Below are 67,503 nucleotides of genomic sequence, written 5' to 3' on the forward strand. Positions count from 1 at the left end.
TATGTGTCTAGAGCATCTACTATCAAGGTACCATGTGTTCTTCTTGTTATGGCTTTTAAGGCATACCTACATATGAATAGGCAAATGAGATTTCTTAGGTACCCAAATCTTCCTAATCTTGCTATGTTCATTTATTTCGCTTTAGAGTTAAATTTGATTTTATCTTGTTTAGCATGCATGCAAGCAATTTTATAATGACCTTCTAAACCACAATAAAAGTAAGTTTTGGTACTACTAGAAGAAGCCATTAAAAGTTTGTTTTTATAGTTGGATATTGTAGTATTCCATTTATGTCCAAGTCCACTTTTATCATGTGACATTCTTCGAATATTAACAAGCCTATCCAATTTCATTGAACTATGTTCAAATTTTTTAAAAAGTTTCTTTAGTTCATCATATTCAAAAGATAGTTTACTATTTTCATGCTTTAGCTTATTGTTTTCAATAGATAATTCTAGTCGATTTTCATTTAAGATTTTGATAGTAGCATTTAAATCATGAATTTCAACTTTATATTTTTCATTTTCATTATCTAGAAATTCATGGTCTTTCTTTAACCAACCAAATTCTTTTGTCATGTTAGCAAGAGAATTTTCAAGTGATGCATTTTTATCAAATTCAATCTCAAGTTCATCATGTGCATTTTGCAAGGAATCTAAAACTTCTTTTAAAACAATGACATCATTTAAAGTATTTACCTCTTTATTGTCGTTTGTTGAGGCCATGAAGCAAACGTTTTTTGCAATCAAGCAATCTTCGCCATCATTTTGTTCGCCTTCGCTTTCAATTTTCTCATCCCATGTGGCGGTCATTCCTTTCTTGCCTTCTCTTCTCTTGAAGCGATTATTTGAGGTAGGCTCATTGTTGAGTGGACAATCCGGGCGAATATGTCCAGGCTTCTTGCAACCATAGCATCGGGGTTGAGAAGATCCGTCACCGAGGTCCTCTTTCTTCTTGAATGGAGGATTGGTTCTTCTATTTTTCATGCCTCCCATATTCCTTTGCAAGAACTTGATCCTTCTTGTTAGGAGGGCAACTTCATCTTCCATGTCTTTCTTCGCATTTTCATTCTCACCTACATTACAAGCAAAAGCAACACATTTTTCTTTTTCAATTTTAGTTTCAATTTCGGGTGCTTTTGTTTTGAAAATCATCTCATGGGTTATCAATGACCCTATTAGTCCATCTAGGTTCAATGTATTCATGTCCTTGGCTTCGGTGATTACGGAGGTTTTGGATTCCCATGACAAAGGTAGGGATCTAAGGATTTTGGTCACTAAATCTCTATTTGAAAATTGCTTTTCAAGTCCCCTTAGTCCATTTACAAGGTTAGTGAATCTAGTGTACATGTCGGCAATTGTTTCATCGGGTGTCATTTGAAAGAGTTCATATTGCCTAAATAGATGATTCATTTTAGATTCTTTGACTTGGTTGGTTCTCTCATGGGTGACTTTTAAGGTGTCCCAAATTTCCTTAGCCGAATTCAAATTTGACACTCTATTGAATTCTCCGGGAGACAAAGCACAAATTAGAGAATTCATGGCTTTGGCATTGTAGTTTGAGGCTTGTTGTTCAGCTTCGGTCCAATCATTTAGATTTCTAGTGGGTAATATATATTCATTATTAATGGCTCTCCACATTTGGTAATCATGGGTTAAAAAGATTTTCATTTTGGTTTTCCAAAATTCATAGTTTGTTCCATCAAAGTAGGGTGGCCTAGTGTTTGAGTAACCTTCATGGTGTTGAGGGTAGTTTCCCATTTTTAGAATCTTTACTCTAGACCGGTTAAGGTTTAAAAATAAATTAGAGACGAGGCTCTGATACCAATTGAAATAAACAAGAGGGGGGGGGTGAATTGATTTTAACAATAAATTATGCCTTTTGAAAATTTAAGTATTGAACTTAATTTGATTTATCTTCTCTTGATTAGATTTTTTGGTTAGTGCAAATAAGATTAAACAAAATGAAATGCCAAACCAAAAAGAAATTAAAATGCAAGAACAAGAAAGAACACACCGATATATAGTGGTTCGGGCAAAGCCCTACTCCACTCTTCTTAAGATCGTCCTTAAGGTTTTCCACTATTGGAGACCTCCACGATGTCCGGCTCCGAGGCGATTACACTTCCAAGGGATATTAAATAAGGATGCCCGTACACCTTTACACCGACTCTCCTTCTTCGCCGAGTTCTAAGCGAATGCTCTCTAGGGGATTAAGAAAGGATGCCCTAGCCACCTTTACAATAATAGAAGATAAATAGCTTGGCTTCTTCTTGAAAGCTTGATGCTCTTTGAAATCCCTTGATTGCTCTTCAATAGTGATTGCAAGTGAAAGCTCTAAATCCAAACTTAATAGATTTGCAAGTGCAAGGCAAGTTTAGGAAAAATAAAATCTTAAGCTTGAAAGAGTTGCAAGTTTACTTGAATGCTTAAGGGGGTTTTTCAAATGTTCAAGAGAGAGGAAATAATCCTCTAGTATATGTATATATAGTAGCCTCTTGCCAAAATATGACCGTTTGGGGGTGTTGTTATCAAAAACCAAGTTTTAATTTAAATCCCAACGGCTATATTCTCAGCTGTCGCGAGGTTCTCGGAGTTTCGAGAACCATTCTCGGAGTTCCGAGAAAATGGCCAGAGTCTACTGGACCATTTCTCAGAGTTCCGAGCTCGGAGCTCCGAGAAAAATCTCGGAGTTCCGAGAAGCCTAAAAATCAGCAGATTTTGTGTTTTGTTGCTTGTTTAATTTTTGGCTTTTGGAACTCAACTCCTAAGATAATTTTGGAATGTTTATGAGGGTCCCAACATGTTGGTCTACCACACAACCATTCACTAAACCATTTTAAGTTCTTAAGTGTTTTTGAAAAATTCTTTTGGAAAACCTTGCCTTGACTTATAAATCTAAAGAGAGAGGATGTACAATGAGTTCTAGGTAAACCTCAACTTCTCTTTAGCCTTGGTCTTCAATTGGTCTTCTATCTTATGTATGCTAGCTTGAGAGATGATGTGAGCTCCACTTAGCTCCTTTGACTCTTGTTGGGTACGTCTTCAAGCACAACCATGTAGTGTGTTGGTTTCTTCAATGATCAATCCTATCTTAAACACAATACTTCAAGGCAAATTGATTAGTATTCAATAACATAATCAATTATGTTTAGAATCATCAAAACAAGATAGGAGAGTAGACCCTTGGGCTTACAGATATGGTTATCATATCAAGTCCGGTATTTTATAAAAAATAGTGGAGCTCACTTCATAGGATGATCTATACGGTTCATTTGTTGGGCCACAAAGTAATAGGCTGCACCAGAAGATAATTTCGATAGGATGATCCTAACACGCCGATCTATAGGCTTCAGTCCCTCTACATACCGAAGGATTAGGATCATCCTATTGAAATTATCTAGGGATGCAGCCTATTTACGTTGTGGCCCAACAAACGAACGGCTTGGATCATCCTATGAAATGTGCCTCACTGCACGTTTTTGAAAAATACTGAACTTCATGCGCAAACAACATTTAAAAATTCTACTTATCAATACTAATTGGTGATAAAAATAAAATAATAATATTTCTAACCAATTTTTTGCAGTTTAAATATGTACTTAGGTGGGGCACTTAGCTAGATTTGTTCATAGATAACAATTCAAAATTTTCTAATTAACTCATGATATATAGATTTAGATTGCAATAATGGATTTGTTGGATTATTAGGATGAAAATCCAGTAAATTTGATTTATCCATATTAGCTGGGCCCCACTTTTGCATTATTTACACAATCAGATCCGTTAATCGAAAGGGAATCATAAGTCCAACCAAATGCGGTTTAGAACACCTTGATTGGATTATCATAATTAAGCCCTTGATCCATCAAGCCTCATTTGGGTTCCCCTAAGAAATGTTAAACTGTTGATTTTTGTAATCATTTATCTGACACATGGGATGTCCGTTCAGGATGGGACGAAGATTATGTGGGGCGACACATGATGCTCTACAAGATCGACGGTGTTGATGTCACATACATGTCATTTATGAACTAAAAACTGCTTTCTTACCATTGATCGTAAAAGTGACTTTTGTGTAGCCCTTTCTTTCCAAATTATCACGCAAACTTTAATTAGATAATCCACATCTCAGTTTCACCACGGGCAGGCCATTCAATAAAAAAAAATGTTTCACCACGGGCATAAAAATAACAAATAAAAATTAGCCCCTAATTTTATGATGGAACACCATCATTCATGTTGAGGTAGAAAAACCAAGATTTTTTCGTCTTATATTCTCTGAGCCTCTAAGTCCATTAATTTTCAAAAAAAGTTCAGTAGGGCTCACTTCATAGGATGATCTCCAAGCTATTCATTTGTCGGGGCCACGGTGAAAATAAGCTGTAACCTGTAACCCAAAAATCATGTCCGTAGGATGATCTTAGTCCTCCGATCTATAGTGAGACCGCACATTATAGAAACATCTATAGATCTGAAGGTTAAGATCTTCCTATGGATATGATCGTCGTGGCCTAACAAATGAACGGTTTGGATCATCCTATGAAGTTGGCCCCACAGTACTTTTTTGAAAAATACTGGATCCCAAGAAAAATACTTTAAATTATAATACTTAAATCTGTCACCAAGAAATTCACCCCTTTGAAAGAAGAATACACCCCCGGGAAAGAAGAACACGGGGGCTGTATTCTTCTTTCAAGGGGCGAATTTATCAGTGCGTATATTATTGAAAGAACGTTGAAGAAAGACAGAAAGAAGAATGGTTCCTTGACATATTGAGCTGTGCACAGTTTGTACTATTATCTTTTCTGACGCAATTTTGGCTCTCTCTTTTCCCTTTCGGTAATAAAAACACATGGCATAGGGAGGATTACACGTGGCAGGAATTCTGCAGATATTTGTAGGAAGCAAAATGGCTAATATGCCCTCGAGAAATTGGACATTGTGGGAAGACATAAGAAGCAAGGGTAAGGAATTTAGACAGAAGGCGCAGACGAACTTTCGATAGTTTTCCCTTTTAGTAGTAAAGGATTATTGATTATTATATATCAACCATCCCCCCCTCCTCGAGCAAATTCTTGGATCCGGCCCTGGATCTAACCTTCGACACTGGTAGGCCTGAAATCGGTAACAGATACGGCAGTGACGTAAGAGCTGAGCTAGAGGACCCGAGGAGCCAAAGTGAAGGAGCTGAGCCCTTCACAAGAGCAAACGAGGTTAGAAGACCAACCCGGAGTCATTACTCCGGACAGGCCCTTCGACACTCAAGTCAGTACGAGCAGGAGTGCAAAGCGAGTTTTTAAGAGTGGTAGTTTGAGAAGTTATCACCCTCACTTTGAGCCTTAAAAGGCCTTTTATAGAGGGAGACCTGGGGTGGTTGGATTACCTACCCCATGACAGGTGTCGACCTTTTACGGGTTCAGGATTACCTACTCTTAGGTAAATACCAGACTGCCCCTGGGCCGACGCTGGACTCGTGGTGGACCATCCTGGGGCCACGTGTTGACAGCTAATTGGCTGCTGTTTTTCTTACCCCATCAGTTGCCCCCCCAGTTCTCCAAGTCATTGTAGTGATTTGGGGAAGTGAGGTAGGTTACATTCCTGCCAGGCTAAACCGTTTGTCTGGCCTGGATATGTCCGGAAATTCTGTTTGTCTGGCCTGGAAATCAGTCCGGAAATTCTATCTGTCCCGCCTGGGAATCAGTCCGGAAATTCTGTCTGTCCGGCCTGGGAATCAGTCCGGAAATTCTGTCTGTCCGGCCTGGAAATCAGTCCGGAAATTCTGTCTGTCCGGCCTGAAAATCAGTCTGGAAATTCTGTCCGTCTGGCCTAGAAATCAGTCCGGAAATTCTGTCTGTTCGGCTTGGAGATCAGTCCGGAAATTCTATCTGCCGGCCAGGAAATCAGTCCGGAAATTCTGTCTGTCCGACCTGGGAGTCAGTCCGAAAATTCTGTCTGTCTGGGTTGGAAATCAGTCCGGAAATTTTGTCTGTCCGGCCAGGAAATCAGTCCGAAAATTTTGTCCAGCAAAGCCGTCTATCTGGCTTGGGCCGGACAGATTTTTGTCGCGTAGCAAATGCGCCATATTCTGTCCGGCTTGGGCCGGACAGATTTTTGTCGTGTAGCGAATGAGGCATATTATGTCCGGCTTGGGCTGGACAGATTTTTGTCGCATAGCGAATGCGCCATATTCTGTCCGGCTTGGGCCGGACAGATTTTTGTCGTTTAGCGAATGCGCCATATTCTGTCTGGCTTGGGCCGGACAGATTTTTGTCGGCTAGCGAATGCGCCATGTTCTGTCCGGCTTGGGCCGGGCAGATTTTCTTGACGGGCACAATCGCTTTAAAAGTTATCCCGTACACGAGCACCTTACGGATGTCCCTTAGCCCCTTGGAGATACGCGCATATTTACTCACGCCCTTGCCTCGAAGTGTGTGTCCGTCATTAATGAAAGACACGTGGCATTATCTGGTTCGCGAATGTGAACCGCCTCGAGCCTAGAGGCTATAAGAAGAGGTTTCCACCCTTCATTTGTCACTTTTAACTTTTTACTCTTGCATTTCTTGCTTTTTACTCTCGCCTTTCTGCTTTTTGCTCTGCCTGTTCGGCTCGGGTAGCTCGTGGTTGTGACCGTCTGCGGATTGGGAGCTTTCTGTTCGGACCAGTAATCTTCTTGAGCGCGTCTTTTATTCGTTTCTTTTCATGCGTTCATGTCCTGTAGTAACTCTAGCTCTGAGTCCGGTTTGGAGTCCGGTTCAGGGGAGTCCTCTTCCAGTAGCTCAGGGTCTAGTTCGTCGGGGAGGACCCAAAACAATCCGACCAGGACTCCCGGGCCAAATATGGCAAGTCCCGATGTTAGTGTAGAAGTCGTAGATAGTGAGGACGAGGTGATTTTGGATCTGAACACCACTCCGCCCCCAACGGATAGTTATCTCCGAGCAGAGGCGAGTGTTGGTAGTGACGCCGCCGAGGCGTCCACAACATTCCTCTCGGGCCGGGCCGTTGAGGTCGTAGCTAGGGCCCGGATGGACGCCAATCCCCAATACAACGTTCAGGCTCTTTACGAGGAGAATATCCTTGATGAGTCCAGGCTGGGGGACATTAGGGATAGGTACTGTATTCCCCCAAGGTTTGGGCTGAAGGCCGCGATAGAGGGAGATAAGGCTTGCAACGACAGCTCCGAAGTCTGTATATACGATGAGTCGTTAAGGGCCGGGCTTTGGTTCCCTCTGCACCCATTCTTCACCACAGTCCTTCAATATTACGGGCTGGCTCCGGCCCAGGTTGCGCCGAACTCATGGAGGACGCTGATCGGGTTCATATACCTCGTTCAGGGCCGGCTTCAAAGAAGTTTGTCTGTGTCGTTGTTCCGTGCGTGTGCTCACCTGAAGAGGCATAACGACGGGGGTTGGATTTACATTAGCCAGCGCCCGGAGGTGAAAATGATCACTGGCATTCCATCTTCCATACACTTATGGAAGAACAGGTTCTTCTATGTCGAGGACAGGGAGTCCACCGAGCCCTGGCCGGTTCCTCTAAAATGGGACACCCCAGACACAATTGCTTTGAGCCGCAAGCCGCTCCTTGAGAGCAAGGATATGAGAACGTTCACCCTAGTCTGTGAGGAGCTGGACCGTGAGGGCCTCATTCATTGTGCGGAATTCTCTGGGGAAGAGGTTCTGGTCGGGCTTGGCCTTAGTACTGCGACCCCGGCACGTATGTGGCTAGTCTTGCTTTAAACTCTTTTTCCTCCTTTTTGCTTACGACCGGTTTGATCGTTCATGTTGACTTTCAGAGATGCACAAACAGTCCAAGTTGGAGAAGGTGAGGCAAGGAGCATTTGGAAGGGCCCAGCAGGGCCAGAAAAGGAAACCCGCAGAGATCTCGAGTCCTGCTCCAACCCAGGACACGCCGCCCCCAAAGGGCAAGCCTTCAGTGAAGCTGGTCGGCGCTTACGACTGAGGAGAGGGGTCTTCTAAGTCGGGGGGAGCATCCATCGGAGTCCCCCCCCCCCCCCCCCCCGGGCGAAGTCTGGGGATAATGTTTTTCGGCCGTTCAGAAGAGCGACACCGGCCTGGGTGAGAGCCGGGTAGCTGTGGAGATCGTCACCAAGGGTCTCCTAAACAGAGACAAGCTCCAGGTTCTAAACGAACCTCCAACTGCGGCTGACGAGGCCATCTTCTCTTCACTTTATTAGGTAAGATGGCCTGTATCATTACTACATATGTTTTTTTTAATGCTTGCTTGCCTGCAGATCGAATTGTATTACAATGAGTTTCGGGAGAAGAGCCGGAAGTTTTTTGAGTTGATCACTAGGTCCGAGGAGGAGAGCGGCCAACTGATGAAGGAGGCAGAAGAGCTCCAAAGGTCAATCAGGGAGAGGGATGCGGAGGTACAGTGGCTCAAAGATGATATGGCCGCCCAGAAGCAGAAGGCCGCCAAAGCCCTCAATGCACAGAGGGAAAGAGCTCGGGAGAGGCAGATAGCGGCAGTCGAGGAGGCCGTGTAGAAAAAAGAGAACAAACTTATTAGTTTGTCCAGCGAATCCTATAATCTAGGATTCTTTGATTGCCTTGAGCAGGTCAAGGAATCCAACCCGGTTGTCACCTTGACGGGCCTTGTCCTCCCCGATCCTTTGGTGGTTGGCGGCGACGAGCAGGACACTACCGCTGCCGCAGAGGTCCCGGATGCACATCCATCACGGGGTGGTAGCCACGGGGTGTCTTGAGCTCCCTTTCTTCTTCTTTTTGTAATGGTCCGTGGAGACCCTACTTTTTGTAATGGCCCTTCGAGGCCCTATTTTTTGTAATGGCCCTTCGAGGCCCCACTTTTTCATGAATAGAAATTGCATTTTGTTGTTCACTGTCCACTTATGTCTGCCTCTGGCTAATACTGTTTGATTCTATATTGTGGGCTAAAAATACTCAGGGCAGACGTTCGAGCTTCGGTTGACCCAAGTCCTTGCGGGGGCGAACTGAGATGAACTAACCAGCGAGTACCCAAGTTTTAGTGAACTGGGTTTCTAAGATGGTTTGGTTTTTCTGTCTGGGCCCGTTCCTGACCAGGAGTGCGCTCCCGGTCTTTGCGGAGACGAGCCGAGGAGAACCAAACAGCGAGTACCCTAGTTTTAGTGAACTGGGTTTCCAAGTAGCTTTGGTTTTTGCTGTCTGGGCTCGTTCCTAACCAGGAGTGCGCTTTCGGTCTTTGCGGAGACGAGCCAAGGTGAACCAAGCAGCGACTACCCTAGTTTTAGTGAACTGGGTTTCTAAGTAGCTTTGGTTTTTGCTGTCCGGGCTTGTTCCTGACTAGGAGTGCGTTCCCAGTCTTTGCGGAGACGAGCCGAGGCGAACCAAGCAGCGAGTACCCAAGTTTTAGTGAACTGGGTTTCCAAAGTAGTTTGGGTTTTTCTATCCGGACCCGTTCCTGACCAGGAGTGCGCTCTCGGTCTTCGTGGAGGCAGGCTGGGACGAACCAAGTAGCGAGTACCCAAGTTTTAGTGAACTGGGTTTCCAAAGTAGTTTGGTTTTTTCTGTCCGATCCCGTTCCGGACCAGGAGTGCGCTCCCGGTCTTCGTGGAGGTGGGCTAGGACGAACCAAGCAGCGAGTACCCAAGTTTTAGTGAATTGGGTTTCCAAAGTAGTTTGCTCGGAGATTTATAAAGGAATAGTATCGTCGTAATCATTACGAAACAAGTAAAATAGCTGAAGGTGTAAAGTTTTAAACGAAAAATTACCAACAAAAGTTAGAAAGTTATGACAATTACTAAAAAAATACCAACAAAAGGTAGGAAGTTATGACAATTACGGAAAAAAGTTATTATGCCTCCAGCTGTTTCCTACTGTATTATATTTATATTATATTTAACGAGCCTTAACGAGCCGAGCCGAGCCGAGCCTGGCCTAAATCGGGCTCGGCTCAGCTCGTTAAGGATTCGAGCCGAGCTTTTTTCGAGCCGAGCTCGAGCGAGCTTCCGAGCCCGAGCCTAAATTGACACCCTTACTCACAGACAACTCATATCAGTCTCTAACACCAAAATATGATTCAATTTCCAGGTATTATATAACTGTAAATGGAGGATAAAAGAACGGCCCAGAAGCATGTTTCAGTTTCCAACATGTGTATGTGCCTGACACAAAATGTTCAATTTCCAGGGAATGTATACCCCCACTTTAAAAAAATTCTTGAGTGTCATCGATTATTAGTCCTGTGTTGGCTCTACCAAGTCAATCAAAAACTCCTTTCACTCGCCCAAGTTACTAAAAAAATGTTGATTGCGCCGATCATTGAGTATCCCAAGTCACACAGTTTAATCTTGCCCGAGTTCTCGTCCATCTGAACATTTAGACACTAGCATAGCCCAAATAATTGAAAAAACAAACAGAGAATAAAAAAGACAAACATGCACACATGAAGCATGCAACCAGACTAGAGTAGAAAAACTCATAAAGAAATACACCAAAAATAGTGCAGCAATAGCAAGCAACTACTAAGTAACATTTCCATGCCAAAAGAATACACCACAGTAGAGGTCTACGTTCCAACTTCTAACAGTGATATTAACAGTCAATTTGCGAAAACACGGTCAAATAGTTCATTGATAATACAAATTTAATATTTGAAATGTAAAACCCATAAAAGTAGCATTTAAAACATGAAACTCATAATGTAAGTTACAACAGAGGTTTTTTTTTTGAAATAGCAATATATTAAAAGAAAAGAGGACCGAGAAGGGCCTCAAGAGAATACAAGAAAAAAGAGGGAAAATACAACAACAAACACAAAAAACCCCTTCAAGGAAGAAGAAAATCAAACCATTCCAATACATCCCTATGAACTCCAGACCATGCAAGGGAGTCTGCTTCCGAGTTTGCAGATCCCCTAACATGATGAAACACCATGGAAGAATTAGATGTTAAATCAACGATCTCTTTGAAATAAGACCAGAACCTCCAAGGGGGAGCCGCTGACCCCAACAACCACCTGATCACATTTTTTGAGTCCCCCTCCACTATTATCTTATCTTATAGCTCCTTATCAATTCTTTTGATTCCAGTATACATCGCTCTAACCTCTGCCTCATTAGCATCACAAACCCCAAGAGGCCCAGAAAAGGACCATAAAACCTCACCAAGAGCATCTCGGCAAAGACCTCCAATACTAGCCTGGCCCGGATTCCTAAACTCAACTGTAAAGACCACCTTTTCAATCTCCCTTATTGATCTTTATAAAAATCTAATTTTTGGTCTTTAATTTTCAAATTAATGGTCAAGATCATCGATCCATCTTGGATCGATGTTGGATCTTGAATTTGGACCTTTATTTTCCCCTTGATTACCTTAGATCGGATGATCTACGGATCAAGGGTCCTTGTTTAAAGTATTTAGAACTTTAATATGATGAATAAATTTCCTTGAAAATTCATTTTCGTGAAAATTAGCAAAGTTGAAAAAATAAGACAAATTGGTGGAAATTGGGAAGTAACCCGGGCAAACGTGCGCACGTTCCCCCATGTTTGGTGGGTCCACCTATTTATCTTTAATATTTGATAAGATCTCTTAAAAATCTTAATGAATATATTAAGGGCTTATTTAAGGGTAAAATATAATTAATAAAGAAAGAAAGATATGCAAGTCAAAAAGGACAAACATGGAATGAGATAAAATAGGATCTAAATTAACTAATTTGGGGAAGATAGCAAGATTTCCCCCTTTGTTGAAAAATGTGCGCACAACTCTTTCCCTAGAGTTGTGCGCAACATTTTGTGGGCCCCTCTTGCTCTTTGTTTAAAAATCAAAAATCAAATCAAGTTACCTATATTATGAGTTTCAAATTAGCAACAAATAAGGAAGTGGCACCTAGAAAGAGATTAATAAAGAAACAAACCATTTAAATCAAAAACCCAAATTGTAGGCCACATTTTTCCCTTCCTTGAAAAACGTGCGCACAAATCTTTTCCCTCCCATGTGTGAGAAAAAAATAGGGGAAGAGAAAAAAAGAGAAAAAGAAGAAGAAAAAAGGAGGAAAAGAAAAGATAATGAGCGATCTAACCGTTCCTACTTCGATCCACTCTAAATAAGTGCCATATTTTCATAACCTAAAGATTTTTAAGGCTCATAGGGTTGTACCCCTTGATCGAGACCTACAACTTTAGGGTTTTCCTTCTTTAGGTATACTCATGAATCTAAAAATTTTGGATTTGGATTATACAAGCGAGTCTTGTGTAAACGAATTTAGAATTTTGTAGATTTATGACTGTATGTATTATATGAAGAAAAATAATACGGTAATAATACTAAATCTGAAATTTTGGGCTAATATTTATATTTATAAAAAAAAATTAATATTAAAGCTGGAATTTAATATTAACGGAATATATCGGTATGTATATTGTGATTTTTGGGGTGAAAATAACATTTAAGATTACTAAGCGTATATATATATATATATATATATATATATATATATATATAGAGAGAGAGAGAGAGAGAGAGAGAGAGAGAGAGAGAGAGAGAGAGGAAACTGTTGGTGCGCTTAAGCGCCCAATCACATGGGGGCCCACTTTATTAGGATGATCCAAACCATTTATTTGAAAGGCCCTTACATAGATGCGGGGTGTACCAAAAATCAGCTCCATAGAATCATCCTAACCCATCCATTTGTGGAGGTCAAAATGGACAGACCTTGTTTGTCCACAAATCTGCCCATTTTTGTCCTCCACAAATGGAGGGTTAGGATGATCCTATAGAGCTGATTTTTGGTACACCCCCTATCTACGATAGGGCCTTGCAAATGAATGGTTTGGATCACCACAGAAAATGTGGGACCCATGTGATTGGGCGCTTAAGCGCACCAACAGTTTCCTCATATATATAAATATATATATATATATATATATATATATATGTGTGTGTGTGTGTGTGTGTGTGTGTGTGTGTGTACATATATTTGTATATATACACATATATGTGTGTTGATGTGTATGTATGTATGTAAACAAAACAAAATTTTAGTGTAACTTTATGCGTATAATTAAATCTGAAATTTCAGAAATATTTTGAACCCATTAAATCTGAAATTTCAGCACTATTTACATCCATTAAATCTGAAATTTGAGCACTCTTTACACCTATTAAATCTGAAATTTCAGCACTTTTTTGAACCCATTAAATCTGAAATTTCAACACTACTTACACCCATTAAATCTGACATTTCAGCAATACTTTGAACCCATTAAATCTGAAATTTCAGCACTATTTACACCTATTAAACCCGAAATTTCAGCACTATTTTGAACCCATTAAATCTGAAATTTCAGCACTATTAACACCTATTAAATCTGAAATTTCAGCACTATTTTTGAACCTGCATGAATATATATTATCATAATAATAAGTATTATTAAAGGAAGGATAATTGACACCCCGAACCACCGTAGGTTAGAAATGGTAAACTGGTGTGAATCCAGCGTAATTGTATGTTGGCCTCGCTTACAGGTTGATGCCTGTATATCTCTCAATATGGGTTTGTTAATGTTAGAATAAATTGCAAGTTTAAGTTCATATTTTCATTTGTCAATCTAATTAAGTGACATGATAATTTGGTTGTTTTCAATTCCAAATTCTTATCGATACGCATGTTGTAGTTCAAAAGAAAAAAATAATAATAAAAGAATTGGATCATTCTCTAATTTGTCATGGCATATAGATGGGGATATAATGGAGGCCGTTGTGTCGTCCTTGGGCCAAAAAGGTCAAAAGTCAACACGATCAGAGTGCGCAGCCTTGTGTTGATAATCTTACCGAAGGAAAATAATTCCTATGGCGGCTTGACATGATGTCTGTCATCCGTAATCAAAAGTCCAAAACCGCCATTACCTTTAGACGGGGGTAGTGGATAAGTCGTGAGGCAAGGCACCTGGACGGAAATAAATGAAAGAAAAGAAAAAGGGGGGAAATGCCAGATGAGCCATAGGTCTAGCCGTCGCATGTCATTTACAGAATTTGTACATTAAAGATTGATGTTCCTTTAATTATTGTCAATTGTGGATTTTATTGTTCTTCATATCTCTATATCTTTATTTTTTTTATATAACTTATTCTTCATGTGATCGTTCTACATTACCTCTCACCAATATTGTTTGATGTACTTGAATTTAGTCACTGGAGGATCTTGCTTACGTTGTTTAAATTACAGGAAATGAAAATGTGGGTGATGCTGCTTTTGCTGATGAGGAGACCTAGAAGGAAAAAGGGGAGAGGAGTGCGTAGTGGAGATTTGGTTCTTGAGTTCTGATGACATGTTATGTCATCATCTTTAATTTTTTAAGTTTATGGATGTTTTTAAATTGTAAGACTTATGTTTTATTTTTCAGACTGTGAATCTTACTTGGGTTTTAAATTGGAATAAGATTTGTGGTTGTGGCAAGTTTAAGAATGTTATAATTTAGTTTATCTTATCTCTTTAAAAAAAAAATTATGGTGTTTTTCAGTGGTTTTCTTTTGCTTGTAGCGACTCGATTGTTTCGGGTCGTTACAGTTGTGGTATCAGAGCTCTAGGTTTTCGAAAGACCTGGATTGTGAGTTTGGGTACGTCTAGGAAAGGGATAGTAGGACAAGATATAAGAATGTAAAATACTCGCACCTCCATATGCTATTAGCAAGAAACTTACAAGAAATATTTCTTTTATTACTCTTTGTTTATGTATGCAACTAATATGGTTTGTTAATCTTACAGATGCAGCCAAACAGGACATACCATAGGAGAGGGAATGCTAGCACAGCTAATGACCAGAATGAGGGAGGTCAAGGACAGGACCCGTTGCTCATGATTGCAGAGCTCCTGAGAGGGCAGGCTCAAACGCAAGCCGCCAATCAAGCTGCCTTAGCACAGGCTCAGGAAGCCAATTAGGCTGCGCTTCAGAACATCGTGGCGTCACTTGCAGGACGCCAGGAGCCGAGGGCAGTAGCAGGTCCCTCGCTGCTTCATCGACAGTTTAGGGATTACCACCCTCCTGATTTCACTGGGGCAGGGGATCCCTTGGCAGCAGATCATTGGTTGGTGGAGGTTGAGCGTATCTTCGCAGTCATGGATTGCTCAGATGTTCAGAGGATTCGTCTTGCCTCCTTGCTGAAAGATGACGCCGGTGTATGGTGGAGATTGGTTGAGCAGAGCTATCCTGCAGCGAGGAATGAGACGTGGGCGCAATTCAAAGTGTGATTTAACAATTAGTTTCTCCCAGCTCACATCAAGAACTCGTTGGCATCTCAGTTTGCGTCGTTGAGTCAGGAAGTGCTGACTATGGCCCAGTATGGGACCAAATTTAGACAATTGTCGAGGTATGCACCCGGGTACGCCACTACAGAGGAGGACAAGGTAAGGAAATTTATTGATGGTCTTCGCCCTTCTATCATGGCGAACATCATCAATCTGAGACCTCAGACTTTGGCAGAAGCCTGTGAGATGGCCGAAGTTGCAGAACGCAGTGAAAAGCTAGTGCAGGCAGCGAAAGTTCAGTCTTCAGCAAATAAAAACCAGATGCCTCCCCCTAAGAAGCAGAGAACAGATAGTGGTACTCAACCAAGGGCAGTGTGCACTATTTGTGGAAAGGCTCATGGTGGCCAGTGCTGGAAGACCCATGAACGTTTGTTTCAACTGCGGAGATCCTTCACACAAGCAGAGAAATTGTCCTCGGGTCAAGCGCCAAGAGTCTAGAGCACCAGGGAGAGATCAGCAGTTCGTGCAGCCCAATGTGAATAAGAATGTCAGGACCATGGGAAATCCGCAGCAGCAGCAGACTCAGCCGCGACCCCCACCTCCACCGCAGCAAAACCAGTGGAGGGACAATCAGAATCGTGCCCAGAACCAAGGAAGAAATGCACCACAGGCACCCGTGAACCGAGTCTTTGCCCTAAGCCAGCAGGATGCAAAGGCTTCAGATGCGGTAGTTACTGATTTAGTATGTAAGGGTTGTGTAATTATGATCGGAGACAGGGAGCTTCTGGGAGACTTTGTCTTATTGGATATGAATGACTTAAAGGTCATTCTCGGCATGGACTGGTTGGCATCTTATCACGCCAGTGTCGATTGCTTCCATAAGTTGGTCAGATTTTGTATTCCTGGAGAGGATGAGTTTGTATTTGTGGGTGTGAAACGCCCTAAGAAGATCAGGATTATTGCAGCGCTCAAGGCTCAGAAATTGATAAGCAAGGGTTGCGAATGCTACCTCGCTTATGTGAAAAAGGAAGATGATAAACTTGAACTTTTGGCGGCGAATATTCTTGTGGTGAGGGAGGTCCTCGATGTCTTTCCCGAGGACCTTACTGATCTACCTCCCCACAGAGAGGTTGACTTCACCATCGACCTCGAGCCAGGGACCAGACCTATCTCCAAGGCACCCTATAGGATGGCCCCTGCTGAACTAAAGGAACTCAAGGAGCAGTTGTCTGAGTTACTTGAGAAGGGATTCATCAGGCCAAGTTCTTCGCCATGGGGTGCTCCTGTTTTATTTGTTAAGAAGAAAGATGGCAGTCTCCGTCTATGTATTGATTATCGATAGCTGAACAAAGTCACCATCAAGAACCGTTATCCTTTGCCGAGGATTGACGATCTCTTTGATCATCTGTAGGGAGCCTGCTACTTTTCCAAGATTGACCTCAGGTCAGGGTATCATCAACTGCGAGTCAGGGATGAGGACATTCCTAAGACTACATCCGGGACCAGTTATGGCCATTTTGAGTTTGTAGTGATGCCGTTTGGGTTGACAAATGCCCCGGGGGTATTCATGGATGTGATGAACAGGATCTTCAAGCCCTTCTTGGATCGGTTTGTAGTGGTGTTTATTGATGATATCCTCATCTATTCGAAGTCTAAGGAGGATCATGCAAATCATTTGAGACAGGCACTTGAGACTTTAAGGCAGGATCAGTTATTTGCCAAGTTCTCCAAGTGCGAATTTTGGTTAGAGAGCATGACATTCTTAGGTCATGTGGTCTCTAAGGAGGGTATCTCAGTCGACCCAGCAAAAATTGAGGCAGTTACGTTGTGGAAACAACCCACTAACGCGACTGAGATCAGGAGTTTCTTAGGTTTGACAGGGAATTACAGAAAGTTTGTGGAAGGTTTCTCTACACTGGCGGGTCCATTGACAAAGTTGACTAGAAAGAATACAAAGTTTGTCTGGAACGATGACTGTGAGCACAATTTTCAGGAGTTGAAGAGGAAGTTAACTTCTGCGCCAGTTCTCATACTTCCTTTGAAGGAGGGGAGTATTTTGTGTACAGTGATGCTTCCATCAAGGGTGGGTTGTGTACTCATGCAGGCAGGAAGGGTGATCGCCTATGGGTCACATCAACTGAAGAGGCACGAAGTAAACTATCCCACACATGATTTGGAGCTAGCAACGGTGGTTTTTGCGCTCAGAATCTGGTAGGGTTATTTGTATGGGGTAAAATTTGAGGTCTTCACAGATCACAAGAGCCTCAAGTACCTTTTTTACCAGAAAGAATTAAACATGAGCCAGAGGAGGTGGCTCGACTTCCTGAAAGACTATGATTTCACCTTGAGCTACCATCCTGGGAAGGCCAATGTTGTGGCAGATGCCCTTAGCAGGCAGGGTCGTGCTTCGATGGCTTGCTTGATGATGGAGGAATGGAGACTTCTGGAACAGTTCAGGGACCTATCACTGGGCACTTGTGAGATTGGTGAAAGTTCATTCATAGCCAACCTACGAGTACAATCAGACTTGTTGGAGTCGATCAGATCGGCTCAAGCTGATGATACCGAGATTATTCAGTTGCAGACTGTTATAGATTCCAGGCCAGAATTATCGATTGGACCATATGATTGTCTTACTTCAAAGGTCGGGTTTGTGTACCGGCTAAAGAAGATCTCAAGAAGAGCATCTTCGCTACGCCATCCATCCGGGTAACACTAAGATGTATCAAGACTTGAAGAGGAACTTCTGGTGGAGTGGAATGAAAAGAGAAGTGGCTGATTATGTTTCTAAATGCTTGACTTGTCAGAAGATTAAAATCGAGCACCAGAAACCTGGGGGTACTCTTGAACCTTTGGAAATCCCTGAATGGAAGTGGGACAGTTTGTCTATGGATTTTGTCATGGGATTGCCAAGAACTACGCATGGATTTGATAGCATCTGGGTGATCATGGACCGCCTCACCAAGTCAGCACACTTCATCCCCATGAAGAAGACTTGGACTTTAGATAAGATGGCAAAGGTTTATGTTGATCAAATCATCAGATTGCATGGTGTGCCTTCGTCTATTGTATCAGATAGAGACACTAGATTTACCTCCAACTTTTGGCGTAAATTGCATAAGGCCTTGGGTTCAAAGTTGAACTTTAGCACTGCCTATCACCCTCAGACTAATGGCCAGATGGAGAGAATAAATCAGATTATAGAGGATCTGTTGTGAGCTTGCATTCTTGATTTTGGAGGAGACTGGGAGTAGCACTTGCCCTTGGCTGAGTTCGCTTATAACAATAGTTATTAGTAGAGCATTCAGATGGCCCCCTTCGAAGCATTGTATGGCCGTCCTTGCAGATCCCCGTTGTGTTGGGTAGAAGTCGGAGAGAAGCAGTTGCTTGGGCCAAAAATCGTGCAAGAGACTGCAGAGATGGTGACCTTGATTAGAGACAGATTGAAGACAGCTCAGAGTAGGCAGAAAAGCTATGCCGATCAGCAAAGTAGAGAGCTCGAGTTTGCTGTGGAAGATAAAGTGTTTGTGAAGATCTCACCTTTCAAGGCAGTAATGAGATTCAGAAGGAAGGGAAAATTGATCAGATATTTCCTATCTCTTTTACTTCAAATATTCATTGTTTACATTTTCAAAATATCAAATCAAATTTGTTTCAAATGATGAAATCTGTTTCATTCTGGAAAATGAAATGAAATGTTGGATTTCATATGCATGAAAGTTTGAACGAAAATGAGAAATGAAAGAAATGGAAGAGGTAAATGTGCGATAGTCTCTCTCGTATGACGTGTTTGTACCTCTGAGCCGTCGACTTACCCAAAACCGGAAGCAGGCCAAGTCCAAAGCGGACAATACGAGGGTGAGGCAGATCGTTACAAGAAACTTCTTCAGAAGTAGAAACAGTTGGAAACTATTGGGCTTTAAATGGTTTACTTTACTATCTGGTTAAATTGTTTCTATAAAAAAATCCTATTAGTATTAGTTTTAAATTAACATTATGTTCTATACAAAATACTGCATATTTTTATAGAACTGTCTCATATTATTGATTTCAGCTACTTATCGAAGCTTCTATATACCTGCTCTCCTAACCCACTTTTTCCCACCAAGATTTGAAAATTTGGATGCGAGAGTATTTGTCAATGAGAAACCTTAGTTATGAGAAGTGTGAAAGCCACTTGAGGAAAAACAGAAATGATGAACCTAGTCAATCTCCTCAGATGTAAAAAGGTTTTAAATATGTCATACTTGGAATTTTTATAAATTCAGGATGTACTTTAACCTTCCGCTTCGTAATTACAAGAATAAATAAGTTTTGTTGCCCGTAGCGATCCGTGCAGTAAAAATCCGAGTCGTTACAGATTTGAATATGAAATAGCAACTGTTTTTCTTCCAAACATTGTGATTTATTTGATGTAAAAATCATGTCCTTCAAAAATCAGCCCATAGGTGATATGCTTGATAAATCATATAATTATTTTCTTTCGAAGAAACACCTAGTGTTTGTATAAATTGTTCGCACTTGTTTTTTTTGTTAAAAACAGCCCCTAACATGAGTTTTGCCCAAGTAAATATATATATATATATATATATATATATGAGAAAACGGTTCCTAGACATATGTGTAGATAAGTTATCTACACACTGGATTAAAATACAGTGGGGGCCACATTATTTGGGTGATCCAAACCATTCATTTTGAAGGCCCTTACATAGATAGGGTGTCCACAAAAAATCAGATCCATAGGATCATCCTAACCATTCGAACTGTGGAGGCAAAAAATGGACTAATTTGTGAAGGTTTAAAGACATCCATTTTACCTCCACAAATCGTAGGGTTGGGATGATCCTATGGATCTGATTTTTTGTAGACACCCTATCTATGTGAGGGCCTTTAAAATGGATGGCTTGGATCACCCAAACAATGTGGGCCCCCACTGTATTTTAGGCTAGTGTGTAGAGAACTCTCTACACATATGTGTAGGAACCGTTTTCTCATGTCTCTCTCTCTCTCTCTCTCTCTCTCTCTCTATATATATATATATATATATATATATATATATAGTGCAAATAATTAAGAATCTGATCAGTATATGAATTATGCATAGGTATTAATACCCATGAGTGTATCTTTTGGATGTATGACGTTGAAATCTTTGGAATAGAATTGAAAGAACAAAACCTAAAAAGTTATGACTCTCCAACTATCTTAGGGTCAGAGTTAAAGTATAATTTAATGGGAAACTTAGTGTGTGTACATGATTTTTGTTTCGGATTTGGTAGCACATTCGACTCTGACATTAAGGATTTCTCACTCTCTCACACCACAAGTAATTAAGGTAGGTGATGGTGCCCTTAACTTTTACTCTTAGGCAATGATTGATTTATATGCATGCAATGAAAATTCTTAGTAGACATAGAATTGTTAACGATAATGATGTAGTTAAGATGATTGTTTCTTATTAATCTGCATCTCGCTCTCGTGTTTGGTTATATTAGTAGTATGCAGCAAATATTGAAAAATGATGTTATGCCAGTAGCTTACAAAAGATGAATATTATGATTCCTTGTTAAAGGAAAAAGAAAAATGTGGGAAGCAAGAAAATTGCTAAAAATATCTTTAAGATATTAAAAAAAAGATATGGATGATATGTCAGAAAAACTGGTAAGAAACAAAGGCATTGAGAAAATAATTTGGTGGATTGGGCGGAGGTATGAGTCGTCCAGGAATAATGAAATTCCAAGCCGGGCTTGGGTTTTAGCGCACCCCCTTGGCGGAAAATGTATCCTCTTAGACCATGATGTCAAGAGGCGGAGAGGGTATTAAGCACGTCGTAAAAAGTCCTTAATGCCCACTACGTGTAGACGAGGGTAGTGGAACGTATTGGAGGCAAGGCAACAAGCTATGAGGAGCTGGATTGCCTTGGGAGTCGTCTCATGCATTAAATTAATATAAAACATAAACCTCTTAATTGTAAAATGTTGTATGTTTTATAAGATCAGTAGATTCACATTCAATGGATATTACGGCGTGTTCTTTTATTAATATTTGATATTTCAATTTGAAATAATTGTTATCACATGTTCACTATTGAATTGATTTGTATGCTTTTAAATTCAAGAGTTGTTTAATTATATTTGTTTAGGTACCGAATGAATCTACATAGTTCTTTGAACTAACACCAAAAATCCCCCACAGGTTTTGCTACAATTGTTCACATTGAGACAAATGCTAATAAGGAAATGGAGAAAAAAAAAGGTGTGCAAGAGCGAAGATAGAGTAATTGGTGTGGCCGTGTGGCCTTGGCGGCTATTCATCTTATTCTTAGTTTGTTTCTGTTTTTGGTAATTATGTCAAATACTCTTTAGTAAGCTTTTAAATGAGTTTTCAAATTTGTAAAAAAAAAAATTTGTTTTCTTCCTTTAACGGTCCGGGTTCAGAGTTATCTGAAAATCCGGGTCGTTACAGTTTTATAAAGACATCCCACCAAACTAATAGGCCGAAATTTCGACACTTTAGAAGCTCCTTTCACCTTAGGAATTAGAGTTATAAAAGTGGCTCCCTTACCTTTGTCCAGCAATAAACCATCATAGAACTCCTTGAAGAAATTCATAAGATCCTTTTTTACCACCTCCCAACAACGTCTGGAAGAAAGCTAAACAGAATCCATCGGGCCGGGAAATTTGTCCTTCCCCAAGGAGAATAGCCCTTTTTCAACTTCCTCCTCCTCAAAAGGTCTTTCTAAACTCGAACTAATCTTCAGAGACAAATTATTGAAATCAACTCCTTCTGGGATAGGCTGAACCCTAGCATCGGACGAATATAAATCACTAAAGAATTCTAGAATAGTACTAGAGATATCCTCTTTGCTGTCCACCCTTACACCGTTGACTTCAAGAGATTTGATTCTGTTATTCCTTCTTCTAGCACTGACCATGGCATGGAAATATGCATTAATTACCACGGAGATTCTTTTTACCAATAGTAGAACAGAAATGACAAATGAGTAAATACAAAATGCTAAACAATAAATAGAACTCGAATGTCGCTTGACTAGCAATTTCCTTATTCTAGATGCCATGACAGATGGATTGCATGATATATGGTAAGGTTGTTCCTATTTAACGGTTCAGACAAAAACACCGAATTCTGTGGATATCTTGTGTTAAGCTTAGAAAATAGAAAGAGGCTAAAATTGAGCTGAAATAATCAAAAGACTGGCAGAGACAATTACTAGTGATAGCATGGACACATCGCTTAAGGAAGTTGAGAAGCATCTGTTTCTCATAAGAAATAGTAGGCAGTTTATATACGCTTAGAATGCTAGGGCATCTTCCAGTGAATTTAACCCACAACCAGAAAGAAACAAAGAAAGCAAAAAACAAGACATGTGAGCTTAGATGTTTACTGTCAAGAAGTGCAAAGAGGAAACAAACCTTCACTACAGTCTGGCTGAACCAGGAGATGAGACCATATTTGTTGAGAAAGCCGGCCATTGCAATAAGAGCAGCAAACCAAGTGAGGGTATCCCATGCCACTGATTCAGCCAAACATTCTTTCCATGTCACAACCCTAGTTATAACCAGGATAGATAATCCGAGAATAGCAGCTGTGACACCCACATTCAGGACTCCTCCAAAAATCCAGAGCCCCACCAGTGGAAAGAACCACAAAGTATGGAAACTATTACCAAGATAAATAACACACTTTGTCAAACTTATTGATGTAAATTTCTCAATGGCTATTAAATACCTCACATGACAAACAATTATATTAAGAGGATCTATAAGTTATTATATAATATGGTTGAAACTTTAAACAGATATAAATATGTACACAATAAAATTTTCTAAAAAAGAGAGACTATAGCTTAATGTAAGGAGGCGGGACGAGGACGTAGTAAATATGAGTGGACAGGAGGTACCTAAGAGGGATATATTTCGATATCTTCGTTCAATTCTACATAAGAAAGGAGAGATTGAAGAGGATGTTAACCATAGAATAAGAGCAGGTTGGTTGAAGTGGAAGCTTGCCTCAGGAGTTTTGTGCGACCGTAAAATCCCTACGAAGTTGAAGGGAAAGTTTTATAAGACAGCTGTGAGGCCAGCTGTGCTATACGGCTCAGAAAGTTAGGCCACCAAAATGCAGCATCTGCATAAGATGAGTCTAGCGAAGATGTGAATGCTTAGATGGATATGCGGCCACACAAGGTTAGATAGAATTAAAAATGAAGACATTCGTAAAAAGGTGGGGGTGGCTCCAATCGAGGAGAAGATGAGAGAGCACCGGTTAAGATGGTTTGGAAATATCCAACGTAGGCCTTTGGATGCTTCAGTGAGAAGAGGTGACTCGTGCCAAATTGAGGGAGTAAAAAGAGGTAGGGGTAGACCGAAAATAACATGGGTAGAAACAGTGAGGAAAGACTTGATAGCTAGGGACATAACAAAGAACATAACCTTGGATATGATAGAATGGAAGAAAATGATCCACGTAGAAGAACCCAACTAGAACCAGGATTAGAGCCGGGTAGATCCCTTTTACCTTCTTCATGAATTTTTTTCTAAAGGATTCATTTAGCCGACCCCAACTAGCTTGGGACAAAGGCTTTGTTGAGTTGAGTTGAGTTGAGAAGAGACTATAGCTATATCAAAAGAAATATTACAAATATAACCATTCACATCCAAGGATTCTGATAAAAAACCATGCACGCATACATGCACAAATGCCGATACCCACGCCCGCATGCACACTTACATGCATGCGTACACACACCCACACATGCAAGTATGGGGGTAAGGAGGACAAAAGGAAATGAAGGATGACTCCACAGCAATAAAGCAGTCTTGAAGGTGAGACTTGAGAGAGGGATAGGCGTAGGAGGAGTAGGATGCCAAGACCTGGCAGTGGTTATGGCTGCCATTGATAAAATGAAATACAGGGCCCAAATTTGCATATCGATACGGTCGTTGACAATCCATGCGTCCAGGCCCATGAGATTCACAAAAGGACAAATAAAGGGGTGTCGTTAGTGCCTTTTGGGAGTGGAATATCAATCCCCTAGAATTTATTAAAAAGAGAACAATAATTATTCATAGGGTAGATATTGTGCACATCTCAAATCCAATCTAGATACAACTCTCATTGATTATTTCCCGCCTCATTGGCTTCCCTCAAAATGTGTGAATAATGCAAAGGACATCAATTCCTCTATTAAAATCTGAACTTTTATCAACAATGTGAGCTATCCTCCAAGGTCCTAGATTTCTCTATTTCTTCCAAGCAATTCATTAGATGAGTCACTCTTCATCAATAATTTTCCTATAAATTCATCACAAAATATTCAAAGCATGATAAGAAGCTCAAAAGCCTCAGCCTCATTTGAATCTTTTATTCCTATGGATCAAAGTAAACCTTGACTATTTCCCCCATCATTTTGAAGACCTCCTATGCATGCAGGAATAGGCTTTGCAAAATAAGACATATTCGGAATTGAACTTCAGTGTGCAGCTTAGAATCCAAAAGTAAGTGGGAACAAGAGCAAGAGCAAGAGCAAAAATAAGTACAAGGTTTTCAATGGATTCAACCTCGGGAATGGTCAAGGGAATGCATGTAAATGGATAGATCTATCTTCTAAGTTGTGCTGACTGGTGGGGCCATCCACCCAGCCACTACTCTATCTCTTTGTGAAGCGACCAAAGTCCTAGCATAATAGATTCCAATAGATAATTGAATGCATGAATGCTTGTGTTAACTTCTCAACTGGTGTTGTCTTTCTCCTATTGCTCCCCTCATTTGAAGGAAGCACTTAGTAATTTCGACAAAACTGCGGTAGACAAAAAGGTATAAAGTATTGAAGGTTGGCAAAATCATGCTCGAGAAATTCTCCGTGCCTCTAAAAAATCCCTCTTTTGAAGAGGCCCTTGAACAAATTGCCACATTTTTCATTATTTGTTTATTTCTTTACTTTTCAAAAAAAAAAAAGGATTAAAACCAGTATGTATTTCTACAACAATTTTATCAGTGCTAAATTTGCAACTCATTACATAAGCTGTAAATTATTTTTGTTTTGAATGCCGAAGCTATAGCTCAAGTTTGAAAGATTAATTTTGATATAGTAGTGAGAAGCGCTATTTAGAAATTCCTCGAGTTGATAGCCGACTTGCCTGAGTCAACTCCCTTTTACCTTGGTTGCGGCCTCATAAAAGTCCATGTTCTCCCTTACCAAGTCAATCAAAACTCCTTTGACTCACCGGAGTTAGGGAAAATTTGACAACGCCAATCATTGGTTCACCTATGTCAACTCCCTTTTACCTTGGTCGAGTTCTCGTCCCATTCCAAGTTTTGAAGATGGCAAGCATGTGCGAATCTCCAGCTAGGGCTTAGTCTGACTTTTGCATCATGAAATTGCGTTGAGTCATGTGCGAATCTCCAGCTAGTTCGGATTCAAACATGACCGCTAGACTGGACTAGAGACTGCCTCTTACTGAGCCTTCCAAACTAGGTGGGTCTGGTTTATATATGCAAAAAGTTAGGACTAGTGAGTAGTTCCACTTGTTCCACCTCAGGGTAATTGGGTATTGTCTCGATAACATGAGGAAGATCAAGAACACTACACTTTATAAATGGAAAGGCCTTGGCAATGGCCCTCAAAGTAGTGCCTGTGCCACCTCCAATATCTACCAAAGATGTATTCCCTTGGAAAACGTCCCTACAACCATCAATCAGAGCTGGCATAACTATTCGGGCGTTGGAAGCCATGGCCTCATTGAAGAGCTTGTTAAATTCAGCATGTTTAGCAGCATAGCTCCACAAATCTTCTCCATTTAAAGCCTTAAAGGTCGACTTTGATCCCTTCTCTTCTAGCAGAGGGCCCAGTTCAAGACAATTATTGTGGTCCCCCTGTTGATTTTTTTTTTTTTTTTTACAATGAAAGATAACTATATTAAAAGAGAGAAAATATTACAGTTGCAAGTCAAGGGACAAAGATTCAACATAAAAGGAATCTCGCAAGGCCTAGCTAATCTCGTAAGGCCCCTGATTTCCCTGATTTGGTCAATCGATATGCAAGATCAATGACACTCCTAAGAGTATGGAAAAAAGAAATAAATATATCATACTAGAAATTTCATCCAAAAGCCGAGCTAATCTCTAAGGACCTATACTCTTAAGAATCTCGTGAGATTCAACATAAAAGGAATTCTGCAAGACCCCTGATTTGGTCAATCAATATGCAAGATCCATGACACTCTTACCTTGACAAAAGAAACAAATCTATCATACATTGTAGAAATTTCATCCAAAAGCCTAGCTAATCTCTAAGGACCTACACTCTTACCTTGAGCTCAAGAAATAACATTAGATGAATCACCATCTACTTCTAGGTTACCTGTTGTGTAAGCCGTGCGAATGGGACTAAGCTCTTTGCCTCGCCGGAGAGCACGAATTTCATGGCCAAGGTAAGCCAATACAGGTCTTCTGCTTGGCTACTAAGGAGTCCCATGTCCACTAAGTAACACATTAAACGGCGAAGGTTATCGGAGTTCCCGGCGGGCATTGGTAGAGAAGAACTTAGTTGAGAAACCGTGGTTGGGCCACCGTGCCGTTGGATAATGTCAGCTATGCCAAGATCAAGTGCCCATTTGAGAACTGCACTATCCAAGAATGCAACTATATGCCCCCAAACAATAGCAAGATCATTAAATTCTTCTCCCATTTCTTCTTTGTTGTTACTTGTATGACTTTTTGTAGAGATTTAGGCTTCTTCTCACAACCCCAACTCTTACCTCTTAATATATAGCGAAGATAATTGTTTTTACAAAGCTATTTTGTTGAGATTGGATTCTCAATAGATAGTTATTTCCACGTGATAATCTATTATGGAGTATTACTTTTCAGGCTAACTAAAATTCACTGAAGTTCGTTCCCCTATATATAGCTATCTATGTTTTTAATCCTCCGTGAGCTACCGAAGGAACGAGACCCTTGATAATATAAAAAAAAGTGGTGTTTTTCACGTTATATCACCGTTGATTTATTGTATCCTTGATCTTGCGGCTGAGATTTCCAAATTAATCTGGACGCAATTTGCACAATGGAAATATTTTATTATTGATTATGCACGCTGTAGTTGACAATCCACCGAAATGCACCAAATGGCATAGTGGGACTTTCATGTTAATGCGCATAGGTTAGAATAATTGGACCGTTAGATCAACAATCAACTTGCAATTTTATTATAGGTAAGGCACTTGATGGGTCTAGAGGCTTGGAAGAGCACGTAGGGCTGAAAATGAACCGAGCCGGATCACGAACATGTATGGGTTCGGCTCATTAAAAGCTCGGCTTGGGCTCGTTCGTTTACTAAACAAGCCGAACCCGAGCCCAAAAAATAGGCGCATCAAATAAACGAGCCGAACTCGAGCTTTGTATATAGTTCGGCTTGGACAAGCTCATAAACTTTTTAGGCATGGTTCATAAAGCCGACCCGAGATTTAAAGCTCGGATTATGTTCGTTCTATTACTATATATAGATATTATATATATATATATATATATATATATATATATATATATATATATATATATATATATATATATATATATATATATATATATATATATATATATATATATGAGAAAAGAGCAGATACTCCCTGGAGTAGATGTAAGCCCAAGGGTTCCCCATGGGTTCATTCAATCATCTTGTTTTGATGATTAACAAACGCAAATTGATTAGTTGTTTATGGACTGATCATTTGCCTTGAGTGTTGTGCTTTAGACAGGTCCTACACAAGTCAAATCGTACTAGCACGCACCTTGTTGGCCTATGCTTAAAGATGAACCAAACACAATGGCAAAGGAGTTTGGAACATAATTGGACCAATCACACCTTGGACGTACCGAGGAGAAGCTCATCATCAACAATCTCAAAGCATTGAACAAACAAAGGAAGTTCATGAAGGCCAAAGGTGGAGGATCAAGAACCTAATGCAAAGGACCAATGAGCTTGTACCACAACTTGAAGATGTCAAGCATGGAAGCTCAACCATAGAAGATCCCAGCTCAAAAGAAGAGTTCAAGAGAGTGATAGAAAGGGTAGAATGTATTCCTATCTCTCTTGCATATTCTCTTGTCAAGGCACATTGTTTAAACCCCTAAAAATATGTTTTTCAAAGAGACTAACACACCCTTTAAGGACTTAAATGGATAAGTAAATGGCCATGGTGGTGTACCAACATGTTGGAACCCATATGGGCATTCAACACAAGAATGAACAAAACAGAGTTCCGAAGCAACAACCTGGACCAGCAACTAAATCCTATCAAAACTTATTTAAAACATTTTCAAATATTTTTGAAAATAATTTTAACAGATAGCTCTCATTTTTCTCATATCCGTAGATTATAGGAACGTCAAAATCCGACGAGAAATGAGGGAGATATGAATTTTACAAGTTCGACACTGTTTGTTGGAAACCAGTCTCGGAACTCCGAGAAAACTCTCGGAGCTCCGAGAAATGCACCAGGTTCTTAAACTTAAATCTCTGTTTGGTTTCTCGGAACTCCGAGAAACCCTCGGAGCTCCGAGCTCGGAACTCCGAGAAAATTCTCGGAACTCCGAGAAGTGTATTTTCTCAAAAAATTATAGCCGTTGGGGTGCAACGGCTAGTTGATTTTTTGACCCAGTTTTGACTGTTTTACCCCCCAAACGGTCACATGGAGTTGGGACTTTATATATACCCATTCGAGGGTCCAAAACACTAGATGAACATTGTCCAACTTCAACAAACCCTAGAAAATCATTTGTGAACTATTTTTGGGTTAAATTCTCTCACCAACCAAACTCTTTGTGCCTTGATTTGAGAAAATCTTTTGAGATTGGTTTAGGCTTAAACTTGTTTATTCTTGAGAGCATCCTTGGAGCTTCAACTTGCATTGTAGCCTACATAGAGGCAAAGCTTTTATCTTCTTCTTTATTCGATCGGTGGCAAGGGCATCCGTTGTTTTTAATTCCCTTGGGTGAACCGCTTAGAACTCGGCGGAGAAGGAGAGTCATTGTAAAGGTGGAAGGGCATCCTGATTTAATTCCCTTGGAGTGTAAAAGCCTTGGAGCCGGGCGTCGTGGAGGTCTCAATAGTGGAAATCCTCAAGTGCGACCTTGAGAAGAGTGGAGTAGGCCGTTTGCCGAACCACTATAAATCTTTGTGTCACCTGTGTGATTGGTATTTCTCTCACTCCCTCTCACTCTCTTATTTGATTATTTGTGCTTAGAATTGAGTGAGTAGTTAGCATTGATAATCAACCTAAATATCTTAACCTTGCTAACTAGGCTATTAAAATTACCTAATTAAGTTTGCTAATCAACAAGGGTTTTGAACTTATATTAATTTGTAATATTGTTTAAGTTCAACTATTTCAAACTTAATTAAACAAGGGATAAGTCTTGGGTGAAATCTTAGGAAAAGTTTTTAAAAGGTAAAGATTTTATAAAACATCCTATTCACCCCCCCTCTAGGTTGCCAAACCAAGTCATTACTTGGATTTTAGGAGATAACTTATCTACGCCCTAGCTTAAAAAAACAGTTTGAGCCACATTGTTTGGGTGATCCAAAGCATTCATTTGATGGGCCCTCACATAGATAGGGTGTGCGCAAAAAATCAGCTCGATAGGATCATCCTAACCCTATGAACTGTTGAGTGATCAAATGGTGATCATTCAAACCAATCCAAGAGATGTCATAAAGGGATGTATCCCTTAATGAATAGACATCTATTGCTCTACAAAAAGAGCAGAATTCTGTCTTTTATAGATACTGAAAATCAGTTATTGCTGTATTTTTTCTTTCTTTCTAGCAATCTCCTATTCCCTTGATTTTTATTTTATTTTGTTCATTAAACAGCGCACTAAAAACTGTTTTCTGCAGAAACAGTTTTGTGTTTTTCTCAAAAGGCTTGAAGTTCTTAAAAGGGCGTTTTGGGTTTGATTCAACTTGTGCAAAGTGTCATCAAACATTTGTAGGACATTCCTACAAGGCTTCATCATATATTGGAGGCAATTCGCGGATCCCCTTTGAACACAACTGGTGGGGGCGAAATTTGTCTTAAGGAAAACAATTACGCGCCTTGAAGCAATTCAAAGGATTTCCTTATAATCCAAATTCCCACCAACAATCTTAAGACAAATATTTTGCTTGTTTCTTGCTTCAATGGCGTTGTATTCAATTCGTCAAATGACCCAAGACTTGGTCAAACTTGAAAGATTTGACAAAGGTAATTTCAAGCTGTGGCAAAAGAAGGTGCATTTCATCCTAACGTCGCTCAAAGTTGTTCGTGTTCTTACAACTCCAAGGCCGGTGGCAGTAGAAAATGAGACTCTAGCACAGGCTCGTGCAAGGCTGAAATGGGAACAAGACGACTCCATTTGCAAAGGACATATTCTCAACGCTATGTCGGATTCACTTTTCGACATATACCAAAGCGTGGGATCGGCAAGTGAGATTAGGACTGCACTTGAAGCGAAGTACATGGCGGAGGATGCAAGTAGCAAAAAGTTCTCTGTGAGTCGTTTCTTAAATTATCGCATGGTAGATGATAGACCTGTTATTGATCAACTACATGAAATCCAACACATGGTGAGTCAAATTCACTTGCAAGGCATTTTACTTGATGATTCCTTTGTAGTTCCATCGATTATTGACAAACTTCCACCAAGTTGGAAAGACTTTAGAAAAAGTCTTAAAACACAAGAAGGAGGAAATTTCTCTTGATGACTTGGCTCAATGCCTCAGAATTGAGAAAGAGTCAAGAATTAGAGATCATAAAGAAGATCATGAGAATTCTTCCTCTAAAATAAATTTGGTGGAGAATGTTTATAAATCAAATCAACAAGGGAAAGGCAATCAGAAAAGAAACAAACACTCTGAAAAGAAGAATAATAAGAATAAGAAAAGGAAGGGTGCTTGTTTCAATTGTGGCAAACCAGGCTACTACAAGAGTGAGTGTCGACTTCTTAAAGATAAGAAGTCGGGAGCACCAACAGACAACAAGTTTGTGGCCATGATTTCAGAGGTGAATATCCTTGAAGATGGCAACGATTGGTGGATTGACTCAGGTGCGACGAGGCATGTCTGCAAAGACAGGAATCTATTTTCAACGTATGAAATGGTTAAAGATGGAAGTGTCCTTTATATGGGAAATTTGTCGACTGCAGAAGTCAAAGGAAGAGGCAAAGTAGAACTGGAATTTACATCCGGCAAGCGCCCCACTCTAACCGATGTCTTCCATGTACCTGAAGTGAGAAAGAATTTGGTTTCTAGAAGTATTCCTAACAAGAATGGTTTCAAGCTTGTATTTGAATCTGATAAGTTCATTCTTTCTAAAGGGGGTACCTTTGTTGGAAAGGGATACATGTATGAAGGAATGTTTAAACTCAATATCAATAAAATGAATGTCTTTGCTTATATTGTTGACTCTTTATCTTTATGGCATAATCGTTTAAGACATGTTAATACTAAGAAAATGAATGATATGGTTAAGTTAGATTTAATTCCAAGATGTGAAATTGATTTAGTAGATAAATGCAAAATATGCATGCAAACTAAATTAATAACCAAACCATTTCCCAAAGTAGATAGAACTACTAATCTGTTAGACCTAGTACATAGCGATGTATGTGATATACATAGTGTTCTTACCAAGGGAGGTAAAAAGTATTTTGTTACATTTATAGATGATTACTCTAAGTTTTGCTATGTATATTTACTTAGTCATAAAGATGAAGTGTTGGAAAATTTTAAGGTTTATAAAACAGAAGTAGAAAACCAATGTGAAACAAAAAATTAAATGCCTTAGATCCGATAGGGGTGGTAAATACCATTTTCCTCTTTTATGTGAATCAGTGGGCATAGTTCATGAAACTACTGCCCCTTATACACCACAACAAAATGGTGAAACAGAAAGGAAGAATAGAACTTTATCTGAAATGGTAAATGCTATGCTTGTTAATTCAGGTTTGAATAAAAGCTTTTGGGGTGAAGCATTACTTACTGCTTGTTACATATTGAATAGGGTACCAAGTAAGAAGTCAAATGTAACCCTTATGAGTTATGGAAGAAAAGAAAACCAAACTTGGATTATCTTACAGTATGGGGTTGTAGAGCTATAGTTAAAGTTCCTAAACCTTAATTAACGAAATTAGGTGAGAAGGGTATAGAGTGTATCTTCTTAGGATATGCTAACCATAGTAAGGCATATAGGTTTCTAGTTATAGAACCTAATGATTTTCTAGAAATTAATACAATAATTGAATCTAGAGATTCCTTCTTCTATGAGAATAGGTTCACTTCAATTCCAAAAGAAGTTCAACCTAATACTTCTGTAGAACCTCCTTTAGATCAACAACCAGAAGTTAGTGAACCTAGTGAAATAAGAAGAAGTAAGAGATAGAAGGGAAAAGGGTTTTGGTCCTGACTTTGTTACATACCTAGTAGAAGGGACAAGAGAAAAACTCAAATCTTCTATAATGCTAGATTTAAATGTAGAAAGTGACCCTCAAACCTATGAAGAAGTCATAAAGTCACAAGATGCTGCCTTTTGGAAGGAAGCAATTGATGACGAAATGGATTCAATCATGGGTAATAAAACTTGAATTTTGGTTGACCTACCACCTGGGCCAAAACCAATAGGTTGTAAGTGGATCTTCAAGAAGAAGATGAGAGTAGATGGGTCAATAGAAAAGCTTAAAGCAAGACTAGTTGTCAAAGGGTTTACTCAAAAACTCGGAATTGATTACTTTGACACTTGTGCACCGGTTGCTAGAATTACTACCATTAGAGTCTTAATGGCTCTTGCTTCCATATACAAACTTCACATTCATTAGATGGATGTTAAAACCGCATTCTTAAATGGTGAACTTGATGAAGAAGTGTATATGGAACAACCTGAAGGCTTTGTTTTGCCAGAGCAAGAACATAAAGTGTGTAAGTTAGTCAAATCTTTATATGGCCTTAAGCAAGCCCCTAAGCAATGGCATGAAGATTTGATAAAGTTTTAGCGTCAAATGGCTATAGAATACATGAATCAGATAAATGTATTTATAGTAAGTTTGAAGGTAATATTGGTGTTATAATATGTCTATATGTTGATGACATGTTAATATTTAGTACAGATATTGGAGAATTTATATGATGGGTGGCCGTTAAAACACGTGAAGTCTAAAAAAAGTAGGTACAACCCACTTTTTTTTATGATCCAAACCGTTCATCTGTTTGGGCACAACGTAAATAGGTTGTGCCCAAAATCAGTTCCATAGGATGATCCTAACCCTCCGATCATAGAAGATTCCATAAATGATTTTTGGAAATCTCCATATTCAGATCAGTTCAGATTGGAGGGTTAGCATCATCCTATGGAACTAATTTTTGGGGCACAACCTATTTACGTTGTGCCCAAATAGATGAACGGTTTGGATCATAAAAAAAAGTAGGCCGTACCTACTTTTTTAGACTTCACATGTTTTCATGGCCACCCATCATATAAATTCTCCAGATATTGAATGATGGAACCTCGACTCAACACTTGAATAAACATCAAGTCTTGAGTTCAATGAGTCCAAGTACATCATATGGAGTGACTGCAAGCACTATAATATTCATTATTTTCATCCCAAGGTAAAGTGCTTGGTACTTGTAATGTTTAAAAGGGTAAGGATGAGCAAATGGGCTCTTAATAGGCTTATAAGAGGGTGTTGGAGTGTTTTAGTCATAGGGACACTCTTAATAAGTCTACCTATGTGAGTGTGGGAGTGGTGCCGCTTCCTATGAGACTTGGCTAGTCTCTAGAGCGCTCATGAAACCAAGATATAGACACAAGGGCAATACATGTGTCGGCTCTTAGAAACTGCCTATGGAGAGGAAATCTTGTGTGTGTAGATGTGTCCGGTTAGTTAAATAGAATAACTAGTTCAAAGATACGTCTACTATGCAATTCTGGCTAACTTTGATGTGTTTACACTAAGTGAAGGTTCAAATCGAGAGATACCTTCATTTATGCATAAGGTTTCCAAGCCTAATGAGAAATTTATTTTCATTTTGAAAATGGTGGGGGATTGTTAGAGATTTCACAAAATAATGTTGATAAACTTAAGTGAATTTTCAAAAGTTTTATTTAAATTAGAAAAACAATTTTAAGACAGGGCCGGTCAACCGGGGTTTCCCAGGCGACCGTGGATTGGTACCTGGAAGTATGAACAATTTTCAGAAAAGTATGGACGGACGACCGCGGTTCTTTGGATCGTAGAAAATAAAATGGACAGAAGCATGTCGGTGGGCGATCGCGGTAGCCCGGTCGACCGCGACTGTTCGAAAATCTATCTGCTAGGAAGAAATGTACATGGCTTTTCACTTCCGTTTTTCAACCATTCTTCATGTCTTTTGCCTCCCAACGATCATGGATGATTTTCAAACACAAGAGACACCTTATGCACGATCCAAACCACTTAAATCACAAAGGGAAGTGATCAAATGGTGATCATTCAAACCAATCCAAGAGATGTCATAAAGGGATGTATCCCTTAATGAATAGACATCTAATGCTCTATAAAAAGAGCAGAATTCTGTCTTTTATAGATACTGAAAATCAGTTATTGCTGTATTTTTTCTTTCTTTCTAGCAATCTCCTATTCCCTTGATTTTCATTTTATTTTGTTCATTAAACAGTGCACTAAAAATTGTTTTCTGCAGAAACAGTTTTGTGTTTTTCCAAAAGGCTTGAAGTTCTTCAAAGGGCGTTTTGGGTTTGAATCCACTTGTGCAAAGTGTCATCAAACATTTGTAGGACATTCCTACAAGGCTTCATTGTATCTTGGAAGCGATTTGTCTTAAGGAAAGCGATTACGCGCCATGAAGCAATTCAAAAGATTTCCTTATAATCCATATTCCCACCAACATATATTACTTAATGGTATTTATTTGATGTGTTTACTAAACAAGCTGAACTTGAACCCAACCAAGCTCGAGCCTGGCTCTCCTCGGCTCATTAAAAGCTCGGCTCGGGCTCGTTCGTTTACTAAACGAGCCGAGCCGAGCTCGAGCTTTGTTGAATTTTGGCGAGCCGAACACGAGCCCAAAAAAAAATCTTGTCATGAGCCGAGCCTCAAACTAAGCGAGCCGAGCACGAACACCCCAACATTCGGTTCGGCTCGGGTTGTTTGCAGCCCTAAGAGCACGTATAGAATGCAATCAACAGTACAAAAGCAAATCCACGTTCAAATTTAAGGCCACGTTTGGAGGGGAAAATATTTCTAAATTCTCCTAATTTTTTTTGCACACGACAAAAGATAAGTTGAACCCACCCCCCCATTCAATTTTTACTGAGAGGGTAATTTAATTAATTATAATATCGCTCTAAATTAACCATAATCATACCATTTCCCTCTAAAATCATGGGAAAAAATAGAATTCTCCAGGAAATTTTTTTGCTTCGGAAATGTTTTTCTTTCAATCCAAACTGGAGAAAATTAAGGGAATCTAAAAAGGTGGGAGGCAGAAGAACAAGGTGAGAGAAAGCGAGAGGGAGGTGGATTTTCCTCCTACGTTTTTTTTTCTCTCATGTTATTCTTTTGTACGGTCTTGGTTGAAAGGGAAAGAGTTGGCTTTGCGGGCTAGCATGTTAATCCAACGTTATCCTTTTAATCTTTTTTTTTTCTTACAGTGGAAGATCATGTTCTTGCCTGTGAAGTCTCTGAAACAACCAATTACTCCAAAAGCTTAAGCTCTTAGAGTTGGCATTATATATTTAAGCATTTATACTTAAATACTCACCCTCACATGTGGCCCCTCTTTTGGTGTTGGCCATACACGTGGATTTTTAATATCAAGGAGTCTGTTGGGTTTTGAACCCAAGACCTGCCATGAGGCAATAGTTTTGATACCATGTGAAACAACCAATTACTCCAAAAGCTTAAGTTATTAGAGTCGGCATTATTTAATCATTTATACTTCAACAGCATCTTGGCAGAACCATGTAAAATCTGGGTGTTCATCGTGTGGCTTGCTTTTATTTCTACTTTTTCATTTTTTTTATTCTCTTTTTTTTTTTTGCACTATTAGATAGGATTTGGCCAACAGATTTCTCCACACAGTCAACATATAAGATAACATCCATTAAGGCTTTGCAATTTGATATTGAGACACATCTTTAGCAGTAAACATAGTTTCAAAACTACTCTTAGTACATTTTCATATTGTCGTCCATAAAATATTTGATATCTTACATTATATATAGTATATATAAATGATGCAAGCAATAGTAGTTTGGAATGCTTTGTAGTTTGTACCAAATAAGATGTTGCATGTTCAGAATCTTGGTGTTGTTTTTTTGGGGGCATGTTTGTAAAGTTGTTGGTGGTCAGTCAATTCGTTTTCCTAGCTTCTTGCTTTGCATATTTCGTTGGTGCTCTTTGCGAGTCAACTCGTTTTGCTAGCGAGTCAAATGGGTTCAAAGAAGCTTTGGGTTGACTCAACGAGTTTTAGGACAATGGTAAAGACCACCCTAAATGTCAAATTGAAGGTTTGTTGTGAAATTAACTATGCATGATGCCTGAAATTTACTTGCCAAAGGCTCTAGAAGTCTGATTTGTGAGGCGTCTCTCTAGCAGTGGGGAATCTCCCCCTCGCAAGTGGGAGACTAAACCACGTGAATCTAGGGTAAAGACCACCCTAGCAGTGGTAAAGACCACCCTAGATGTCAAATTGAAGGTTTGTTGTGAAATTAACTATGCATGATGCCTGAAATTTACTTGGCAAAGGCTCTAGAAGTCTGATTTGTGAGGCGTCTCTCTAGCAGTGGGGAATCACCCCTCGCAAGTGGGAGACTAAACCACATGAATCTTAGCCTCTCTTGTTCCCCACTGTAATTTCTTCTATTCCTTGTTTATGGGAAATGATATATTCACCCTCTTTTCTTCCCCAGGCCACTCTAGTCATAAATATGGGTGCAATCTAGGTGGATTTTTGGGAATTCTGATTGAACTTTTACCATAAAGTAGTTGCAGTCCTGTGCGATGCACCGGGCGAAGAACAAATTATGATATTACGGATTTGTACAAATCAATTTAGAAACGTTCCTATTTTTATGGAATTCTTTACTGGAAAACTTTATTGCATTAAATGCGTATTTTGCAATTTAGATGAAATCAATTTTGAAAAGTTCCTATTTTTTGGGACTCTTTATTGGAAAACTTTATTGCGTTAAATGTTTATTAAAAAAAGATACTTTATTAAGGTTTTGTGTGATAGAGGTATATGTATAGATATTTTTCTAGAAAGAAATTTTGGAATTCCAAAGTGTAAAACGGTGTGCAACATCCCCTTCGAGCGTTTTTAAATTTCGGAATGCACGGGGCAGAGAAAAAACTAAATGTCTAAGTATATATAGGGAGCAATTAACAATAAAAATTCAGCATAAAATGAATAAAAATACATCAAGAAATAAGTTAAAATACAGCCAAGAAACCCAAAATAGAAACAAATTAAAAAAATATAGGAAGAAATAGTAAAACAGCAAAAATAAATCCCAAAATAGAATGACATTAAAAAAAGTAAACCCCAAAATAGAAAGAAATTGAAAACAAATCAATAACATAGAAATAAAGCCCAAATTAGGAAGAAATTAACAATAAATATAAATCGAAGATGAAATAAGTAAAAATACAACAAAAATTTAAAGCCAAAAAATAGAAAGGAATTTTAAAAAATAAAGCAAGAAAATGTCCAAAATAAAAAGAAATTTTAAAAAAGTAAAAATAAAGCTAAAATAGGAAGAAATTATCTTTTGAGCCATTGTCCGGGGCGCCTTATTTAGCTAAAAAATAGCTGCTACACATATTGTAAAACTATAAATAGCTACATCAAATATTTGTGGCTCATGCAGATTTTACAATGTCACAATAAAGTAAATAGAAAGCAAAGCTAAAACAAAGTGTTTAATAATAACTGTCAAAAAATGGTAAAATGTTGATGGGTTCATAGTAAGGTTAGTTTAGCATCCGACGCAACTTTTTCTAAAAGAATTCCTATTAGCTGCGATGCAAGGGACGTCTAAAAGCAAATGAATCATTAAAAATTGTGGGAAAAATGTCATAGGAAAAGAAAATTCAAGAAGTAAATGATTCGCTGAAAGATGAGACAAAAATGTTTAAAAAATGAGATAAAATACATTAATAAAATGGTCATAAGTTTTGAATTCACTTCTTGAAGTGAACTGTCTGGAAACAAAGTTAAAATTTTGTGAATCTTGCAATTATAGGAGAATTCCAAAATTTGAGGTAAAGCTGTAGGGAGATAATTGACTCTATGCAAGCAAGGAGCCCAAGCAGGTCTAATGCCAATTATAGGAGAATTAAAAATTTCAGGCAAAGCTATAGGGGGGTAATTGAATCTATAAAAGCAAGGATCCCAAGCAGGCATAATGCCAACATTAACCAATTGTAAGCAAAAAGAGGCCAAGGTGACAAAGCTATAGAAATCTTGAAATTGTTTTTTTTTTTTTTATTCCAATCATGTTGGAATTGTCTTCTGTTAATTCCTCAATGTATTTCCGCAGCTACGAAAGTGTTAATAACAGAAAGAAAAGTAAATGAAATAAAGAAGGAAGTCTGCATGGCACCTTCTTTTAGTATCACAATCTAAACATTTTAAATACCATTCCCAAAAAAAAAGACACTAAACACTTCAAGTCTATAAAAATAGATGTTTTAAGTGACCCATTCTAGTGTTTTCCAAGTTTTTTATTTATGAGAGAATGAATCCGCTGCAAAGTAGAAAATGAATAACCCTGATGATTCCTCGTATTAAAACACAAATCTTGATACGTCATTAAAATTCCAATCATTATACATATCTAATACTTGAGAAGAACGTGTGTAAAGAGTCGGCCCTACACGGGCCTAGAAAGTTAATAACCTTAATTAAATCTGGACCGTAGATCCCCAGACTAAAAATTACAGTGTATTTTCGTTTTTTTTAGTATAACTAATTTTTGGGGCATCAAATCTTGTCTGTTCGACATGATTTTGGTCTCGATAGATGGGTATTTCAAATACCTATCCAACGGACATAAGATTTAGCGATTCGGATGTGATTTGAATAAGTTATGACCTTTTTTCTGTCAGGGTTAGGCATAGTTACAAGTTTTGTCTTATTAGGCAACTTTTGGATTTTTTTTTATTTAAAAACTTTGGTTTAGTAGTTAAATTTGATAAGTACACCCATAGGGAGTTTAATAAAGATGGACTCTTGCTAATTGTGGAAGACTTGGAGTAGGAAATAACCTTTAACATTAAATCTAATTGGGAAACCCACTTTAAGCACAAAACTCAATAGCTTTTAAAAACCCAAAACATGGGCTTTTGCAACCCTACTTGTGCACGTCCAAAAATCAAGAGAGAGAGAGAGACAAAAGAGAGAAAAAAAGAAGAAAATAAAGGAAAAGTAGAAGAGAGATTGATCTTAAACCCTAATCTTGTTTCGAGTAAGTGCCTAAAATCTTTCTCTATGTGTTTTCGCTTGTGATTCATAGTGTTTGATTTTTTATTTCCTTAAATCTCTTTCAAATTAGGGTTCAAAGCTGTTTTTCCTTCGAATCAAAATTTTCTTATGATCTTTATATGTAAAAAATGATTTTCTTGGATGACAATTCATGTGCATTATCCGTAGTGTATATATATATATATATATTTTTTACAAAAATCAGATCATGTATGTCCTATATTAAGCCCTACGGTTGTTTTTCCATAAAACCAGCATGCTTATAATGAGCATCAAGTAGAAAAGATGTTCTTTTAAAATCAGATTTATATATATATATATATATATATATATATATATATATGATTTAAATATAATAGAAGCTTTGGTTTTCCACAAATTTCATCATGCGCATGCTATATATATATATATATATATATATATATATATATATATATATATAGGGGTTGATGTTTCTAGTCGGCCGACTAGAAAAGTTTTCTAGTCCGTCCACCAAAAAATCAGTGCGGGCCCACAGTTTTTGTGTGATCCGAAGCATTCATTTAGTAGGCCCTGACATGGATAGGGTGTGCCCAAAAAATCAGCTCCATAGGATCATCCCAACCCTACGATTTGTGGAGGTTAAAATGGATGGGTATATAAAACTTCACTAATTTGCCCAATTTTTAGCTCCACAAATCGAAGGGTTAAGATGGTCCTATGGAACTGATTTTTTGGGCACACCCTATCTATGTTAGGGCCTATCAAATGAATGCTTTGGATCATCCAAACATTTTGGGCCCACTGTGTTTTGGGTCGGCGGACTAGAGAAGGTTCTCTAGTCGGCCGACTAGAGACACTTTTCTCATATGGGGTTGATGTTTCTAGTCGGCCGACTAGAAAAGTTTTCTAGTCCGTCTGCCAAAAAATCAGTGCGGGCCCACAGTTTTTGTGTGATCCGAAGCATTCATTTAATAGGCCCTGACATGGATAGGGTGTGCCCAAAAAATCAGCTCCATAGGATCATCCCAACCCTACGATTTGTGGAGGTTAAAATGGATGGGTATAAAACTTCACTAATTTGCCCAATTTTTAGCTCCACAAATCGAAGGGTTAAAATGGTCCTATGGAACTGATTTTTTGGGCACACCCTATCTATATCAGGGCCTATCAAATGAATTCTTTGGATCATCCAAACATTGTGGGCCCACTGTGTTTTGGGTCGGCGGACTAGAGAAGGTTCTCTAGTCGGCTGACTAGAGACACTTTTCTCATATATATATACACACACACTAAAGAATTGCTTCCTAGATATATCAAAGCATGTGTGTGATTTGAATATGAAATAGCAACTGTTTTTCTTCCAAACAGTGTGATTTATTTGATGTAAAAAGTCATGTCCTTCAAAAATCAGCCCATAGGTGATATCCTTGATAAATCATATAATTATTTTTCTTTCAGAGAAAGACCTAGTGTTTGTATAAATTGTTCGTACTTGTCTTTTTGTTAAAAACAGCCCCTAACATGATTTTTGCCCAAGTTCATATATACATACACATATATTATAGGATGAAAATAATAAAGAATCTGATCAGTATATGAATTACGCATAGGTATTAATACCCATGAGTGTATCTTTTGGATGTATGACACTGAAATCTTTGGGAATAGAATTTAAGGAACAAAACCTAAAAAGTTATGACTCTCCAACTATCTTAGGGTCAGAGTTAAAGTATAATTTAACAAGAAACTTAGCATGTGTACATGATTTTTTGTTTCAGATTTGGTAGTACATTCGACTCTGACATTAAGGATTTCTCTCTCTCACACCACGAGTAATTAAGGTAGGTGACGGTACCCTAATCTTATACCTTAAACAATGGTTGACTTAAATGTGTATGAAGAAAATTCTTTAGCAAGCATGAGGTTTGTTTATGATAGTGATTAAGTAGAAATTATTGATTTACAGTCAGTTTATTATGCAAGTTTATTCTCATATTCCTGCTATGTCATAGCTTGTGACGTATGGATATTAAGTTATTATGTTGGAATGAAATGTAGATGCAAGAAAATTGCTTAAACTGATATGGGAAAAACAATGGTTGGAAAAATTGGGATTTTATACCAGTACACTGGTAAGACTAATAAATGCATGAGCATGAGGAAGAGGAGTCCAGGAATAATTAAATTCCAAGCCGGCCTTGGGTTTTAGCGCACCCCCTTGGCGGTAAATGCATCCTCTTAGACCATGATGTCAAGAGGCGACGTGGCTATTAAGCACGTCGTAAAATGTCCCACATGCCCACTACCTGCAGACGAGGATTGAAATCCAAGTAGTGACTTGGTTTGGCAACCTAGAGGGGGGGTGAATAGGATGTTTATAAAACTTTTACCTTTTGAAAACTTTTACTAAAATTTCACCCAAGACTTATCCCTTGTTTAATTAAGTTTGAAATAGTTGAACTTAAACAATATTACAAATTAATATAAGTTCAAAAACCCTTGTTGATTAGCAAACTTAATTAGGTGATTTATAGCCTAGTTAGCAAGGTACCAATATTCAATCAAAACCAAAATGCTAACTACTCACTCAATTCCAAATATGTAAGAATGCAAGCACAAATAAATAAGAAAGTGAGAGGGAGAGAAAGATAGAGAAATACCAACACAAGTGACACAAAGATTTATAGTGGTTCGGCAAACGGCCTACTCCACTCTACTCAAGGTCGCACTTGAGGATTTCCACTATTGAGACCTCCACGACGCCCGGCTCCGAGGCTTTTACACTCCAAGGGAATTAGATAAGGATGCCCTTCCACCTTTACAATGACTCTCCTTCTCCGCCGAGTTCTAAGCGCTTTCTCCCAAGGGAATTAAAAACGGATGCCCTTGCCACCGATAGAATAAAGAAGAAGATTTTTGCCTCTATGTAGGCTACAATGCAAGTTGAAGCTCCAAGGATGCTCTCAAGAATAAACAAGTTTAAGCCTAAACCAATCTCAAAAGATTTTCTCAAATCAAGGCACAAAGAGTTTGGTTGGTGAGAGAATTTAACCAAAAATAGTTCACAAATGATTTTCTATGGTTTGTTGAAGTTAGACAATGTTCCTCAAGTGTTTTGGACCCTTGAATGGGTATATATAAAGTTCCAACTCCATGTGACCGTTTGAGGGGTAAAACAGTCAAAACTGGGTCAAAAAATCAACTAGCCGTTGCACCCCAACGGCTATATTTTTTTGAAGAAAAACATTTCTCGGAGTTCCGAGCAGTTCCGAGAATTCAAACAGAGCTTTTAATTTTGGAACCTGGTGCATTTCTCGGAGCTCCGAGAATGTTCTCGGAGTTCCGAGCTCGGAGCTCCGAGAATAATTCTCGGAGTTCCGAGACTGGTTTCCAGCAAACAGTGTCGAACTTGTAAAATTCATATCTCCCTCATTTCTCGTCGGATTTTGACGTTTCTATACTCTACGGATATGAGAAAAATGAGAGCTATCTGTTAAAAATATTTTAAAAAATATTTGAAAATGTTTTAAATAAGTTTTGATAGGATTTAGTTGCTGGTCCAGGTTGTTGCTTCGGAACTCTGTTTTGTTCATTCTTGTGTTGAATGCCATATGGGTCCCAACATGTTGGTACACCACCATGGCCATTCACTTATCCATTTAAGTCCTTAAAGGGTGTGTTAGTCTCTTTGAAAAACATATTTTTTAGGGGTTTAAACAATGTGCCTTGACAAGAGGAAATGCAAGAGAGATAGGAATACATTCTACCCTTTCTATCACTCTCTTGAACTCTTCCTTTGAGCTGGGATCTTCTATGGTTGAGCTTCCATGCTTGACATCTTCAAGTTGTGGTACAAGCTCCTTGGTCCTTTGCATTAGGTTCTTGATCCTCGACCTTTGGCCTTCATGAATTTCCTTTGTTTGTTCAATGCTTTGAGATGGTTGATGATGAGCTTCTCCTTGGTACTTCCAAGGTGTGATTGGTCCAAGTATGTTCCAAGCTCATTTGCCATTGTGTTTGGTTCATCTTCAAGCATAGGCCAACAAGGTGCGTGCTAGTACGATTTGACTTGTGTAGGACCTGTCTAAAGCACAACACTCAAGGCAAATGATCAGTCCATAAACAACTAATCAATTTGCGTTTGTTAATCATCAAAACAAGATGATTGAATGTACCCATGGGGAACCCTTGGGCTTACAAGGATAGTGGAATGTATTGGAGGACAAGGTAACAAGCTATGAGGAGCTAAATTACCTTGGAGAGTCGTCTCATATTGCATCATTCATATTATATTTAGACCTCTTGATGTTATTTATTATATGCTCTATTAGAGTAGTTTTGATTCTTATTGTTGAAAACCGTTACATATCTCCTCTACTAATATTTCATGCGTTTTAGAGAACTATGGTTGATACATGTTCACTAATGAATTTAAGTTATACACTTTAATTCAAGAATTGTTTACTTGTATTAGTTTAGGATATCGGATGAATCTACATAGTTCTTTGAACCAAGGAAGCAGGATTCTTCCCTGGGAGCGTTCGATTCCCGCTTTCGATTCCCGCTTTGGCAACCTTGAGTAGGATTCTTCCCTGGGAGCCTTCGATTCCCGCTTTCGATTCCTGTTTCGATACCCGCTCTGGCAACCTTGCTTTGAACTAACACCAAAAATCCCCCACAGGTTTTGACACAATCGACGACATCCAGACAAATGCTAATGAAACTGGGGAAGCGTAAAAAGGAGTGTGCCGAGGGGTTGGTTTGGCTATGTGGCCTTGGCGGCTACTCGTCTTATTCTTAGTTTGTTTCTGTTTTTTTTTTTTTTTTTTGTAATTATGCCAAATCCTCTTGTTAGATCCTTTAGTAAACTTGTGAGTTTAAAAAAAATTGATGTCTTTTGTTAACGGTTCGGGTTTAGAGTTCTCTAAAAATCTGGGTCGTTACAACGTGTTTCTCATGTTTAGGCTCCTTCTATATCACTCCTCTCTGTTCATTTTGGGTTTTGATAATTTATTTTATTTCACATTCCATATTGCAGATAGATATTCTAATAAATTAATCATTTTTTAAGTAAAGAGTCTATACAATAGGGCAATTTATTGAACACCACATGGAAGACAATGAGATTACAAAAAATGATTTGGTAGTCTAATTCGATGCGTCTCTCTGTGGCTGAAAGTTCTACTGTGAAGCAAAATCGATTCTCAAAATCCAATACGAAGTTTAATCTAAAAGGAGATGTGTGGAAAAGTGTTCTTGTGGCTGTGTTTCAAAAAAAAATAGAACTATGAGAAACATGATGAGTGCAATTGGCCGAAACTAACATAAACATTCAAAGCAATATGCCAAAAGCCAATAAAACCAACTTCTATAGGCAGCCAGCAACGAAATGCAATAATATAATGTGCCCATCCATTCTGCTTTCTCTTCCATTTCAATTCGGTTCCCAGCTTTATTGCGTGACATCAATTTCAACAATTACAAAAGCCAAAACATTCTTCGTCCTTCTCAATGAGCATTTTTTTACATGCATTTGTACATCGTTGTAATAAGCTTTTTTGACATATATTATCCACATACGAATCTTGCCAGACCCGAAAAGCAAAAGATTCAATTATTAAAATTGACAGCATACACAAAAAACAGAGCATAAGATCAAACTCTAATCATAAATTGGCTATGCTATGTGACAGACACCAAAAGACAGCCCTCCAAATCTAATGCTACCAATCAAGACGAAGAGGTTAGCAAACTAAATGAAGAAGAAGGCAACTTATATCCCACAATCATATTTTTATAATGATAGCATCCTGAGAATTTAGATCCGAAAGAAAGTGACAATAAAAAAAGCAGTTTTCTAATTGCAAAAAGTATGGTGTCTTCATGACAAATCATATCGGAGATCAAACATTTCCTGAAGAAAAGTTCGAGCAATCATGTGTCATGTAGAAAATACCATCCCTTCTTTCCAAGTATAAACCTTTCCAATATTAGCTCATTTAGCAAAGACAAAACCGAAGTAGAATTAAAAAAACTTGACATCAATGTCCTTGAGCTTTCATGCATTACTAATACATTTAATCACCCGAGGGAATAGACTTTCTAGGCCATAGCATTATTAGGGCTTTCTAATACCTTCTAAAAATTACAAACTTTGGTACAAAAAATATTTGACCCTGATAGACCACAAGTATAATACCATTTCAATAAAAAAGGGACCTGAAATAGAATATTATGTGACCGGCGGATCACGAAAGTTATGAAAGATCTCCCACCAAGCCGTACATACGGCTTTCCACATTCATTGGGTCCACAATGTACCTCTTTACTTCATTGCCTATGTTTCTTACCACATTTCTTTTCTGTGTAGAGATGTTGAGGATGCGATCTTCAATGCTTCGCTTCTCATTCTCAGAATAGAAAAATTGCAAAAGCATTACTGTGGTTAAAGGGTGTTGGATGATGAATGAAAAAATGCAAAAGCACTCTTGGAATATTGGCTGATGAATGAAACCTATATTCTTTTAATTGTGTTGAGTGGAATAAAATAAAACCAACAGGTGTAAAGACTGCAAAAAAAAAAAATTACAGAAACAACCAAATATGTAGATCTCTAAGATTCCAATTTCAAAGTAGAATACAAGCATCAAACACTGTAGTGAAGATAATCAATGGATAACAATTAGTATGTTTTGTTAAATGTGATTTATGAGGCAAACAAATGGCAACATAAGAATTTTGTTTAATGGTAGGCAGCATAATTAGAAAAGCCTTAAAAAGGATTGGGGACAGAAATAATAAGTAAACATACCATCACAATCCTTGGACATCTCAAATTCTCTAACATACTTGAGGAGGGTAACTTGAGTAAATTTGAGCTTCACCTTGGCTTGTCAGTTCACTCACTTATCCTGCACATAGCAACTATTATTAGTTCTCATAAATTAATAAAAAAGCACGCACAACCTGCTTTTCAAATTTCAAACCAGCTTGAAGCAAGATGTCTCAAATAACCCATGGTGAATATCCACAAACAGGGACTTGTAGTTCTTCTAGAGCTCAAAAGTGAACCTAGGAAGAAGTAAAGTCCTTCATAAGACTTTGCTCAAAGAGTTTGATGCATGCATCCAGCCCTAACTGGTCTGAAATATTCTTTTGCATTATGTAATAGAGAAAAGGCAATAAAAGACCAGCAAATTGTATGTCTAAAATAGATAAAAATTTGAAAAGTGGAGCACTTATGAATACCATATTATCTGACGCAACATGTTTACAGGACGAGCGATTAGCAGTAGAACTGAAATTGAGCATCATATCTGGTTATTCAGTTTCATGGTCTTGGCAATGATGAGGATCTTTACATGGAGGGAACCTTAGTAAGGTAGAATGTTCCATGAGACAGTAAGCTTCTGTCCTTGGTGGACAACTTACAAAATCCTTGCCCCATAGAGATGCCCTATCACCTATGTATTTTTGAGAAATTTTTCGGGTGGACACCGCACAAAATCCTTGGGATCGGGTTGATTCCAATTCACATTTTAGAAAAATCTCAATCCGACCCAACCCAACTTTGATTTATTGATCATGCAATCCACCTTTTCCTATTAAGGACTATAAATTTTGCAATATTCCTAAAGTAATACCCATTGTAGAAGAATCAGAAACCTTTTTACAGAACTTTTTTTTACAAATGAATTTTGTGACCTTCATCACCATTTTTTTCACATCGTTTCTTAATTATCCATTGTGATATCAATGACGTATATGACCAATGAACTTACTCTCTCCAAGAACAAAAGACTACGCACAATGTACCCATTAACCAGTAACCATATATATAGGGAAGTGATAAATCGACCACCAAATATCGTAAATTGACCTCCTATGTGTTTCTCTCCATCAATTCTACATGTTCCTAAATGCCACTTTAGTTTCTTATTGTTTTATTTGTAGTAAGCATATATTGACTCTCAAAGTCAAAATCAACATTTCTCAGATATCTTTGATCTATCTCCAAGCATCAACTAACAAAGCTCTATAAAGAGCCAGAATGCATTACCCCTACCTAAAGCCCCATCTCCTCCCACAACCATCCAAACTTTCAAGTTGAGATAAGAGGATATATCAAAGCATCAGCATTCATAGAGCAGCTTCATTCTCACATATCAGCATTACCACCAATTTCATCCCTTTTTCAAAGACCTCACATCTCTTGAGCCCTTCTTCTGTCTCATCTTCATAATGACCTTCGTCTTCAGCTATCGCATCCTGACACCGCTGATATTCTGACACCGGATCGTTCATGAGACTGAATGCTGTCGCATCCTGATACCGCTGACATTCCGTCACCAGATCGTTTATGTTGCTTTCAGCCTCCAAAAATTCCATCTCATCCATCCCCCCTCCAGTGTAGCAATAGAAGAAAGATTTCTGTCTAAACATGACAGTAAACTGGTCTGACACTCTGTGTCAGTCGGCAACATCTCCTGGATTGAGTTTCCAATAAAAGTTGCAGCCATGGACAGCCCCCGAGGGGGGATGTCGCATAAACTTGACTTCACATTGTTGGGGATCCATTGACCTTCAACGAACTTCAGTTCTTGTTCTGCACGATGATCATGATCTGCTCATCCACTTGGTGCTCATCTTGCTTCTGAACATGGCAGAGGCAATCAAATAGCAGCCATGGCAGGGGTCATCCGCATACATCATGTTCTTTGAATCCTACATTCGCTGGGTTAGCTCAGGGACAGAGGGAGGTACTGCTGAGACACCCCTGAGGTTAGAGGGGCAAAACCAACCATGAAGAAGTGGAGACGGAGGAATGGGATCAGGTTTGCTACAAGCTTTCAGAGGTCAGAGTTCAACCGACCAGGGAACCTCAGGCAGCAAGTAACACCACTCATTGTTGCAGAGATCAATTGGTTCAGATCACCGAGAGAAAATTCAGTAAATAGGTCGTCATTATAGAAAAAAAACATGTCCAATGAGAAAGCATTAAATGAGAATACGAACTTCAGTGATCCTAGACTAAAAACACATATGAAGGGCAGCCAATTACATTAACAGCTTATGTGATTTTTCCTCCACTGTCCAGGACAAGCAACTTAGATCAGTTGTGTATCGAAGGCCAATCTTCATGTCATCAACTGAGTATTCGAGCTTAAGATAGAACAGAAGCTTATAGTGAAAGTTTGAAATCCTCCGAAAATAAACTTTGGATTAGCATATCAAATGCTAAGTTTCTTTACCCATGGCTTTAGCAAGCAGAAGAGATCAAGTAGAACTGTAAATATAATCAACACGAGTTTTAGCATTTCTATTAGGGCAGGAGGCAATTTAATCCATATTTTGGGTAGGGATGTCACTGCCAATTCTATTATCCAGCCTGATACGCGGCGTCGTCCTAAACCTCATAAAGAAAAGTCTTAAATCTCATAAAGAAGCACACTTAACTCATAAAGAAATCAAGTATGTAAATACTTTACTTTATATCTAAGAATTGTCATGGGGCGTAAATTATGTTGTTTAATATACACCTTTTAGCATCATCGTCCAATAAACCATGTGCATTGTGTTGACCTACTGACTGCTTGGTCAGTCTGCTGCCACATATTCATTTAGTCCAAAGATATCAAGTTCCAGAGATACAGGCCAGTAGAGGGCCCGTCCCTTTCAAATTCTGATTACAAAACCACTTGAATCTACATATTACATGGGGAAATGTCACTTTTAGATTTGAGTACCGGCTTGGAAAAGAAGGCATTTTATGGATGACAATCCGAGAAAATTATATGGCAGTCATTTTACTTCTAATAAGCACATCATATGAAAAAATAAACAATGGCAATTTCAAAATTAAAGGGTTTTCCAGACAGCCAGAAATACAGATTACCAACATCCAAGTCTACATAAAATACCCTAGTAAGAAATAAACAACCCCATGTAATGCACTGGAGCAATAACCAAGCAAAATAAATTTTGAGGATACTTCTTCATGCTGGTTTTCCAACTTGCTTTTCGGTTCCAGCAAAAAAAAAAGTTGTCTTATACTATAGATGGTACTCCTTGTCTTATTTTCCCAACAGGAGCTTCCACTCAAGCCGAAAGTGATAGCTGCCATAATCCCAACATGAGCTTTCCCAACAAGTGCAATTTAAATATATAATACAACATCATCTCACTTTGTTAGAAACATGAATATAAAAATCCATCTTACTGAAGGATAACAAAAATCGTTTAAATCATTACTTAATAAACAGTGTAGTTACAGTGACTATAAATAAAAGTAACCCATTTTAATAAACTAAGAAAAAAACAGTCATAGAAATATCGAAGACCAAAGAAAAAATTCATAAAAATCCATATAATACTCTAAACAAGGCCCATTAAAATGATATTTATGTAAGTATTTGAAGCATATGTGGCACACTTACAGCTATCAGCTTGAGAGTTCTGAAGCAGGAGAAATTATATGATGACAGGGCGTACAAACATGTAAATTATATCATAGAGGGCATCGTTATCCAGAACCATGCACTCATTGGCCTTCTCCCCAGCTGGTGAACACAGAGAGTGTCAATGTATGGCTCAACCACTGTATCCAAAACCAACCAAAAATGTTAAAGAAACAAATCAAAGGATAAAACATAGATATCCAAACAGAAACCCTAAGTCCCTAACTACATAAGGAAAAAAAATCCTGTATAAATATGAAGGGTTTTATGTTGTCTGGCACAAGAAATTAGCAATGGGGTTTAATTGATTTGAGAGGGATGAACACCGACCTGCACCACTGGAACAAAAAAGTTTGTGAAGTGTCAAAACGAGTAGGGAAAAAAATGATCTAAGAAGCCCAACCTGCTTTGAGTAACAGGAGCTAATGAAGACTCTACCATCCATCTCCTCAAGTCCCCATCTCAAATCATACAAAAACTACCATCCTTGAAAAAACAAGAGAAAAAGTTCAGAAAACCTTCAAGACACCCAAAACCCCAGAAAAATTTCTCTACCTGCCAACAAGAAACTAAAAAACCCTGAGATTTCAGAACACAATTTTAATAATGCAAAGGAAAATTATCTGAGAAGAGACGAAGAACAAACCCCTAATCAAGGTCTCTATGTGAGAAACAGAGGAACAGATGCAAAAGAAAATCCTCTCTCTCTCTCTCTCTCTCTCTCTCTCTCTCTCTCTCTCGTTTGACGTAAGCTTGCCTCTGCTCCAGGAAAACCATTTTGACGATGGATGGAGGGTTCGATTTCGATCAACAGGTGGGGTGCTTGACTGAAAATGAGCAACAAGTGTGCTTCTTCTTCACGGATAATTTAGGCGGTTCGATCGACAGGTATGATGCTGGAGGAGAACCGAGCAATGCGTGTTGTGTCTTCGTGGGGGGTAGTTCAACGGATGAAAAGACGAAAATGGGCATACACAGCAGACGCATGAGATGATTTTTATGATTGAACTTAGAAATCTAGGGCAGTGAGAGTTAGACGTTGTAGGATACAGTAGGAATTACAAAGGAAGATGGTTGATGAAATTACACCATTTAGGCTTTTAGAATAGGATGGATTAACAAATAATATGGTTTTGCAATCTAGTGTGGGACTATAGTATAGTGGATCACTATCAATACTTCTGAGCTTATTTGGCTCAGACTGTTTCTCAACAAAACGAATACATGGAAGTATGTTAGAACTTTTAAAATTTGAAATTTTCTTAGTTCCCCATCACATTATATATGAGATAGCTATTGATGTCACAACTGCAAAGAATTTTGAGCCGAAGTACCCTTAAAACACTAAGGCTGAGAGAAACAGATGAAGCACAAAGTATTCAATGCACGAATAATAGAAGAATTTCCCATTAGAAAAAACTTTAAGTAGTGCACTTACTTGAAAGATTGCTCGTATAATCCTCAATGGCCAGACCATCAATGAGGAAAGTTAAAGAAAAATTCTTTCATCAAATTCACTTGGCATCAACCAAGGGGCTACTGCTAATGCATTTTGAACAAAATTCATGTCATTTGCACCTTCAGATTCTGTAAAATCTATTGGGCCAGGCAAAGGTTCAGTCGGCACTAGCTGATTTTCCTGACTGTTCCGTATCATGTGTTTCACCCTCATAATTATCAGGTTTTGTCTACTTATCTTCTTCATTCCCTTCGTCCCTTGAGATTGTTTCTGCCATCAGAATAGAAGCAATTCAAAAACCCTCAGGGTCATTTGTATGACAAGTGATGTTTAAGTTGCAGTAGATGATCTCCAGAATTAGCAGCAGCGGCCAAATAGTCAGATCGTTCGTAGTTCCTTCTCAAACATCTTCTCATTCTCACAGAACTTTCCATAAAATCCAACTTCCAGAAAACCTGCATAAGTGAAGTAAGCAGCACACCCAGAAGCCTTCAACAGAAAATTAAAATCGAATGCAGAATTGTGTGAACTAATCTGAAAACATATTGTTAAACAATGAATAACTTAAGATACCTGTCATTAGGAACAGATGATGACTTGTTAGGTGTGTCAGGGGGCTTCTGAAAGCTTTAAAAAGTGTGTAGCCTAATTGTTTTCTCTGAAGCAATGAATTGTCACGTCTAAGTTGCAAGTGTCACAGTTTCACTACCAGCAATTATTGCCAATGCCAATAGAGGAGGAAAAGCAAAAGCAGATGCCCATCCAATGGATATCATCGGAAGAGCGGCCTGACACAGATATAACTAGTACTGAATTTCAATGACAAGAGTAATTTGAAATTTAGAGAGAGAAGTTATGACAACAAAGCGAATGTAGGACGAAAGAGTCAATACTCAACAAACACATATATGAGTATAATTTTTCATATAATAGAAACATCAACTATTGGTAAGTAAGAACCAATTTAATACTAATGTATAGGACGAAGGAGACAATACTCAACAAGCCTATATATTAAATACTATAATTTTTGTATACCAGAGATGCCAATAATTGACAAGTATGAACCAATTTCATACCAACAACAGTGAGACTTCTCATAATTGACATTAACTATTACTAGTCACCAATCTTGAGCATTTCCTTCATGAAAAATGCTGAAAACAATTGATGGTTTTACATGCTAGAACTCTAAAAGCAAATCCATTGCAGAATAAAATATTGTTTTATCAACTACTAAATAAACGCATTTTTATGTCTACCATCTCAAACATTTTCTTTTCTTAACTCTAACAAGGAAATAGAGCTTCTTATAATGAACATGCATGACACAGATACCAGTACCCAATATGGGTAAAACATGAGTATGGTTCTCATCCAAAAGTGTTGATAACACGGCTTTTTTAACAGAAATTTTCTTATAATTCTTCAATTCTCACTGAAAGGTAAAATAAGCATGCAATAACTATGAAACCCTGAATTATAATAGAACCAATAATGATTCAATATAGATTAAACATAGGCATAAAAAAGTTACATAAAACTAAAATGCCATAAATTCAAATGACCACAATTTACATGTACCACAAGCATAAGAAAAGGCCTTATTAAGTAGTTACAAAGAAAAAAATTGCACGAGTTCGAAAAACCATTGTCAAAATCCATAACTGTTGAATAAGGTTGTGTATGGGCGCACCCCCCCTCCCCCTCTTCATAGGGTCAGTTCTGTCTTTTCCCATGTATACACATACACACACATATATCAATAAAAACAGTGCGTGGGGTGAGACTCACCTCATTCACTCGTTTTTCTCTTCTCTATCTCTATCTCCATCGTCTACATCTCCAATGGAACGTAACAACAACTTTAATTTCCTACAACCTATAATAATCTAAAGAGGAGTGGTAGAAGATGCCCTTGTATCATTGGCAAGGTCGTGACTGCTAGTCTAGCTTACATACAAGACAAGCAGAGACTGGCAGACCTACTGTCATCCTACAAGGGTGCCCTCAAATAGCTGAGGCCAATACTCATACATAAAAAAATTAGCATCATGATGACTGGATCTCAAACCATAAACAATAAAGTAAAACTTAAGGAAGAAAATAAATAAAAGGGCCGGAAGATTTAGTCTTGTATATTGTCCATTTATCCTGCAATTCCAAAAACAAAAGATGGAGTTTCTCCTTCCGACTTTGATTGGTATAAAAAGAAAGTAAACATAAAATATGTGTTGTTTTGTAGATGGCCAAAGCATAAACAATGTTTTAAGATCAAATACAAGTTTTTATTCAAATTGGGATATGAAAGAGGAAAAGGGGGTCTATACAGGCATAGATTTTTTAAAAAAAACAAGTCAACAAGAACTGAAATAGGAATGGGCATTTACCTGAAGAATGTCCCAGCAAACACTGCCATAGAGATCTACATTGGGATGGAAGCACAATGTCTTGAATTTCACCTTTGGAGGCTCGATTGGATAATCAATGGGAAAGGAAACAGAGACCTTGTAAGCCATTCCTTCCAGTGATTGTCCCTTTCCAACCATAGACGTTATACCCTACAGGTAAAGCAAACCCTTTAGAATCCAGAGACATCTAAAAAAAATGTGGAAGAAATGAATATGAGTACTATACAGAATTCTTTCAGAAGCAAGGGTTACAATATTAGGTATAAGGGGTGTTGACGAGAAATTTTGGCATGCTTCTTACCATTAAGGCCATTACCTCAGGTTGTAGTCCGTTCCATCATAGATGAACATAAAAAACAAGACCATCAGAAACAAGAATAACAAAATAAAATCAACTGAAGTCTGACAAGGCGAATGATAAAGTACCTTAGTAGTACCGCTTTAAATAACAAAAATGCATGCTTTTCTGACCTACAATTCACACATAAATGTGCTCATCAGATTTCCCCATACTTAAACTTTGCTTGTCCTCAAGCAAACAAAAAGAAAATATACAAAAATAAAAGTACAAACAAAAACAAAATCCTAACTCACTTTCGTAGGAATCACGATTGCACTTAGCATGTGCAACAAGCCTTTAAACCCCTAGGTTACCCTAGTGGACGAGTTTTGTCTCGTGTGTGTTTGCTGTGAATATATACACAAAATTCTAAAAATAAACTTTTCTTTCCAAATCTCACTATAGAATAAAGCCAAAAAATTCTAATCCTTTTTCTTTGATAAATTACTAAAAATAGAAGAACAAGAATACCCCCATACTTAAACTTTGCATCCTATCCCAAGTTGAAAAAAATTAGAAAAATATTTTAATGAAGGAATCCTCTTTTGAATTTGTCCTACTTTGTTCCCTTAAACTTGCCTCTAATGTAATCGTACCATAAAAGAAATTTGATTTTGAAACTTAATAGAAAAATTGCAATCTTTTATGGTCCACCATCCTTTACACTTTTCCATTACTTTCTAAGAATAGAACTCAGTTTTTGTAATCCTCTATTGCTTTTGGCGTGAATGACATGCAGGGCATGCACCAGACACCCAGGCTACTAAACAGTGTCCGACTAATCTTTGATTTGCATATGTCATAGACATTGATGCATATGAGTTCAAACTTTACCTTTGATTACGTGCAATGCTTTGGTTTATTAAGCTTTCTAATTGACCCATGTATGGAGTTTTCAGTCAGTCGCTCTCAAGCTAGTTGGCTTTAAGGAACTAGGCGTAAAAACCCTTCAGACTTAATAGCTCAAGTAAAAAAGGCTACAAATCAAAACTATAATCAAGAAGCAAACTTTCTAAAAATCATTCTTTCTTTCTTTTGTTTCAACCTTTCTTTCCTTTTTATCCATACCATATAAAAAGCAAGTTTCTATTTCTATTTCTTATTCAAATCCTTTTAAAAGAAAGATTCCAAAAGAAAACAAAACTAAGAAAGGAAAGTATTCTTTCTAATTTTTCAAATTCCAAAATTAAAATATCCACTAACTTTCTTTCTTAAAATAGGAAAACAACTATCTTTCTAAGAATACCAAGTTCTTTCTAATTTAAGAGAAATACCAAAAACAAAAGGAAAAGAAACTTTCTAACTTTAAATTATGGAAAAGACTAGAGAAGGAAAGTTTCTAAAAGCTACCCCCCATACTTGAATTATGCATTTTCCTCAATGCGTTAAAAATAGAAAGAAAAATATGAGGACTAAAAATAGAAAGGAGGGTACGTACCGTATTTGTTTACGCATGATTCGAAATAGGAATGGGCATTTACCTGAAGAATGTCCCAGCAGACACTGCCATAGAGATCTACATTGGGATGGAAGCACAGTATCTTGAATTTCACCATTGGAGGCTCGATTGGATAATCAATGGGAAAGGAAAGAGAGACCTTGTAAGCCATTCCTTCCAGTGATTGTCCCTTTCCAACCATAGACGTTATACCCTACAGGTAAAGCAAACCCTTTAGAATCCAGAGACATCTAAAAAAAATATGGAAGAAATGAATATGAGTACTATACAGAATTCTTTCAGAAGCAAGGGTTACAATATTAGGTATAAGGGGTGTTAACGAGAAATTTTGGCATGCTTCTTGCCATTAAGGCCATTACCTCAGGTTGTAGTCCGTTCCATCATAGATGAACATAAAAAAGAAGACCATCAGAAACAAGAATAACAAAATAAAATCAACCGAAGTCTGACACAGCGAATGATAAAGTACCTTAGTAGTACGGCTTTAAAGAACAAAAATGCATGATTTTCCTACCTACAATTCACACATAAATGTGCTCATCAGATTTCCCCATACTTAAACTTTGCTTGTCCTCAAGCAAACAAAAAGAAAATATAGAAAAATAAAAGTACAAACAAAAACAAAATCATAACTCACTTTCGTAGCAATCACGATTGCACTTAGCATGTGCAACAAGCCTTTAAACCCCTAGGTTACCCTAGTGGACGAGTTTTGTCTCGTGTGTGTTTGCTGTGAATATACACACAAAATTCTAAAAATAAACTTTTCTTTTCAAATCTCACTATAGAATAAAGCCAAAAAAATTCTAATCCTTTTTCTTTGATAAATTACTCAAAATAGAAGAACAAGAATACCCACATACTTAAACTTTGCATCCTATCCCAAGTTGAAAAAAATTAGAAAAATATTTTAATGAAGGAATCCTCTTTTGAATTTGTCCTACTTTGCTCCCTTAAACTTGCCTCTAATGTAATCGTAACATAAAAGAAATTTGATTTTGAAACTTAATAGAAAAATTGCAATCTTATATGGTCCAACATCATTTACACTTTTCCATTACTTTCTAAGAATAGAACTCAGTTTTTGTAATCCTCTACTGCTTTTGACGTGAATGACATGCAGGGCATGCACCAGACACCCAGGCTACTAAACAGTGTCCGACTAATCTTTGATTTGCATATGTCATAGACATTGATGCATATGAGTTCAAACTTTACCTTTGATTACGTGCAATGCTTTGATTTATTAAGCTTTCTAATTAACCCATGTATGGAGTTTTCAATCAGTTGCTCTCAAGCCAGTTGGCTTTAAGAAACTAGGCGTAAAAACCCTTCAAACTTAATAGCTCAAGTCAAAAAGGCTACAAATCAAAACTATAATCAAGAAGCAAAATTTCTAAAAATCATTCATTCTTTCTTTTGTTTCAACATTTCTTTCCTTTTTATCCATACCATATAAAAATCAAGTTTCTATTTCTATTTCTTATTCAAATCCTTTTAAAAGAAAGATTCTGAAAGAAAACAAAACTAAGAAAGGAAAGTATTCTTTCCAATTTTTCAAATTCCAAAATAAAAATATCCACTAACTTTCTTTCTTAAAATAGGAAAACAACTTTCTTTCTAAGAATACCAAGTTCTTTCTAATTTGAGAGAAATACCAAAAACAAAAGGAAAAGAAACTTTTCTAACTTTAAATTATAGAAAAGACTAGAGAAGGAAAGTTTCTAAAAGCTACCCCCATACTTGAATTATGCATTGTCCTCAATGCGTTAAAAATAAAAAGAAAAATATGAGGACTAAAAATAGAAAGGAGGGTACGTACCGTATTTGTTTAGGCATGATTCGAAATAGGAATGGGCATTTACCTGAAGAATGTCCCCGCAAACACTGCCATAGAGATCTACATTGGGATGGAAGCACAATGTCTTGAATTTCACCTTTGGAGGCTCGATTGGATAATCAATGGGAAAGGAAACAGAGACCTTGCAAGCCATTCCTTCCAGTGATTGTCCCTTTCCAACCATAGACGTTATACCCTACAGGTAAAGCAAACCCTTTAGAATCCAGAGACATCTAAAAAAAATGTGGAAGAAATGAATATGAGTACTATACATAATTCTTTCAGAAGAAAGGGTTACTATATTAGGTATAAGGGGTGTTGACGAGAAATTTTGGCATGCTTCTTACCATTAAGGCCATTACCTCGGGTTGTATTCCGTTCCATCATACATGTACATAAAAAAGAAGACTATCAGAAACAAGAATAGCAAAATAAAATCAACCGAAGTCTGACAAGGCGAATGATAAAGTACCTTAGTAGTACCGCTTTAAATAACAAAAATGCATGCTTTTCCTACCTACAATTCACACATAAATGTGCTCATCAGATTTCCCCATACTTAAACTTTGCTTGTCCTCAAGCAAACAAAAAGAAAACATACAAAAATAAAAGTACAAACAAAAACAAAATCCTAACTCACTTTCGTAGGAATCACGATTGCACTTAGCATGTGCAACAAGCCTTTAAACCCCTAGGTTACCCTAGTGGACGAGTTTTGTCTCGTGTGTGTTTGCTGTGAATATACACACAAAATTCTAAAAATAAACTTTTCTTTTCAAATCTCACTATAGAATAAAGCCAAAAAAATTCTAATCCTTTTTCTTTGATAAATTACTCAAAATAGAAGAACAAGAATACCCCCATACTTAAACTTTGCATCCTATCCCAAGTTGAAAAAAATTAGAAAAATATTTTAATTAAGGAATCCTCTTTTGAATTTGTCCTACTTTGCTCCCTTAAACTTGCCTCTAATGTAATCGTAACATAAAAGAAATTTGATTTTGAAACTTAATAGAAAAATTGAAATCTTTTATGGTCCACCATCCTTTACACTTTTCCATTACTTTCTAAGAATAGAACTCAGTTTTTGTAATCCTCTACTGCTTTTGGCGTGAATGACATGCAGGGCATGCACCAGACACCCAGGCTACTAAACAGTGTCCGACTAATCTTTGATTTGCATATGTCATAGACATTGATGCATATGAGTTCAAACTTTACCTTTGTTTACGTACAATGCTTTGATTTATTAAGCTTTCTAATTGACCCATGTATGGAGTTTTCAGTCAGTTGCTCTCAAGCCAGTTGGCTTTAAGGAACTAGGCGTAAAAACCCTTCAGATTTAATAGCTCCAGTCAAAAAGGCTACAAATCAAAACTATAATCAAGAAGCAAACTTTCTAAAAATCATTCTTTCTTTCTTTTGTTTCAACATTTCTTTCATTTTTATCCATACCATATAAAAAGCAAGTTTCTATTTCTATTTCTTATTCAAATGCTTTTAAAAGAAAGATTCCAAAAGAAAACAAAACTAAGAAAGGAAAGTATTCTTTCTAATTTTTCAAATTCCAAAATTAAAATATCCACTAACTTTCTTTCTTAAAATAGGAAAATAACTTTTTTTCTAAGAATACCAAGTTCTTTCTAATTTGAGAGAAATACCAAAAACAAAAGGAAAAGAAACTTTCTAACTTTAAATTTAGAAAAGACTAGAGAAGGAAAGTTTCTAAAACCTACCCCCCATTGCGTTAAAAATAGAAAGAAAAATATGAGGACTAAAAATAGAAAGGAGGGTACGTAACGTATTTGTTTAGGCATGATTCGAAATAGGAATGGGCATTTACCTGAAGAATGTCCCAGCAAACACTGCCATAGAGATCTACATTGGGATGGAAGCACAATGTCTTGAATTTCACCTTTGGAGGCTCGATTGGATAATCAATGGGAAAGGAAACAGAGACCTTGCAAGCCATTCCTTCCAGTGATTGTCCCTTTCCAATCATAGACGTTATACCCTGCAGGTAAAGCAAACCGTTTAGAATCGAGAGACATCTAAAAAAAATGTGGAGGAAATGAATATGAGTACTATACAGAATTCTTTCAGAAGAAAGGGTTACAATATTAGGTATAAGGGGTGTTGACGAGAAATTTTGGCATGCTTCTTACCATTAAGGCCATTACCTCAGGTTGTAGTCCGTTCCATCATAGATGAACATAAAAAAGAAGACCATCAAAAACAAGAATAACAAAATAAAATCAACCGAAGTCTGACAAGGCGAATGATGTGCTAATTTGTTTTACAAACCCAAAAACATCCACCCCACTAGGAATGCAAAACTCGAGAAATTTGAAAAAAGAAAAAGAAAATACTCCCATACCCAATTGAGCGTGCCACCACATCGAATGTGGGCCCGCAGGTGCCAGATTCGAGCATCACATGGCTACCCTCAAAAACCACTTTTTATCTCCAGCAACCACCCGGTTTCCAGAGTTCCTCCCTAACCTGGCCAACCATCCTCAGTTGGCCATCTGATCTGGAATGGAAACCCACATGTGTCCCTTCACAATCGGTAAAACAACAATAAATGTACAACACCTTTGAAGGCTTGAATAGATAATCAATGGGAAAGGAAAGGACCTTGTAAACCAAACCTTCATATGTTGTATCATGGCTTCCAGTGATTGTCCCTTGTCCCTTTCCAACAGTAGATGTTATCCCCTTCAAGGCAAGCATACACTTTACAATCTAAGATCTGAAAAAAGTACATGGAAGAAAATAATGTAAGTATACACAGATTTCTTATAGAAGGAAGGATTACAATATTAGGTATCAGGGGAGTCGAATGGTGTGCTAATTTGTTTTATAAACCCAAAAACGTCCACCCCAGTGGGAATGCAAACTCAAGAAATTCAAAAAAAAAAAAAAAACCCATAACAAGACATTAAACCCTAAATTGATATCTCGCTTCATACAAACGCAAAATACTGATGTTTCTTTCGAGGAATCGAGGGTCAGGTCGAGGAGAGCTTTTTCATGTTTTTGCGTCTCATCTCCAGAAGCATGAACTCGGGTGAAATTCATAGATCCAGCCAGCTCCATGGTTTGACGGCTAACACATCAATTACGAGAGAAGTTGTGTGGGAAACCCCATCCCGATCATCTCCAGATCCATCGCTCAAGTTAACGCTGCCAGATCTGCAGATAGAGGTTGAAAATAAATAAATAAAAAACACATCCCAACTCAGTTCAAACTAATGAGGATAAAAAAGAGAAAAATGAGAGGAAGAGAGAGAGAGATGGGGATGGGTAGGTAAAGACCTGTCCTCTTCAATTGGAGATGATAATGATAATGTTGCTGATAGGAGATAGAGAATGGGTTTGAAAGAGAAACAGGTGTTGAAAAGGTAAGAGTAAGCTTTGTTTTTGCTCTCAATACAGATAAAAAGGGGGGGAAAGGCAAAGCAAAATAACAAATGAAGGAAAAAATAGCAGAAGATTTCTAGGGTTTTGAGGCACTTGTTGGCCGACATCTCCTTGAGATGTTGTAATCTGTCTGTGGCGGTTGTTTTGTAGAGGCCTGAGAAGATCATCGAGAGAGAGAGAGAGGAGGGGCGGCGTTTAGGGCATTAGAGAAAGGGCCTCCGTGAAATCCCCAAAAACCCAATTTAGCTTTTGATATGTTTTGATACTTTTGGATTTTGGTATATTGATGACTTTTTCTGTGGCAGTGGTTTTTTCGTTTCCTTTTAGCGTTTCTGAAGCAAAAAGAAAACCAATAACAATGATTCCCAAGACATTGCCAAACATGTTTTTAGCTTTTCTGATTCGAAAATTAAAAAACAGAATGCAAAAAATGTTCTTTAAAAATGATGCCAAACACACCACTAGTGAGATGTGTTGCCGCACATGTCTATAACAGTAAAGTCAATAAAGAAATACAATGTAATGAAGCACAAGAAAGTAAAAGCACAAGAAAGTAAAATGACCAGTCTCCCCTCTAAAGACCCCAACTCTATGTCAATACCACAGAGTTACATGCTAGTGTTGGTCCCGTGCCGATTTGACATCCCATGCATAAGATAGTTCCTTTGTTGTGCAGTTCAACGATGTTGCCTACCAAATATCATTCTTTACATTAATGAAATTAAATGCAAATCATGACTTTCAATTTTTTTTCATTCCAACCAATTCGGTTGATTTTCGGTTGAATTTCGAGAATTTCGATCGAATTTCTGTCCATTTCGGGAACTTCATTTGGAAATAAAGATGTGGAAGAAATTCATTGAGATTTCATTTCGATAGGGATGGAAATGAAAACATTTCGGTTCTTTCAGGGAAATTTAAAACCATGTTTCTCGCTTCCAGAATTTTCTTTTTATAAACCCCACTTCCTACTTTAGATACCAGCATCGCTTCTCACTCTAACAATAATGGACATTACAATTTTAAAATCGAAAACCAATACGTAACTATTACGCTATTTGATTACCATTAAACATACTACGGATTTCTCAAATTCTACCTCCAAGAATATACAATATTCAATTGCCTTTGGCTGCATCTGAACCTCAGGTTCTAAGGTAATTACTATTGTAGGATTCTCAAATTTAGATCTTTGTAATCCATAGCACTCTACAACAGATGTCGCGGGGGGGGCGCATGTTTAAACCACTATTCCCATTTAATTAGAATGGCTAATTTTTATTGCTAGCCCTGCTATTCAAAAATTAAAAAACAAAAAACAAAAATAAAACAAACAACAAACAAGCCCAACTACATAAGGGATTGGGAGCGACTGCCAACGAAAACCCAATAGTTCCATACGTTGCTAGAAAAACACCCAAATTACTCGAAGTCCGTCGTTCAGTGTAAAAAGACAACCTTTATAGACTCATCCTAGAATCTTTGACAAAAATGAAAAAAAAATTCTATTTAACACCATAAAATTGACTTGTGTGCACTTCACATAAATATGAACAGGATCTCATCTCTTATGGAAGACCAGATCTCGTCTCTTATGAACAAGATATCTCATTTTATGTTTTCACATAAAATGAGAGTTTTTTTTTTTGAAAAAATTATCAAGTGGGGCCCACGAGGACCTCTTACACCCTATGGAAGAAAAGAAAAGGTGGTAAAGGCAGAGAAGAGTATATGTGTCGTTTTGACTGGTTTGACCATAGTCATCCAGTTGTGGGTGTCGTGAATGAATCCAAGAAGGAGAATGGGAGAGCATAGAACTAACACCGTGCAGCAAAACTTTTGTTCTACACCCTTTATGATATTAAATTATTAATCAAACTTACAAAAATTGCAAGATTGCTGTTAAGTGAGACATTCAATAATTAATTACACCATTGAGCACAATTCAATTCTATACCCATTATGTTAATAAATTACTAATCAAACTTAAAAAAATTACATGATTGCCGCTAAGTGAGAAGTTCAATAAAATCCAGGATGTCTTAATCCATAGAACTCTACAACAAGATTGGGGGGGGGGGGGGGGCGCATGTTTAAACCATTGTTCCCTTTTAATTAGAATGCCTAATTTTTATTGCTAGCCCTGCTATTCAAAAATTTAAAAACAAAAAACAAAAATAAAACAAGCAACAAACAAGCCCAACTACATAAGGGATTGGGAGCAACTGCCAACGAAAACCCAATAGTTCCATACGTTGCTAGAAAAACACCCAAATTACTCGAAGTCGGTCGTTCAGTGTAAAAAGACAACCTTTATAGACTCATCCTAGATTATTTGACAAAAATGAAAAAAAAAAAAACCTATTTAACACCATAAAATTGACTTGTGTGCACTTCACATAAAAATGAATAGGATCTCGTCTCTTATGAACAAGATATCTCATTTTATGTTTTCACATAAAATGAGAGTTTTTCTTTCTTTTTTTTTGAAAAAATTATCAAGTGGGGCCCACGAGGACCTCTTACACCCTATGGAAGAAAAGAAAAGGTGGTAAAGGCAGAGAAGAGTATATGTGTCGTTTTGACTGGTTTGACCATAGTCATCCAGTTGTGGGTGTCGTGAATGAATCCAAGAAGGAGAATGGGAGAGCATAGAACTAACACCGTCCAGCAAAATTTTGTTCTACACCCTTTATGATATTAAATTATTAATCAAACTTACAAAAGTTGCAAGATTGCTGCTAAGTGAGACATTCAATAATTAATTACACCATTGAGCAGAATTCAATTATATACCCTTTATGTTAATAAATTACTAATCAAACTTAAAAAAATTACATGATTGCCGCTAAGTGAGAAGTTCAATAAAATCCAGGATGTCTTAATCCATAGAACTCTACAACAGATGTCCGGGGGCGGGGCGGCATGTTTAAACCACTGTTCCCTTTTGATTAGAATGACTAATTTTTATTGCTAGCCCTGCTATTCAAAAATTAAAAAACAAAAAACAAAAAATAAAACAAACAACAAACAAGCCCAACTACATAAGGGATTGGGAGCGACTGCCAACGAAAACCCAATAGTTCCATACGTTGCTAGAAAAACACCCAAATTACTCGAAGTCCGTCGTTCAGTGTAAAAAGACAACCTTTATAGACTCATCCTAGAATCTTTGACAAAAATGAAAAAAAAAATCTATTTAACACCATAAAATTGACTTGTGTGCACTTCACATAAATATGAACAGGATCTCATCTCTTATGGAAGACCAGATCTCGTCTCTTATGAACAAGATATCTCATTTTATGTTTTCACATAAAATGAGAGTTTTTTTTTTTGAAAAAATTATCAAGTGGGGCCCATGAGGTCCTCTTACGCCCTATGGAAGAAAAGAAAAGGTGGTAAAGGCAGAGAAGAGTATATGTGTCGTTTTGACTGGTTTGACCATAGTCATCCAGTTGTGGGTGTCGTGAATGAATCCAAGAAGGAGAATGGGAGAGCATGGAACTAACACCGTCCAGCAAAATTTTGTTCTACACCCTTTATGATATTAAATTATTAATCAAACTTACAAAAATTGCAAGATTGCTGCTAAGTGAGACATTCAATAATTAATTACACCATTGAGCACAATTCAATTCTATACCCTTTATGTTAATAAATTACTAATCAAACTTAAAAAAATTACATGATTGCCGCTAAGTGAGAAGTTCAATAAAATCCAGGATGTCTTAATGAGGAATAAAATAGATATTAGATTCCTATATTTGTTCACACTTTCACCAGCTCCATCCATACTCTACAAGTTAAAACAGGACAATCCATCATTCGGTCTTTCTAGAAAAGATAAAACCGAAGAAATGAGTAAAAGAGAAAAGACTTTAGGACATGAGGAGAAAAATTAACAAGATAATTTCACTGACTTCACATGGCAACTTTGATCCACTTCAGCTGAAACTTAGGATTTGATGTTTTAGGGAATTGTTGGTTTTTGAATGTTGATCGCTTAACTTCGAGCAACTTTACGTTTTCGTTTTGTCCTCCAGATTCATTCAAGGTTATCAGTATTATGCATAGTTACCGAGAAACACCCCTTTTGGTCATCTTACTCGTTTCCCAGAAAACATAATGGAGACGGGTATAAAATAATTTTTTTATTTAGGAAACATGTTTATGCAGGATGGGTAAGGGAAGACAATTGGGTATGTAGCTCTGAAACCAATTGATGTAGACCAATCAAGTAAAGGACTGCTTCAAGGTAGAGTCAGACTTTGGTTGGCTAATCTAAGGGAATATGGGGATAGAGTGGCAGGATTAGGTAGGCTTGGGAGAATAGATGAATGAAAAGAAATAAAGAGAAGGAAAGAAGGAAAAGGAAAAGTACAGGGAAAAAAATAACCCGAAGTCACACTAGGTTCTCCTAGGCATCACACCTAAGGATATGAAGCATCACACTTCAGAAAAAGACCACACCCAATCAACATAAGAAAATATCAATTTCCACTCACATTCAACGGTTTTCAGGACCAATATGTCATTCATATTTATAGACTATGCAAGCCATACGAAATTTGAAAAAAAAAATCCTAATCCTTATTACAAACCAACTCCTAGTCTAAATAAGACTCCTACTATACTTAAACTGCGAACTCCTGACTAACCCGTACGGGTGCGGCTCTTTGGCTTAAAGATACGGGTTTGCCCCCCACTGATGCGAGTTCGAATCCCCACGGGGTTACCCGGTGTGCGTGGTTTACAGCTGATTGCACACGCATCAGTAGGGAATAGTCCCACCCTATAAATTGAGGTGGGATACCCTATGTGACTGTCAAAAAGAAAAAAAGGAATTCCTCACTGAAATGGACTAGGAACAGGTTATTGAGGTGGGATACCCTAGGAATTCCTCTTATTACATGGACTCTCCTTACTAAAAGTAAACTAGGACTCTTGAAACCCACTAGGACTCCTAAATTCTCATTGAAACCAGCCCACTTCAAATATAAGGACTCAGTTATGTTGCAATGTGGGCCCTTTTTCTTTCTTTTTTTGAATGGCAGCAATGTGGGCCATATTAATCACTTAAGTGACACGATGTCACGTTATGTCATGTGGGCCCTTATGGACACTTAAACTTAAGTGAATTAACAAGGCAAATGACATATGTGTTATTGTAACTTAAGAAATTCATAATAAACATGTGGACTCCAGCTTTTTATTAATGGTAACATGTGGGCTCCATTTTAACACCTGCAACTTAAAGAAACCAATTGATATTGTTGGGAAAACCTTGGTGAGTCTCATAGACTTAAAAAACATCTAAAGGACACCTAAAATCAAAATATGGACCCTACAATGGCCTCCATCACTGTTCCTGGAAACTAAACTAGGAACCGGTTTCCTAAATTTAGGGAACACATTTTCTAGTTTTAGGAAACAGGTTCCTCAATACAGGGATATTTATTACTAAGCTAGTTACATAAAATTAACAAATGATTAAAAACTAGGGGATAATTCTCCACCTGTTCCTCATTAAAATAATAGTAAGTAGCCTTTCTTCATTGGAAGCTTTAGTATTTTACATTTAGCAAACATTAAGATTCAAAATTATAATGTTTAAATAGTGAGAAACCTAATAGGTTTTTCATTTCTATCTTGTGAGAACCCTAGCTCACCCTCTCTGGCATTATGGACCGTGAGGAGCAAAACATCAAAATAGTCTGAGAAGGGTGACCATAGTTCTCTCATTCGTTGTGTTATTTTCATAGGAATGGCAATTCTTTCTTATAGGTCCATTTCCCTGCACTCTTTTGTTTAAGAAAGTTTCATTTTCCCCATAATTCTTTCCCGCGACATTATTTTATAAAATTAAGGCTATTGATATTTGTACTACCATGTTCTGATAATTACACAAACTCAGCTTGTCTTTTCTTTTGGATTGGCTTCTGAGAGCTTTTTGGGAATGATAATAACCTTTGACAGTTGTTTAAATAATAAAAGACAAGATGAGTTAGTGCAATTATCAAAACATGGTAGTGCCCACATCAGTAGGCTAAATTAATTACGAATGAGTTTTTTTTCTTTCTCACTTTAGGACTCCTTTTATGGAGCTAATTTTCATGTGAAGTTGGTTTTGTAGTTTTGATAGTTGTTTGGGTATATGGAAGTTAGAATAGTGTATCATTTGTTGTAGATATTTGATGGATGTATTTACATATATAGGCAACAAACTCAACTTATTACTATTGTTTTAGACTTTTAGTGTGTAAAATATTAGAATTATAGGTCAAATAATTTGATAATATTAGTTTGACATGAAGAATTAGGAAATGAGGAATGGAAGTGGGAGTTGGGGCTACCCAAACAATTGAGTGCACAA

The 67,503-nt window shown here is 37.9% G+C and overlaps 2 protein-coding genes, 1 non-coding gene and 1 pseudogene across 5 annotated transcripts; 1 reads left to right on the top strand and 3 right to left on the bottom strand.

Moving 5' to 3' along the window:
• Positions 1-25,028: 25,028 nt before the first annotated feature.
• Positions 25,029-25,151, top strand: LOC143880524 (small nucleolar RNA snoR86). Its single transcript, XR_013251747.1, has one exon. It is a non-coding gene; the product is annotated as a small nucleolar RNA snoR86 (small nucleolar RNA).
• LOC143878587 ((RS)-norcoclaurine 6-O-methyltransferase-like) lies at positions 25,063-27,100 on the bottom strand. Its single transcript, XM_077380862.1, has 2 exons — positions 26,599-27,100; positions 25,063-26,111 (listed from the first exon to the last, which is right to left on the bottom strand). Exons 1-2 carry the CDS (start codon positions 26,923-26,925, stop codon positions 25,725-25,727), a joined length of 714 nt encoding a protein of 237 aa, XP_077236977.1. The 5' UTR covers positions 26,926-27,100; the 3' UTR covers positions 25,063-25,724.
• A 20,777-nt stretch (positions 27,101-47,877) lies between these two features.
• On the bottom strand, positions 47,878-50,348 carry LOC143878971 (tubulin beta-1 chain pseudogene; annotated as a pseudogene).
• A 1,427-nt stretch (positions 50,349-51,775) lies between these two features.
• Positions 51,776-54,426, bottom strand: LOC143878588 (ubiquitin-conjugating enzyme E2 20-like). 3 transcript variants are annotated; one of them, XM_077380863.1, is made up of 3 exons: positions 54,367-54,426; positions 54,045-54,215; positions 51,776-52,109 (listed from the first exon to the last, which is right to left on the bottom strand). In XM_077380863.1, the coding sequence occupies exons 1-3, from the start codon at positions 54,376-54,378 to the stop codon at positions 51,963-51,965; spliced, it is 330 nt and encodes a 109-aa protein (XP_077236978.1). In that variant the 5' UTR covers positions 54,379-54,426; the 3' UTR covers positions 51,776-51,962. The 3 variants fall into 3 exon arrangements, 2 of the variants coding, with proteins under 2 accessions (XP_077236978.1, XP_077236979.1); XM_077380864.1 differs by lacking the exon at positions 51,776-52,109 and adding an exon at positions 52,320-52,442; XR_013251028.1 differs by lacking the exons at positions 54,045-54,215; positions 54,367-54,426 and adding an exon at positions 52,228-52,310.
• Between the last annotated feature and the right edge of the window lie 13,077 nt (positions 54,427-67,503).

This window comes from Tasmannia lanceolata, unplaced genomic scaffold (genome assembly GCF_043159265.1).
Source record: "Tasmannia lanceolata isolate RefF3 unplaced genomic scaffold, GAP_Taslan_0.1 ptg000006l, whole genome shotgun sequence".
Lineage (NCBI taxonomy): Eukaryota > Viridiplantae > Streptophyta > Magnoliopsida > Canellales > Winteraceae > Tasmannia > Tasmannia lanceolata.

Excerpts from the sequence above, each read along its gene's own strand:
- LOC143878587 (XM_077380862.1), bottom strand. The coding sequence starts at position 26,925 with ATGGGAGAAGAATTTAATGATCTTGCTATTGTTTGGGGGCATATAGTT. Across the intron at positions 26,112-26,598 it reads TCGCACGGCTTACACAACAG|GGGGACCACAATAATTGTCT; the intron begins GTAACCTAGAAG and ends AAAAATCAACAG.
- LOC143878588 (XM_077380863.1), bottom strand. Across the intron at positions 52,110-54,044 it reads TTTGCTGGGACATTCTTCAG|GTTTTCTGGAAGTTGGATTT; the intron begins GTAAATGCCCAT and ends TCACTTATGCAG.